Source organism: Rutidosis leptorrhynchoides, chromosome 6, assembly GCF_046630445.1.
Source record: "Rutidosis leptorrhynchoides isolate AG116_Rl617_1_P2 chromosome 6, CSIRO_AGI_Rlap_v1, whole genome shotgun sequence".
NCBI classification, from domain to species: Eukaryota; Viridiplantae; Streptophyta; class Magnoliopsida; order Asterales; family Asteraceae; genus Rutidosis; species Rutidosis leptorrhynchoides.
Genome location: NC_092338.1, coordinates 27146033 through 27218121, shown reverse-complemented (window position 1 = coordinate 27218121; position 72089 = coordinate 27146033). Strand labels below are relative to the sequence as shown.

The window sequence follows — 72089 nt, the reverse complement described above, 5'->3', positions numbered from 1 at the left end:
GACACTTATCAAAATACTTCTACTTAACAAAAATGCTTACAATTACATCCTCGTTCAGTTTCATCAACAATTCTACTCGTATGCACCCGTATTCGTACTCGTACAATACACAGCTTTTAGATGTATGTACTATTGGTATATACACTCCAATGATCAGCTCTTAGCAGCCCATGTGAGTCACCTAACACATGTGGGAACCATCATTTGGCAACTAGCATGAAATATCTCATAAAATTACAAAAATATGAGTAATCATTCATGACTTATTTACATGAAAACAAAATTACATATCCTTTATATCTAATCCATACACCAACGACCAAAAACACCTACAAACACTTTCATTCTTCAATTTTCTTCATCTAATTGATCTCTCTCAAGTTCTATCTTCAAGTTCTAAGTGTTCTTCATATATTTTACAAGTTCTAGTTACATAAAATCAAGAATACTTTCAAGTTTGCTAGCTCACTTCCAATCTTGTAAGGTGATCATCCAACCTCAAGAAATCTTTGTTTCTTACAGTAGGTTATCATTCTAATACAAGGTAATAATCATATTCAAACTTTGATTCAATTTCTATAACTATAACAATCTTATTTCAAGTGATGATCTTACTTGAACTTGTTTTCGTGTCATGATTCTGCTTCAAGAACTTCGAGCCATCCAAGGATCCGTTGAAGCTAGATCCATTTTTCTCTTTTCCAGTAGGTTTATCCAAGGAACTTAAGGTATTAATGATGTTCATAACATCATTCGATTCATACATATAAAGCTATCTTATTCGAAGCTTTAAACTTATAATCACTAGAACATAGTTTAGTTAATTCTAAACTTGTTCGCAAACAAAAGTTAATCCTTCTAACTTGAATTTTAAAATCAACTAAACACATGTTCTATATCTATATGATATGCTAACTTAATGATTTAAAACCTGGAAACACGAAAAACACCGTAAAACCGGATTTACGCCGTCGTAGTAACACCGCGGGCTGTTTTGGGTTAGTTAATTAAAAACTATGATAAACTTTGATTTAAAAGTTGTTATTCTGAGAAAATAATTTTTATTATGAACATGAAACTATATCCAAAAATTATGGTTAAACTCAAAGTGGAAGTATGTTTTCTAAAATGGTCATCTAGACGTCATTCTTTCGACTGAAATGACTACCTTTACAAAAACGACTTGTAACTTATTTTTCCGACTATAAACCTATACTTTTTCTGTTTAGATTCATAAAATAGAGTTCAATATGAAACCATAGCAATTTGATTCACTCAAAACGGATTTAAAATGAAGAAGTTATGGGTAAAACAAGATTGGATAATTTTTCTCATTTTAGCTACGTGAAAATTGATAACAAATCTATTCCAACCATAACTTAATCAACTTGTATTGTATATTATGTAATCTTGAGATACCATAGACACGTATACAACGTTTTGACCTATCATGTCGACACATCTATATATATTTCGGAACAACCATAGACACTCTATATGTGAATGTTGGAGTTAGCTATACAGGGTTGAGGTTGATTCCAAAATATATATAGTTTGAGTTGTGATCAATACTGAGATACGTATACACTGGGTCGTGGATTGATTCAAGATAATATTTATCAATTTATTTCTGTACATCTAACTGTGGACAACTAGTTGTAGGTTACTAACGAGGACAGCTGACTTAATAAACTTAAAACATCAAAATATATTAAAAGTGTTGTAAATATATTTTGAACATACTTTGATATATATGTATATATTGTTATAGGTTCGTGAATCAACCAGTGGCCAAGTCTTACTTCCCGACGAAGTAAAAATCTGTGAAAGTGAGTTATAGTCCCACTTTTAAAATCTAATATTTTTGGGATGAGAATACATGCAATTTTTATAAATGATTTACAAAATAGACACAAGTACGTGAAACTACATTCTATGGTTGAATTATCGAAATCGAATATGCCCCTTTTTATTAAGTCTGGTAATCTAAGAATTAGGGAACAGACACCCTAATTGACGCGAATCTTAAAGATAGATCTATTGGGCCTAACAAACCCCATCCAAAGTACCGGATGCTTTAGTACTTCGAAATTTATATCATATCCGAAGGGTGTCCCGGAATGATGGGGATATTCTTATATATGCATCTTGTTAATGTCGGTTACCAGGTGTTCACCATATGAATGATTTTTATCTCTATGTATGGGATGTGTATTGAAATATGAAATCTTGTGATCTATTATTATGATTTGATATATATAGGTTAAACCTATAACTCACCAACATTTTTGTTGACGTTTTAAGCATGTTTATTCTCAGATGATTATTAAGAGCTTCCGCTGTAGCATACTTAAATAAGGACGAGATTTGGAGTCCATGCTTGTATGATATTGTGTAAAAACTGCATTCAAGAAACTTATTTTGTTGTAACATATTTGTATTGTAAACCATTATGTAATGGTCGTGTGTAAACAGGATATTTTAGATTATCATTATTTGATAATCTACGTAAAGCTTTTTAAAACCTTTATCTATGAAATAAAGGTTATGTTTTGTTTTAAAAATGAATGCAGTCTTTGAAAAACGTCTCATATAGAGGTCAAAACCTCGCAACGAAATCAATTAATATGGAACGTTTTTAATCAATAAGAACGGGACATTTCAGTTGGTATCCGAGCGTTGGTCTTAGAGAACCAGAATTTTGCATTAGTGTGTCTTATCGAGTTTGTTAGGATGCATTAGTGAGTCTGGACTTCGACCGTGTTTACTTGAAAAATGATTGCTTAACAAATTTTGTTGGAAACTATATATTTTTAACATGTGAATATTATGTGATATATTAATCTCTTAATGCGTTTGATATTATGTGATAGATGTCTACCTCTAGAACAAGTCCCATTGACTCACCTAATAATAATGAAGAGTCAAATGTAAATTGGAATGATTCATGGACTGATTCACAAGTTCCCGAAGAGGAACCGGAAGAAGAGTCGGAACCGGAAGAAGAATCGGAACCGGAAGAAGAATCGAAACCGGATGAAGAAGTAGAACCGGTGGGGGAAATAATAAAACGGTTAAGTAAAAGAAAATCCTCAACCAACCGACCAAGGTTAATTATGGTCAATGGTGTTTCCGCCAAGGAAGCAAAATATTGGGAGGATTACCAATTCTCCGATGAATCGGATTCCGACGAGAATTCCGATGATGTTATAGAAATTACCCCAACTGAATTTAAAAAGGCAAAAGAAAATAATAAGGGAAAGGGCATAAAAATAGAGAAATCTAATTCCAACCCCGATGAACTTTATATGTATCGTCAACCCCCGAAGTCCTTAAGTTGTAACAATGACCCGGGAACCTCTAAACCACCAGGTTTTTCTAAACCGTTGTGGAAAACGACAGTTAGTATTAGGGGAACATCATATATCCCTAGAAACTTGTCAAAACGAACCAAAACCAAAGAAGAAGAAACGAGCGAGTCGGAATAAGATAGTTGTATTCGTGTAGTGTAATATATGTAATATAGTGTTCTTATGCTTTATGATATATGTAAAAATTGCTTGTATTAATAAGTATTTTTTTTTATGAATCTAACTCTTGTCTATTTTAAAGTTTAAAAACACAAAATGGATAGACAACCCAATATTTTAAGAGACCTACCCGGAGACATGATTGATGAAATCTTGTCTAGAGTCAGCCAGAATTCCTCGGCACAACTATTTAAGGCGAGATCAGTTTGTAAGACATTCGAAGAACGTTCCAAGAATGTCTTGGTTTATAAGAGACTTTCGTTTGAAAGATGGGGGATATCACATTGGGAAACCCATAAGTTACGATGTGTTTACTTTGACGCATATATTGCGGGGAACCCAAATGCTATTTTACGCAACGGGTTAAGAAATTATTTTGACTCAATATATCCGAATATTGGACTTTGTGATTTAGAAAAAGCGGCTAACATGCAACATAAAGAAGCATGTTATGCTTACGGATTAGTAATGTTCGCTTCTCACCAAAGTGAGAACAAGAACATCGGGCTACAACTATTAAACAAAACGTTTCCACAAGTGACGGAGTCGGTAATTGGGGTAAGAAATGAGGTTTTTAGATTATTACGGGACTGTTGGACATTACGTAACCCTCGTCCCTTTGACGACGTTACAAAACGCTGTCTTATCAACGGCCATAACGGTTATGTTCCACAAGACCAAGGATGGGAAGTAGTCCTAGTAAAACCAGAATGCATGACTTGTTTCTGGACGTATGAATTATGTGTCTTTATTGCCTTTGCTGAACGACTTGTGTACTAGCTAGAATTATCTTCACAACTATCTTGTATCAAAGTTATTGTGTGCTATATTTCATGCTTTATGTAAAATAAGCGGTATTGTAAGTTTGTAAAATATTGTATAAAAGTTTGAACGCGAAATATTATTATAATCAGTTTTTCATATAGAATTGTAGTAGTTGAATTGTATATTAGCTACTAAGTATGAACTTAACGGGTAGGTACTACCCGAATTTAAACTTATAAAACGCTAATATGAAGAAAAAGCTTTTATAAATGAGTTCATATTATGCTACGAAATACTATTAACTACTCTTAATATTCTGTATGATTAACTTGTTCCATTTGACTATTTTGAAGGAAATGGCACCGACTACTCGACACACCGTGAATATGAATGAAGAGGAATTCCGTACTTTTCTAGCTTCAAACATAGCCGCAGTACAGGCTGCGCTACATACCAACAATAACCTTGGATCTAGCAGTACAGGAAATCGTGTAGGATGCACCTACAAAGAATTCACTGCCTGCAAACCTTTGGAATTTGATGGAACCGAAGGACCGATCGGATTGAAACGGTGGACCGAGAAGGTCGAATCGGTGTTTGCCATAAGTAAGTGTACTGAAGAGGACAAAGTGAAGTACGCTACACATACCTTCACAGGTTCTGCGTTAACATGGTGGAATACCTATCTAGAGCAAGTGGGACAAGACGATGCGTACGCACTACCGTGGTCAGCATTCAAGCACTTGATGAACGAGAAGTACCGTCCCAGAACCGAGGTCAATAAACTCAAGACAGAACTTAGAGGGTTACGAACCCAAGGATTTGATATTACCACGTACGAAAGACGATTCACAGAATTGTGCCTATTGTGTCCGGGAGCATTCGAAGATGAGGAAGAGAAGATCGACGCATTTGTGAAAGGATTACCGGAAAGAATCCAAAAAGATATAAGTTCACACGAGCCCGCCTCTATACAACAGGCATGTAGAATGGCTCACAAACTAGTGAACCAGATTGAAGAAAGAATTAAAGAACAGACTGCTGAAGTGGCCAATGTGAAGCAAGTCAAAAGAAAGTGGGAGGAAAACGGTGATAAGAATCACCAATACAACAACAACAGCAATTACAACAATAATCGCAACAATTATCCCAACAATCGCAACATCAATCGCAACTACAACAAACGGCCCAACAACAACAACAACAACAACAACAACAACAACAACAACAACAACAACAACAGCAGCAGCAACAGCAACTACAACAATCATCCCAACAACAATAATAACCGCAACAACAACAACAATCAGAAACAGCTATGCCAAAGGTGTGAAAAGTATCACTCGGGGTTCTGCACCAAATTTTGCAACAAGTGTAAAAGAAATGGTCATAGCGCGGCGAAGTGTGAGGTCTACGGACCAGGGGTTAATAGAACGAAAGGAACAAATGGTGTCGGAATGAGTAATGGCGGAGCAAGTAGTGTCGGAGCAAGTTATGCCAATGTAGTTTGTTATAAATGTGGAAAACCGGGTCACATTATTAGAAATTGCCCGAACCAGGAGAACACGAATGGACAAGGCCGCGGAAGAGTTTTCAATATTAATGCGGCAGAGGCACAGGAAGACCCGGAGCTTGTTACGGGTACGTTTCTTATTGACAATAAATCTGCTTACGTTTTATTTGATTCGGGTGCGGATAGAAGCTATATGAGTAGAGATTTTTGTGCTAAATTAAGTTGTCCATTGACGCCTTTGGATAGTAAATTTTTACTCGAATTAGCAAATGGTAAATTAATTTCAGCAGATAATATATGTCGGAATCGAGAAATTAAACTGGTTAGCGAAACATTTAAGATTGATTTGATACCAGTAGAGTTAGGGAGTTTTGATGTGATAATCGGTATGGACTGGTTGAAAGAAGTGAAAGCAGAGATCGTCTGTTACAAAAATGCAATTCGCATTATACGAGAAAAAGGAAAACCCTTAATGGTGTACGGAGAAAAGGGCAACACGAAGCTACATCTTATTAGTAATTTGAAGGCACAAAAACTAATAAGAAAAGGTTGCTATGCTGTTCTAGCACACGTCGAGAAAGTACAAACTGAAGAAAAGCGCATCAATGATGTTCCCATTGCAAAAGAATTTCCCGATGTATTTCCGAAAGAATTACCGGGATTACCCCCACATCGATCCATTGAATTTCAAATAGATCTTGTACCAGGAGCTGCACCAATAGCTCGTGCTCCTTACAGACTCGCACCCAGCGAGATGAAAGAACTGCAAAGCCAATTACAAGAACTTTTAGAGCATGGTTTCATTCGACCAAGCACATCACCGTGGGGAGCTCCTGTTTTGTTTGTCAAGAAGAAAGATGGTACATTCAGATTGTGTATTGACTACCGAGAGTTGAACAAACTTACCATCAAGAACCGCTACCCACTACCGAGAATCGATGATTTATTTGATCAACTACAAGGCTCGTCTGTTTATTCAAAGATTGACTTACGTTCCAGGTATCATCAAATGCGGGTGAAAGAAGATGATATTCCAAAGACTGCTTTCAGAACACGTTACGGTCATTACGAGTTTATGGTCATGCCGTTTGGTTTAACTAATGCACCAGCTGTGTTCATGGACCTTATGAACCGAGTTTGTGGACCATACCTTGACAAGTTTGTCATTGTTTTCATTGATGACATACTTATTTACTCAAAGAATGACCAAGAACACGGTGAACATTTGAGAAAGGTGTTAGAAGTATTGAGGAAGGAAAAATTGTACGCTAAGTTTTCAAAGTGTGCATTTTGGTTGGAAGAAGTTCAATTCCTCGGTCACATAGTGAACAAAGAAGGTATTAAGGTGGATCCGGCAAAGATAGAAACTGTTGAAAAGTGGAAAACCCCGAAAACTCCAAAACACATACGCCAGTTTTTAGGACTAGCTGGTTACTACAGAAGGTTCATCCAAGACTTTTCCAGAATAGCAAAACCCTTGACTGCATTAACGCATAAAGGGAAGAAATTTGAATGGAAGGATGAACAAGAGAAAGCGTTTCAGTTATTGAAGAAAAAGCTAACTACGGCACCTATATTGTCATTGCCTGAAGGGAATGATGATTTTGTGATTTATTGTTACGCATCAAAGCAAGGTCTCGGTTGTGTATTAATGCAACGAACGAAGGTGATTGCTTATGCCTCTAGACAATTGAAGATTCACGAGCAAAATTATACGACGCATGATTTGGAATTAGGCGCGGTTGTTTTTGCATTAAAGACTTGGAGGCACTACTTATATGGGGTCAAAAGTATTATATATACCGACCACAAAAGTCTTCAACACATATTTAATCAGAAACAACTGAATATGAGGCAGCGTAGGTGGATTGAATTATTGAATGATTACGACTTTGAGATTCGTTACCACCCGGGGAAGGCAAATGTGGTAGCCGATGCCTTGAGCAGGAAGGACAGAGAACCCATTCGAGTAAAATCTATGAATATAATGATTCATAATAACCTTACTACTCAAATAAAGGAGGCGCAACAAGGAGTTTTAAAAGAGAGAAATTTAAAGGATGAAATACCCAAAGGATCGGAGAAGCATCTTAATATTCGGGAAGACGGAACCCGGTATAGGGCTGAAAGGATTTGGGTACCAAAATTTGGAGATATGAGAGAAATGGTACTTAGAGAAGCTCATAAAACCAGATACTCAATACATCCTGGAACGGGGAAGATGTACAAGGATCTCAAGAAACATTTTTGGTGGCCGGGTATGAAAGCCGATGTTGCTAAATACGTAGGAGAATGTTTGACTTGTTCTAAGGTCAAAGCTGAGCATCAGAAACCATCAGGTCTACTTCAACAACCCGAAATCCCAGAATGGAAATGGGAAAACATTACCATGGATTTCATCACTAAATTGCCAAGGACTGCAAGTGGTTTTGATACTATTTGGGTAATAGTTGATCGTCTCACCAAATCAGCACACTTCCTGCCAATAAGAGAAGATGACAAGATGGAGAAGTTAGCACGACTGTATTTGAAGGAAGTCGTCTCCAGACATGGAATACCAATCTCTATTATCTCTGATAGGGATGGCAGATTTATTTCAAGATTCTGGCAGACATTACAGCAAGCATTAGGAACTCGTCTAGACATGAGTACTGCCTATCATCCACAAACTGATGGGCAGAGCGAAAGGACGATACAAACGCTTGAAGACATGCTACGAGCATGTGTTATTGATTTCGGAAACAGTTGGGATCGACATCTACCGTTAGCAGAATTTTCCTACAACAACAGCTACCATTCAAGCATTAAGATGGCGCCGTTTGAAGCACTTTATGGTAGAAAGTGCAGGTCTCCGATTTGTTGGAGTGAAGTGGGGGATAGACAGATTACGGGTCCGGAGATTATACAAGAAACTACCGAGAAGATCATCCAAATTCAACAACGGTTGAAAACCGCCCAAAGTCGACAAAAGAGCTACGCTGACATTAAAAGAAAAGATATAGAATTTGAAATTGGAGAGATGGTCATGCTTAAAGTTGCACCTTGGAAAGGCGTTGTTCGATTTGGTAAACGAGGGAAATTAAATCCAAGGTATATTGGACCATTCAAGATTATTGATCGTGTCGGACCAGTAGCTTACCGACTGGAGTTACCTCAACAACTCGCGGCTGTACATAACACTTTCCACGTCTCGAATTTGAAGAAATGTTTTGCTAAAGAAGATCTCACTATTCCATTAGATGAAATCCAAATCAACGAAAAACTTCAATTCATCGAAGAACCCGTCGAAATAATGGATCGTGAGGTTAAAAGACTTAAGCAAAACAAGATACCAATTGTTAAGGTTCGATGACATGCTCGTAGAGGACCCGAGTTCACCTGGGAGCGTGAAGATCAGATGAAGAAGAAATACCCGCATCTATTTCAAGAAGATTCGTCAACACCTTCAACAGCTTAAAATTTCGGGACGAAATTTATTTAACGGGTAGGTACTGTAGTGACCCGAACTTTTCCATGTTTATATATATTAATTGAGATTAATATTTACATGATTAAATGTTTCCAACATGTTAAGCAATCAAACTTGTTAAGACTTGATTAATTGAAATATGTTTCATATAGACAATTGACCACCCAAGTTGACCGGTGATTCACGAACGTTAAAACTTGTAAAAACTATACGATGACATATATATGGTTATATATATAGTTAACATGTTTTTATTATAAGTATGTATCTCATTAGGTATTTTAACAATGAGTTATATACATAAAAATGAGACTATTAATTTAAGAAACTCGAAAACGATATATATAACGATTATCGTTATAACAACGTCTTACTAGGTACATATGAATCATATTAAGATATTGATACACTTGGTTAATTATGTTAAATGATAAGTAAATATATTATTAAGTGTATTAACAATGAAATACATATGTAAAAATAAGACTACTAACTTAATGATTTCGAAACGAGACATATATGTAACGATTATCGTTGTAACGAAATTTAACTGTATATACATCATACTGAGATATATTATATATCATAATATCATGATAATATAACAATTTAACATCTCATTTGTTATAATAAACAATGGGTTAACAACATTCAACAAGATCGTTAACCTAAAGGTTTCAAAACAACATTTACATGTAACGACTAACGATGACTTAACGACTCAGTTAAAATGTATATACATGTAGTGTTTTAATATGTATTCATACACTTTTGAAAGACTTCAAGACACTTATCAAAATACTTCTACTTAACAAAAATGCTTACAATTACATCCTCGTTCAGTTTCATCAACAATTCTACTCGTATGCACCCGTATTCGTACTCGTACAATACACAGCTTTTAGATGTATGTACTATTGGTATATACACTCCAATGATCAGCTCTTAGCAGCCTATGTGAGTCACCTAACACATGTGGGAACCATCATTTGGCAACTAGCATGAAATATCTCATAAAATTACAAAAATATGAGTAATCATTCATGACTTATTTACATGAAAACAAAATTACATATCCTTTATATCTAATCCATACACCAGCGACCAAAAATACCTACAAACACTTTCATTCTTCAATTTTCTTCATCTAATTGATCTCTCTCAAGTTCTATCTTCAAGTTCTAAGTGTTCTTCATATATTTTACAAGTTCTAGTTACATAAAATCAAGAATACTTTCAAGTTTGCTAGCTCACTTCCAATCTTGTAAGGTGATCATCCAACCTCAAGAAATCTTTGTTTCTTACAGTAGGTTATCATTCTAATACAAGGTAATAATCATATTCAAACTTTGGTTCAATTTATATAACTATAACAATCTTATTTCAAGTGATGATCTTACTTGAACTTGTTTTCGTGTCATGATTCTGCTTCAAGAACTTCGAGCCATCCAAGGATCCGTTGAAGCTAGATCCATTTTTCTATTTTCCAGTAGGTTTATCCAAGGAACTTAAGGTAGTAATGATGTTCATAACATCATTCGATTCATACATATAAAGCTATCTTATTCGAAGCTTTAAACTTATAATCACTAGAACATAGTTTAGTTAATTCTAAACTTGTTCGCAAACAAAAGTTAATCCTTCTAACTTGAATTTTAAAATCAACTAAACACATGTTCTATATCTATATGATATGCTAACTTAATGATTTAAAACCTGGAAACACGAAAAACACCGTAAAACCGGATTTACGCCGTCGTAGTAACACCGCGGGCTGTTTTGGGTTAGTTAATTAAAAACTATGATAAACTTTGATTTAAAAGTTGTTATTCTGAGAAAATAATTTTTATTATGAACATGAAACTATATCCAAAAATTATGGTTAAACTCAAAGTGGAAGTATGTTTTCTAAAATGGTCATCTAGACGTCGTTCTTTCGACTGAAATGACTACCTTTACAAAAATGACTTGTAACTTATTTTTCCGACTATAAACCTATACTTTTTCTGTTTAGATTCATAAAATAGAGTTCAATATGAAACCATAGCAATTTGATTCACTCAAAACGGATTTAAAATGAAGAAGTTATGGGTAAAACAAGATTGGATAATTTTTCTCATTTTAGCTACGTGAAAATTGGTAACAAATCTATTCCAACCATAACTTAATCAACTTGTATTGTATATTATGTAATCTTGAGATACCATAGACACGTATACAACGTTTCGACCTATCATGTCGACACATCTATATATATTTCGGAACAACCATAGACACTCTATATGTGAATGTTGGAGTTAGCTATACAGGGTTGAGGTTGATTCCAAAATATATATAGTTTGAGTTGTGATCAATACTGAGATACGTATACACTGGGTCGTGGATTGATTCAAGATAATATTTATCAATTTATTTCTGTACATCTAACTGTGGACAACTAGTTGTAGGTTACTAACGAGGACAGCTGACTTAATAAACTTAAAACATCAAAATATATTAAAAGTGTTGTAAATATATTTTGAACATACTTTGATATATATGTATATATTGTTATAGGTTCGTGAATCAACCAGTGGCCAAGTCTTACTTCCCGACGAAGTAAAAATCTGTGAAAGTGAGTTATAGTCCCACTTTTAAAATCTAATATTTTTGGGATGAGAATACATGCAATTTTTATAAATGATTTACAAAATAGACACAAGTACGTGAAACTACATTCTATGGTTGAATTATCGAAATCGAATATGCCCCTTTTTATTAAGTCTGGTAATCTAAGAATTAGGGAACATACACCCTAATTGACGCGAATCCTAAAGATAGATCTATTGGGCCTAACAAACCCCATCCAAAGTACCGGATGCTTTAGTACTTCGAAATTTATATCATATCCGAAGGGTGTCCCGGAATGATGGGGATATTCTTATATATGCATCTTGTTAATGTCGGTTACCAGGTGTTCACCATATGAATGATTTTTATCTCTATGTATGGGATGTGTATTGAAATATGAAATCTTGTGATCTATTATTATGATTTGATGTATATAGGTTAAACCTATAACTCACCAACATTTTTGTTGACGTTTTAAGCATGTTTATTCTCAGGTGATTATTAAGAGCTTCCGCTGTAGCATACTTAAATAAGGACGAGATTTGGAGTCCATGCTTGTATGATATTGTGTAAAAACTGCATTCAAGAAACTTATTTTGTTGTAACATATTTGTATTGTAAACCATTATGTAATGGTCGTGTGTAAACAGGATATTTTAGATTATCATTATTTGATAATCTACGTAAAGCTTTTTAAAACCTTTATCTATGAAATAAAGGTTATGTTTTGTTTTAAAAATGAATGCAGTCTTTGAAAAACGTCTCATATAGAGGTCAAAACCTCGCAACGAAATCAATTAATATGGAACGTTTTTAATCAATAAGAACGGGACATTTCATTATACATAACAGAGCACCCTGGTAACTAAGCTTTAACGTTATAATGATAAATACCCCATTCGTTTTAATACACGCAAACCAACGTGTCCTAAACTCAAATAACACACGTCCGTTAAAAGGCTAGCGTTCTAGCTCGGACGGGGATGCCAAGCCCTATGGATCCATATACTGTTATTCGCGCCCACCAGTCCATATCCTATGTACTGGCAGCTACTAGTTACCAAAGCTAAGGGATTTTCGGTTTAAACTCAGTGTAGAATTAAGTATGTACTTGTATCCATTGCGTTTAAATTAAAGTGCATGTATTCTCAACCCAAAAATGTATTGCAAAAGCAATTAAAAATGGATCATATGAAACTCACCTTAGCAGCACATAAAGTTGTTCATCGTAATGTGACCGAAACTCGGTATATCAAATAATCGTAGATCTCAACCTAGAGAACATATGTTGGTCAATAAATGTCTATCAAGCTAGGTCAGGTCATAGTGTATCACAATCCTAATGCTCGAAATTGACATACAAAAGTTATTCAAAGTTGTTTCAAAAAGTCAATTTTGACAATAGTTCAACAAACGAGACGTACCTTATATAAGGATTCATTTACTCGGTTGGTAATATTCAAAAATCCATTTTATCAATCTCGTAAACAAGTTGTTTAAATATTAATTGCAGATTCAAGAAGCAATTCCAAGTAATGTCAATTATAATTCAGTTGACCATATCTTTTGATTCATTCCTCGAAACTATTCGATATCTAAATGAAAAGTTATTGATTTTTCGCCAGCTTTCCGAAAACATGTATATCATATACCTTTTACCCGTAATATATGTATTTAATTCGTGATTTATTATAAACTGTTTAACGACGAAATTTAGCATACAAGCATGTATAAATATATACACTCGAGCACTAGTATGTATACACTATTAATTTATAAAATATAAAATATAAATGCCTACGTATTAATATTGAGATTCAATATTGTAGAAAAGTACATAGACGTAACGGAGATGATAAACACTAAGTTTGATTCACAATTATACCCCCGAACATTACCCATAACCTCCTTGGCAATAACCCATAATTTCCTTAGCTTTAATTCACTCGAAAATCATTTTTGAAATCGTTTGAACATGACCTCGTCATAGTATTTTATGTATAATACTAATAAAAATAATATTAATACTACTGATAATAATAAAATTAATATTAATATTAATCTTTAATAATAATAATTATAATAATTATAATAATAATAATAATAATAATAATAATAATATAAATAATATAAATATTACGGAGTATATATCTATATCTGTGTAAGTGTGTGTGATGTTCGAGCAAAACAATTGAATTTATAGTGCCTTTTCTGAAAAAGCACCCCATGCGATCGCATGAGATTTGTGCTTCAAGGCCATGCGATCGCATGGCCCTCTGATCCAGCTCACAAACTTTTAACTTTTTGTTTGTCGACATAATTTTATATAATATATTTAATTTATATAATTAATTATATATTATATTAAATTCACATGCATAGTTGACTTGTAATTTTTGTTCCGATAAGTCGTACGTCATCACTCGACTTATGTCCCGGTTCCGGTTTTTCAAATGTCCTTTCGTACGCTGAGAAAACTTGTATTTTACATTTCGTGTCACGTATCTTTGTCAAAATATAGCCTTAAATTATCCCTAAACTATACCACTCAAAGTATATCTTAAAATTTCGAGTATTTTGATCATTTACTTCTATAAATCATCGTCTCGCTATTTGTAAATATATATATAATAACAATTTGTTTTTTTGACCAAGTTAATATTATATTTTATCGTATTGTTAAATATATATTTTCGATATTAATAAACACGTTTTAAAATACATATCGCAAGTTATTCATATATCTAATTCCAACAGTTGATATTCCTTATTATTGTATGTGTCCAAATTACGTTATTTAAACAAACATTTTACCATTTATTCCGAATACCGTTAAGAATGAATGATTTCCCAAATTAACGTGGACCTTACAACAGAGACCCGTAATAATATCATAATCCTTAAGGGGCTCAATAATTATCTTTTAATTCAATCCTTTGGCATAATCTTTTAACTCTGTATCTAAATATATCAATCAGATAATCAAACCAATAAGTTTAATGCACAGTATCATATACTCAACACTTTGTTACGTTTTCAAGTTATGGTATATATATGTATCTATTTACCTATAATTGTTCGCGAATCGTTGAGAACAATCGAAAGGTAATTGAATAGTTCAAAAATTTTGAGATTCAACTTTACAGACTTTGCTTATCGTGTCGGAAACGTTAAAGATTAAGTTTAAATTTGGTCAAAAATTTCCGGGTCATCACAGTACCTACCCGTTAAAGAAATTTCGTCCTGAAATTTGAGTGAGGTCATCATGGCTGACAATAAAAATGTTTTCATGACGAATACGAGTTGGTAAATAGAATTTTATCACCATTGAATAATACGGATAAAACAATCCGATTACTCGAAGCGTATGAGAGAAGTTATCGTAATAGAGTGAAATAGAGAATAGAGATTCGTCTTATCTCTTGATGTAGTAATGATTGATTTCCGGAATTTAAGGAATAGAAAATCTTCATAATTTAAATAAGATTTGATTCTTCGGAATTTAAGGAAATTAGGATTTCCTTTGATTAAATGCGTAATCTGCCTCGATTGCTATGTCTGATATTTTGCTATAAATTAACCTCTTCCGTTTCATTTATTTTTACCACTCCTATAATCTTCTTTCTTATTTCATACTTACAAAAGATTTGTGAAAATGCTTTATCCAGTTCTGATTCTTGATATTTTCTTGGCTATCATATCATTCATTCTTCTTTTTCATCTGCCACCAGAGGAGGTTATTTTCTTCTACTATTACCTTGGGGTTATATTGTTTTTCATTCTCCCGTGTCTTTATATTGCTATACGCATTGATATACATGGTTTGTAATTTCGGGTTGTTTTTGGGCTTTATATTTTCCATTATATTTCGGAGATTCATGCTTTCGTTTTCTCTTCCCGACTTTAAGTCAAGCGAATAATGGTCCAAAATTCGTAGGTATGGATTTTGAAATGAACATAATTAATGTTCTAAGAAAGAAACGGTAATGGCACAATCTGACTTGTCAAATTACCAGAATACCTCGAAAAAGACCGAATCATCAAGAAAAATATTTTCTTGATATGTTTAGAGGTTTTATAGAATGAAAGAGTTATGTAACATGGTTCATGATGAGGGTATGATATGTGAACCTTTATCACGTTCCATTAGAAACTCAGCATGACTTACTGTAATATAATCACGTTGATCAAGTGTCATTATATTATACTAACTCATACTTCAATTCCCAACACTACTTCAAAAACATCCATTTTTCGAAATTTTCAGAAATTAGAAACTAAAATAGTTTCTTTTATGATGTAACACAGATAGCGTGAAGAGATAAATGATTTCAGATAAGAATAGTTATGAAAATATCTTCAGAAATATGGAGGATATTTATAATGAAAGATACGATGATATCTTAGAATTTCTAATATCAGAGGATGATGCGGAAAATCTGCCTGTGAAGGTTTAGAATAAGAAGTAAGATTTTTACTAATGGTTTCAGCAGACACTGAATCATTTGGATTCTTTGAAGGTAGATTTCGTCCTTGTGATTTGTCTACAGCGTCCTTCATACTTTGCTCAACCCGTTTTCCAATTTCAAACCTTCTCTTTTTCTGTGATTTTTCAACACACTACTCTTTATCTTCAAAGTTTCGACTGTTAAAGTCGTTTATAGTTTTTGCTGCTTCATCAGCATTTTTTCAAAATTCGTAGAACTAGTTTTGTAGTTTGGGGTGTTTTTCAGAAACTTCACATTCGAAGTATGTAAGTCTAGAAGATAGATGTTATATATATATATATATATATATATATATATATATATATATATATATATATATATATATAGTTTGGGGTGTTTTTCAGAAACTTCACATTCGAAGTATGTAAGTCTAGAAGATAGATGTTATATATATATATATATATATATATATATATATATATATATATATATATATATATATATATATATATATATATATATATATATATATATATATATATATATATAACTGTTGTCGTAGAAAATGCTGCGAGATTCAAAATACTGATTGCTAATTCCCGGTGGTTGGTATGGAAATTATTGTTACAAGATGTGGATGAGTACATGATAGGGTTTCAATGAGTATAAGAATTTTTCGAAAGGTCAAGGATTAATAAAGTTGTTTGGTAAATTTACTGCTAATGTGGCGGAACATGAAAGGTTCCCCAGTAACAAAACGTATATATCAAGGTTACAATAAGGCTTAATCTGAAAAGTTGAAGTTGACTGGTTGGAAGTGTGATAAAACTGGATACTTTGAAAAGAAATTGCAAGATTATTTTCGGTAATAACAATGCTAAAGGATCTTTCACTGTTTTGAAGTCAAAGTATAGCTTTGAAAGATGTAGAGATCTAAGAATGATGTCACTTGTTAAATCTTGACTTGGATTCTGCTCTGTCAATATCAGAATATGTAATTGAATTTGTATGGAAACGATTGTATATCGCTGTGAGCATAGTTAATAATTTTTGAATCAAAACTGAAGAATGTACAGTGTAACATATTAATTGCGAACTTATATATTTCCCGGGTATTACCTACCCGTTAAAGATTTCACAATTAATACTTTGTACAAAAGAATTTTTATTACCATCTTTATGAAAATATATGTATGTATATTTTCTTCAGATGTAACACAGATTTAATGAGTTAATATCATATTAAGCTCATTTAATTTTCGGCTTGACTTAGAAATGATTAATCTCTAAAACATTAAAGATTACATAATCTTTGCGGAGTATTTTGCTAATGTAATCGATACTTCATTATTTATTCTTATTGATATTCCTCGGTGAAGGATGTTGGTGCTCGTGGAATTTTTGTGAAGCTTACAAGGCACAGATGATGTTTTCTGAAAAGTTTCGAGTATATTGAAATTGAAAATGTAAAATCAATTATGTAATTGATTAATACACTTGGTTTATTATGAAATGGAATTCATGGAGTTGAAACGGAGATTGTAGTTAACAATGGTTAAGTTGTTAAGGAAGGATGTACATCATTGCATATTAGTAATATAAACTAACCGAGTAGTACCTACCAGTTAAGATTCACATGTAATAGCTTAGTACGAAAATATTTATTTTGATTTCAAAATTCATATATATTAAATATACATAAAATTTCTTCAGGGGAAATGAGTTAATACTTCATCGGTTATTGTTGCTGGTATTTCTTGGTAACTACGGTGCGTATGACGTTGATGCTCGTGGAACAGATTGTGAAGTTGAGGTTTGCGATGCGGATGTTGTTGGTGGTGGTAATGGTACTGTTGGTGTTATTGTCGGTGGTACTGTTGATGCCGGTGATGCTGCTGGTGTTTGTAACCTTTGCACCATATTCTCCAAAGCCACTACCCGAGCACGAAGCTCGTTGACTTCTTCTACTACACCGGGATAATTGGCGGTTCGAACGAGCGGATGAATAAGATCCAGAATTTGAGATAGTATATTATCGTGATGAGATACTCTGGAAATGAGAGAGAAAATGGTGTCTCGAACAGGTTCGCCGATAAGTGCTTCAGGTTCTTCGCCAAGAGGGCAATGTGGTGGATGAAAGGGATCGCCTTCTTCTTGTCTCCAATAATTAAGTAGGCTACGAACCCATCCCCAATTCATCCAGAATAGATGATGGCTAATTGGTTGATCCATTCCGGTTACACTGTCTTCGGAATTCAGGTGAATATCCATATCGGAATAGCTGTCAGAGTTTGAACTAGATACGGGATCCATATTGTATAATTAGGGAGATGATTTTTGATATGAATTAGATTATAGAATTTAGTTTGGTATTCTTCAATACATAATTTACATATGTATATATAATACCAAATTTCATAAATCACGGAGAAATTTTCGAAAGATATCAGGAAAATTTTACAGTAACAGATAGGCTAAGATATGAATTTTTGTGTATACACTATTTATGCAATAAATGCAGGAAAATGTGTCTAGACTTAAGAATGATAAGCATGTAATTTTCGACAAGAAATGATAAGCAAAACTTTTAACATGCAGACACGGTCGAAGTCCAGACTTACTAATGCATCTTAACAACTATCAGTTAGACACATTCATGCAAGACTTGGTTCGCTAGGACCAACGCTCTGATACCAACTGTGACGATCGCTCCAAATCCATATGGACGAACACGTCATTCATTGATTTCATTGCGAGGTATTTGACCTCTATATGATACGTTTTGTAAACATTGCATTCTTTTGAAAAGGCACACCATAAATGAATATTTAAATCAAAGGTTTTCGACATCTGATGATTTCTACATATAGACAATCACCGTATATAATAGTTTATAATAGTACTTTCATTGACAATGCAGTCAAAATAAGGTACATGATGATGAATTGGTGAATGCAACGTTTTCTTGAAAAATATGCCATATAAGACTCCATGCACATAGCTTGTCTATCATATAAGCAAACAGCGGAAGACTTCTAGGGAACCTGAGAATAAACATGCTAACAAGTGTCAACACAAAGGTTGGTGAGTTCATAGTTTGTATGTTTCGCATAATCTGTATATAAAGATGGATCACAAGATTTCAGTTGTTTCATCCAGAAACGTTTATCAATAGATTATACATAACAGAGCACCCTGATAACTAAGCTTTAACGTTATAATGATAAATACCCCATTCGTTTTAATACACGCAAACCAACGTGTCCTAAACTCAAATAACACACGTCCGTTAAAAGGCTAGCGTTCTAGCTCGGACGGGGATGTTAAGCCCTATGAATCCATATACTGTTATTCGCGCCCACCAGTCCATATCCTATGTACTGGCAGCTACTAGTTACCAAAGCTAAGGGATTTTCGGTTTAAACTCAGTGTAGAATTAAGTATGTACTTGTATCCATTGCATTTAAATTAAAGTGCATGTATTCTCAGCCCAAAAATGTATTGCAAAAGCAATTAAAAAGGGATCACATGAAACTCACCTTAGCAGCACATAAAGTTGTTCATCGTAATGTGACCGAAACTCGGTATATCAAATAATCGTAGATCTCAACCTAGAGAACATATGTTGGTCAATAAATGTCTATCAAGCTAGGTCAGGTCATAGTGTATCACAATCCTAATGCTCGAAATTGACATACAAAAGTTATTCAAAGTTGTTTCAAAAAGTCAATTTTGACCATAGTTCAACAAACGAGACGTACCTTATATAAGGATTCATTTACTCGGTTGGTAATATTCAAAAATCCATTTTATCAATCTCGTAAACAAGTTGTTTAAGTATTAATTGCAGATTCAAAAAGCAATTCCAATTAATGTCATTTATAATTCAGTTGACCATATCTTTTGATTCGTTCCTCGAAACTATTCGATATCTAAATGAAAAGTTATTGATTTTTCGCCAGCTTTCCGAAAACATGTATATCATATACCTTTTACCCGTAATATATGTATTTAATTCGTGATTTATTATAAACTATTTAACGACGAAATTTAGCATACAAGCATGTATAAATATATACACTCGAGCACTAGTATGTATGCACTATTAATTTATAAAATATAAAATATAAATGCTTACGTATTAATATTGAGATTCAATATTGTAGAAAAGTACATAGACGTAACGGAGATGATAAACACTAAGTTTGATTCACAATTATACCCCCGAACATTATCCATAACCTCCTTGGCAATAACCCATAATTTCCTTAGCTTTAATTCACTCGAAAATCATTTTTGAAATCGTTTGAACATGACCTCGTCGTAGTATTTTATGTATAATACTAATAAAAATAATATTAATACTACTGATAATAATAAAATTAATATTAATATTAATCTTTAATAATAATAATTATAATAATTATAATAATAATATTAATAATAATATTAATAATAATAATAATAATATAAATAATATAAATATTACGGAGTATATATCTATATCTGTGTAAGTGTGTGTGATGTTCGAGCAAAACAATTGAATTTATAGTACCTTTTCTGAAAAAGCACCCCATGCGATCGCATGGAATTTGTGCTTCAAGGCCATGCGATCGCATGACCCTCTGATCCAGCTCACAAACTTTTAACTTTTTGTTTGTCGACATAATTTTATATAATATATATAATATATTTAATTTATATAATTAATTATATATTATATTAAATTCACATGCATAGTTGACTTGTAATTTTTGTTCCGATAAGTCGTACGTCATCACTCGACTTATGTCCCGGTTCCGGTTTTTCAAATGTCCTTTCGTACGCTGAGAAAACTTGTATTTTACATTTCGTGTCACGTACCTTTGTCAAAATATAGCCTTAAATTATCCCTAAACTATACCACTCAAAGTATATCTTAAAGTTTCGAGTATTTTGATCATTTACTTCTATAAATCATCGTCTCGCTATTTGTTAATATATATATAATAACAATTTGTTTTTATGACCAAGTTAATATTATATTTTATCGTATTGTTAAATATATATTTTCGATATTAATAAACACGTTTTAAAATACATATCGCAAGTTATTCATATATCTAATTCCAACAGTTGATATTCCTTATTATTGTATGTGTCCAAATTACGTTATTTAAACAAACACTTTACCATTTATTCCGAATACCGTTAAGAATGAATGATTTCCCAAATCAATGTGGACCTTACAACAGAGACCCGTAATAATATCATAATCCTTAAGGGACTCAATAACTATCTTTTAATTCAATCCTTTGGCATAATCTTTTAACTCTGTATCTAAATATATCAATCAGATAATCAAACCAATAAGTTTAATGCACAGTATCATATACTCAACACTTTGTTACGTTTTCAAGTTATGGTATATATATGTATCTATTTACCTATAATTGTTCGCGAATCGTTGAGAACAATCGAAAGGTAATTGAATAGTTCAAAAATTTTGAGATTCAACTTTACAGACTTTGCTTATCGTGTCGGAAACGTTAAAGATTAAGTTTAAATTTGGTCAAAAATTTCCGAGTCATCACAGTAAGCGAGAACTTATATTGTGTGGCCATACGGGTTTGGCAAACCCTCATTCGGACGGTTCGCTACCGTTATGCGGATGAAATGTATTTTCGAGAAACAGTGTATGTTCTAACACTATTGTGATGGGGTTCTATGGAAGGAAAGTTAAGTCTTGATAATTGGGTGCTCGCGAACATACTTTTGGAATGCAAACGATTTGGATAATCAACGTTATGGAAATATAAAATCTTGTGGTTCAAAAACAACATTTATTAATACACCTATGATTTCACCAACGTTTTTCGTTGACAATTTTCTATATGTTTCTCAGGTTCATGAATGGCTATTTGATACATGCTTCCGCGTACACTTATACTTGCTTGGGGTCAAGCATATATGCATACACTCTGATTACTTGCTTGAGGTCAAGCATACATACATACGCTAGTGATAGCACCTTTGTATTCAAGCATATTGTTTACATATTTACGCTATTTATAGCAACCGTGATTTTCAACTTATTATGTCGCAAGTTATTTCATTAATACTTCATACTTTTGTAAACTTAAACTTGTTGTCGAGCCGTTTGGTAATCTAAACTTTGTAAGTCTTGTACGTTTCAAATGATTGCGACATAATTTTGGTCAAATGCGTCTCATTTAGGGACTATGACCACGCAACGGGACCTAAGTTAACGGCGCCGTCAATGACGATTTTGTCGGGTCGTTACAGATTCGACTTCGGAATCTTCATCTTCTAATTATTGGATTAGTACAATAATACGCTCGTCTTTCGAATCGGATTCGGAACTAAGTAAATACGATGCCATTATTTATAAAAATAGTATGATTGAAAGTGTAAAATTGATAGAAATTGATGAGTTTTGGTGTGTTAAAAATAAGAGTTTGAATGGGTTTATAAATTTATAAATAATTTAAATAATAAAAAAACTGAAAAATGGACTTCATAGTTGTTGCTCAACGGCTAGTTTTTTGGACCAATCAGCTCGCGACACTTCCCTTTGACCTTTTTTTGGTTAAAAAATAAACTGAGGTGTCAGGGGACGTCACCCGACGTCAACGCGTTTGACGCCGCATTAAAAATGGTCTAATAACGTAGCTTGTCCGAAATTATTGATAAACAACAACACCATGCGCTGCAATGATATGTGGAAGGTAATACAAATGTAACGTGTCCTATTAATGCCAATTATCAAAAAATCCACAATTTTTTGTTTAACTATTCATACTCGAGTAGCTTTTATCTTTGACTAATAACTAACATCAATAGCTTATACAAAAATAAAAAATGACAACAAACTAAAGCCCTAGCATATTTTACGAAACCCTAACCCATAATACGTTATTTACGTAAATGAACATGATAAAATTCATTACGTAATGAAGTTTACCTTTAGTATTGGAAGAATTACGTGATTTGTGTTCGTATTCCAACTTGTACGCATACATGAATATTTAATGTATAGAAGGAGAAATAACCTTTCGATTAGGATTCAGCTGGAGACCTTTTCTTTTTGGACTTCCGATCGCTGGCCATTGAGTCGGTTTCGCCGGGAAAAAACCTCAATTTTATGCGAACAGAAGGCTGTCAGACTGTGATATAAACACATTTTATAAAGTTGACAACTATGACCCCTTGTACTTTTAGATGCTCGCGTTGCACCCTTGAAAATATACATATTCTTACTCACTTACACTCAACTTTGTCCTTTGTATTTGTTTACCTCCGGTCCAATATTTCTTACTCTTACGCATTTAATTTACCTCTGATTCATTATTATTACTTTAAAAATTAAGTTTGTTTTACATAATTATTATACTAGACAACTATATTGAAAACAAAAATTACGTAATTCATGAGAATTGGCGACTTCACGAGCGACATAAGGCTTTTTATATATCTATCTCCTTTTAAAAAAACTTATGTAGCATATAATAACTGTTCAATGTCTCTTCTTTTCTTCTAGCACAAGAGCGGATATGAACTCAGCAGAAAGAGCGGTAATTACTTCAACAACTTCTTCTTGCTTACACATGTCAACGCCCCTTTCTTGGAAAAAAAAGGCATTTTTGCAAGGACCGCTTATTCCTATATCATTCATAATAGACGGCTAATGCCGCGTCTAATCTCACGAAAAATCATTTTTTGATTCCATCATCCGAACTCGCATTCTAATATGCTAGCGTCTCCTCCTTTAAAGCGTTTAAGGTAAAGGCAGCAGCTCAGGAAGCTTCTGCCATGCGTCTTCGTACTGCCTTGAGCTGGTAACTCCAAAATCGACGATTCTTGGCCACTAAAGGACTGCTTTCACTCAAATGACCCTTTATGATAAGGGGAATCGAAGGCCGGGGAAAGTTTATTGGCAACAGGAGAACCGGGTTGCACTGCTGGATTGATGGTTGTTAGCGATGTACAAGCAGGAGAGTGGCTAATGTCCCTCAGCCCTTGAAAGCCATTAACTAACCTCTTTATTATCTTATATTGTTAGAAATTACTTTTTGTTATAAATCTTACGTTTTCCAGACGAAATTATTGCTATTATTTATTACTTTTATAATTATTTGTAAATGTATTGTAATCTTATTTTATTTAATATTTGTTTTCTTAAAGTAGATTATGCCATTATTGTTAATATTGTTTAATTTTTTTCAAAATAACTTTTTAGTATGGCTTGATAACTTTTTTGTGATCTAATTATCGTGTAGTAAGCCCCCTAATCCTTAAATTTTGACTTCGACTTTGTTTTATCAGCTGTAACGCGAAACAAATTTTATGACGGAGTTGTTAGACTATGGAAGGCTTCACAAAGTTGTGTGAGTTCATTTGAAGAATGAGTCAATGATTGACTTAAGTACACCAACTTGATATTCTATTGCTACCCACAAGGTGGTAACATGTATGATCTAGCTATTACTGTCCAACATATGCGTTTTCGAACATAGGCAAGATGGGCAATCGCCTAAACCCAAAAATACATAAGGGTTCAAAATTTTAAATATATATACAATTTTCTTAAAATAGTCAATTAAATTATATAAAAAATTATCAATTAAAGTTGTAATTTTATAATTGTTAAATTGTTAAATACATTTTAAGTAAAAAATAGGTAAATTTTTATTTATTATTTTTTATATGCATTAAAAATTAAACGTGTATGAGGGCTTATTTTTATTTTCGTCCAGAGTCTACAAAATTGTTAAGACGGTATTGCTGTTTAGCAAAAGCAATATTGACATCAACAAATTATTGTGGCCAACCAATTTTTATGTTATGTGATAGACATGTAGTTTCGATGTTTTAATGAAGTCTAATAGTGTATTTCCGTTTTCTAATAAAGCATGTTTCGCAACTAATCCTTTTTATGGTAAGTTGATGTCTTAACTTGGTCAAATTTTGTTATAAAAAATCATGTGTCAAGCTGAAAATGTTACAATTCGAAAGAGGATGAAATAGTGACTTTTTATCTAATCTTTTGTATTTCGTTCAAATAACTAGAATTTTCTTGAAATATATTAGTTATAAACCAGATCTTGGTCAATGTTTTCACTTTGCCTAGATTTAAACGTTGTCTTGTACTTATTTCACTTCTTGTATTAAAAAGTAATTCGGATAAATTACCACTCATAAATCTTATCTCTTAATATTATTATTAATTAATTCTTAATTAACTGTTACATACTAAAAGGGTTGCGAAAGTGTGTCGTTTGACATCACCCCCTTCAAATTCCAGTCAAAAAGACATTGACCAAAAAACCCACAAAAAAAACTACAAAATACCCCCTCGACTATAACCAACTTACAAAAATTATCCCAAACTTTAGGGGGTAAAACAGAAATTTTCTCAACTCAAATAAAAACTCACCCAACCACTTCGACATCCCGTATCTTCCTCCTCTGCCCGAGTTAAATTTCACCGACCACACCATTAAACTGAAAATAATTTTATGAACAAAACGAAACTAGGTACGTTCGAAACGGACACTTTTTAAAAAACGCAAAACACAACGACAACCCGTATCTTCCCGCTGGCCGCGAGTTAAATTTTTTCGACGTCAACGTCATACTCGAAATAATTTTATGAACAAAACAAAAAAAAAGTACGTTCGAAACGGACACTTTTTAAAAAACGCTAAACAGAACGACAGCCCGTATCTTCCAGCTCGCCGCGAGTTAATTTTTTTCGCCAGCACCGTTAGACTCGAAATACTTTTATCAACAAAACGAAACTAACTACGTTCGAACCCGACAGTTTTTAAAAAAACACTAAAGACGACAACACCTAAAACGGCGGTTAATACATGGGCCGTTTTCCCTTGTGTAAATACACAAAGCTGTGTTAAATATAAATATGTAGGCCGAAAGCCCCCGCCGCACTGCGCGGGGCGGACCCGGACTAGTATAAACAATAAACAAATCGTCAATTTTACTTCTAGTTTAAAGATTCATGTAGCTCTATGTCGAAGAGTTATGAACATGTATATTTGAACTTCAGGGGTCGAATTACACTCGTTTAAAACTAAAAGGGATGGCATCATCCCAGACCCGGACCCGGTAAGGAAAACTAGTCTCAAACCCGGCCCAAATACTCGGCGGGTCCCGTTTATTACTAACTAGCGGTTAAACGAGTTTACCCACGGGCATTCGGGTCCCCGTTACTTATTAACTATCGAGGATACGGGTCTCCTCACGGGTATCGAGGTCTTCATTTTTGCTATCGCTTTTAACAATGCTATCAAAATGAGTAATTCTTAAAGTAATAAATCTAACTTTCTAAGAAATACGTAGTACTATATTGGATATTTAATGTTTAAAGTATCACAAAATTACACCTTCAAAACAAAAACATTCGAAAGAAAAAGATATCATAAAAATTAAAAACATAAAAACATAACAATTGAGACACTGATTTTCCCGCACTGAGACATTGATTTGCAACCACATTAGACTCCAAATGAGTACATGAATCTGCAAAAGAATGGATATATATTAAAGTAACAAATAAACTTAAGGTAACAATTGAGATACTGATATTAGTTTCCTCTTCTTCTTATCATTCTCGGTTTGTGTATCATCTTCTTGATTTGTGCTCATATGAGTGTTATCAGCATCTGCTTGTGTGTTTGAAGTGTCACCATTTTCACCAGTTCTTTCTGGATCCATTTATCTGGAAAAAATGATTACAAGAAGCTGTAATTAGCAAATAGATCTGAATCTGTAATTCAATAACAGTTAGCAACACTTGAAATATCAACATGTTATTAACAAATAAACACATTACCAAAATCATATACAATCTGAATTTATAACCTGTAATAAATTCATATTGACCTAGTAAATGTCAAACTTCATACGGCAACTATACATACAAATCAATAAGTGGCAGCTTAACATACTAATTAAATAAATAAATTCATACTACGTAAATAAATATACTTTCAGTATTAACGTATACCAAGGTTGCAAAATTTGCTATTCGGAAATTAATCGGTCGGGACTTTGGAAGGATTAATCGGTAATTCGGTAATTAATCGGTAATTCGGGGATTAATCGGAGATTATACCGTATACATTTAAATATTAAATTTTAAAAATTATATTTGTAACTATAGAAAAAAACCATAAATATAAAGATAATTTTTAACATAATTGTCTAAAATTGTTCATTTTGCTTTAAAACTATAAAATTCTAGTTTAAATTCATGTTAAAATGTTAACCATTTTTTACTTTTACAGAATTTGATTACCAAATTCGATTTTGATCCATCAATTAACGTTGACCGTTTAATTAAACGGAGTTTTGAAAATCGGAACGGATTGCTCCTAAAAATGATTAATCGCGGATTAATCGGCGAGTAATCGGGTCTTTTACGACACGGACGTATACATACTAATTAACATATACATACTAATTGTAAATGCATGGTTGTAAAACTCGGCCAACTCGGCCGAGTAATCGGCGATTACTCAGTTGGAAGAACAAAACGAGTAATCGGTGTCTAACTCGTCCAATTACTCGGTCAACGCCGGTCAACGCCGGTCAACGGTGGTCAAACGGTGGTCAACGGTATCGGAAAACTCAGTGAAAAGATGAAGGAAAACAGGAGACGATTTGATGTGTTTGTTTGTTTAGAAAGAACGAATTGAAGGAACATACCTGTAATGTCTCGATTTCCATTCATGAAGACTCTTAAACAAATAATTTAGGGTTTGGTGAATGAGCTAAGGTTGAAGAAGAAGAAGGGAAGATGTAGCATTAGGTGAAGAATGATGCGGCTGATTGATTAGGGTTTCTAAAATAACACTCATTTTATTATTTTTTAATTTACATTTAAACCCCCTAAAGTTTAACTGTTATAGATTTTAACACCTTAAGTTTAGTTTTTCTTTCTTCTTCATTATCAAATAGATACAAATCTAACCCCTCCAATTAAAACAAATATTTATATGTAACTAAACTTTACATATTTAACATATATATTTATAAAATTTTATATATTTAACATATATATTTATAAAATGTTTGTTTATAGCTAATAATATATTGAAAATATTTAGTTATATTAGAAAAGTCAACAAAAGTCAACATCCGAGTACTCCTCCGAGTTCTCCCCGAGTAGCCGATTACTCCTCAAAAACCTCCGGCCGAGTACTCCCCGAGTCGCGAGTTTTACAACCTTGTGTAAATGTCAAACTTCCTTTATCAAATTTTTAAGTAAATAAATTCATACTGAACCAATTTCGTACACCAACTATACATATACATATATACATACTAATTAACATACATACATACATGATTTATAAACAAAGATATATAATAAAAGAAGATACCTGATTAAAATCAATTGAAACCCAAAAGTGAGAGGCTGGAATTGGAACTTCTTGTCCATAGCAACTTAGCAAGTTTGGAGAGTTGGAGAATAATTTTATTTTTACTACTTTATAATCCATTGATGATTATTGAATATGGATAGTCGATTACTCGATTATAATTTCTTGGAAAACAACGAGATTTCGAGATTGAAACGCAAAGCAGGTTATGGTTGCGTATTAGGGATATCAAAAAATTAGGAAAAAAAGAAGCCGTCTATTTAGATGTAGATACTAGATAGTGTAATAATATTAGGGAAAAAGAGCAGTATACTATATATTATTTATTAATTATTAATTATTATTATTATTTTTCGGGTATACGGGTCGGGTACACGGGTCATTATTTAAACCCAGACCCGAACCCAATTTTTTTTAAAAAGTAATCTCATACCCGGCCTGGAACCCGTAGAGACCTGGACCAGAACCGACCCAATTATATTGGATTTCAGTTTTCCCATCGGGTTCGGGCCTTTTTCCCCTACATCGTCATCGTATTGAGCTCTGCTTTGGTTGAGAGTGGACAAACAGATTATTATAATAATAATAATTATTATTATTATTATTATTATTATTATATTATTATTATAAAAAATAATATATTAAATAAAAGTTTCCATCATAATTTCGTCAATTTCATCAATTTAGGGTTTACGAATTATCGAATTCAGATGTTTATGGTTGTAGCAGTATACAGGGGTTTCTAATTTAATGGCCTGCGCCTTTCTTTCTAGAACACTCGTCTCACATCGTTTCGTTTCATCTTTGGTAACTAACCAAAATTCGCAAAAATTATCCTCCCTTTTTTTTGTAAGTATCTAGCTAAATTTAATTCTTTGATCAGTTCTGGAATTTAATTACATGCTCAATTGATAATTATTCAATATATATTCAATATTACTGATAGATTATATAGTTTTATTTGACAGCAGTAGGTAAATCAATCATGTTCTGGAATAATAAGCTTGATTCAGCTTGTGTGTTGAGTTCATTATGCTAAATTTGTATTATTTAACCTAACACTATCTGAATGCAAAAAATGATATGTTTAATTATGCTAAATTAAGGTCAAACTTATTATATTATAGCACATTATTCAATGACTTTCAGTATTATAGAATGAAGTAAAGTATTTGGATTTGCAGTTAAATAGATAATCAGTGTAGTATATGGCAGAAAGAAACATTTATGATTACGGTTCTTGGATATTAAGGGTTAAAGTAACCAAATGATTGGAGGTTTTAGGTGAGAATCAGTTGTAAGAAACTTATTAGTGAGATAATGTTAAATTAACCAAAAATGGCATCTGAAGTGTCGTGTATCATGTCGAAGTTAATTATAATATATATACATATTTATTCTATTTTCAGAAGAAACCTTTTCACTCGTGGTCTTGCTCGACACCTATTGCATATAGGAGGTTTACCTTAGTTCGTAGTGATATGGCTTCAACCATGGGGAGGTCTACAGTGGCCTTTTCAACACAGTCCATGTCGACTGGTGAGCCTGTTGTTTCAGTTGACTGGCTTCACGCGAACCTGCGCGAGCCTGATTTGAAGGTACATGTTTGACTCACAAATTATACGCCTTTTTCGAATTTGGAGTTAGGATTATTTATTTTTATTGAGCATAGAACATTAAGTGTTCATTAAAACATATGTTGGAATGGATAAACTTGCAGGTGTTGGATGCGTCGTGGTACATGCCCGATGAACAAAGAAACTCGCTTCAAGAGTATCAGGTGTGTACTATACTACTATGATATACGAACCTGAAGTCTTATTATTTATTGTTTATCTTTTTTAGTAGCTTATTTAGAAGACTATGAAGTCTGTTATAATATACTTATTTTTCATCTTTACTGTTTTTGTTGGGCGGGTTTTAACAGGTGGCTCACATCCCTGGTGCTATTTTCTTTGATGTAGACGGGATATCAGATCGAACTACTAATGTGAGATACTATCTTATACTTCTTCTTTTTTTCCTTGAAAGTATAACTTATAATATATCAGATTGAACACATTCAGTTTTTTTTATTTATTTATTTTCTTTATTTTTGAATGATTCAGCTGCCACACATGTTGCCATCAGAGGAGGCATTTGCTGCTGCTGTTTCGGCTCTTGGTATTGATAACAAAGATGGAGTTGTTGTTTATGATGGTAAAGGAATCTTCAGTGCGGCCCGGGTCTGGTGGTAAGTTACGTTTCCATAATCGATTCGCGCTTTTCGCTGATGTCATGCTCTAAAAAAACTTATTAGCTGATTTGGGATATTTTCGTGTTAGGATGTTTCGAGTGTTTGGACATGATAGAGTGTGGGTATTAGATGGAGGCCTACCCAGATGGCGTGCTTCGGGATTTGATGTTGAATCAAGTGCTTCTAGTGATGCAATTTTGAAAGCTAGTGCTGCGAGTGAAGCGATAGAAAAAGTATACAATGGGCAGGCTGTAAGTAGACAATTTTGGTTCCTTTATATGTGTCTACATAATTATATTAATATTAATATTAATAAAAGATGGATTACAAGGACTGTTTATATGTCATTCGACCTGTTCCATCTATGGAGTGTTTGAAAGTATGTTTTGAATGTGGTTATGCATTTTTAAATAATCACCTGTCAAATTCTGATTCTGATTCTGTAAGAAATGAAATACATAAATGACCAAAAATAACATTGAAGTGAAAAAAAGGACATTGTCTTTAAGATGGGAGTAAATTATTTTTCAAGTTAGGTTCTAAAACGGATGACTAGGTAGTTTAGTTTATGCTGATTTTCATTTGGCACCTAATCAAGCTTATACTTCATATTTAAAATCATAGTTTATTATCTAAACTTCAAAACTGTTATTGTTATTACTAGAAGATGTAATAAACATTTGAAGACGCAAATCTAAACACCCTATCTATCTAATTCTTGAATTGAAGCTGTGAGAATGGATGAAAATGTTTATTATTTGCAGGTTGGTCCAGTTACATTTCAAACAAAATATCAACCGCATCTTGTATGGACACTCGAACAGGTTTGTGAAATTGTGTTTATATGTATCTCTTGATTTTCAACAGAAAAGTTCTTAAACATGTTCAGTATGATGAATATTACACCAAAAGTGGAAAGTTAAAATAAGCTTAGCCCATGACAAAAATATAGATAAAAGCATATTACTAATATGTTTTGATGTTTTTTATTTTATATTTTTAATTTTTTTTTTGCGGTATCTGATAATGTGTGACAATGTGTGACTGTTGTTATTGTTGCAGGTAAAAAAGAATACAGAAGACCAAACACATCAGCATATAGATGCTCGGTCAAAAGCCAGGTATAAGAGATCTATTGGGCATATGCAGTTATGAAAAAGATACTAAAAGTTAGGTTTTTTGTGGTGCGTTGAATTTCGATATCAGGTTTGATGGTATTGCAGCTGAGCCCTGGAAAGGAATAAGAAGTGGACATGTGCCTGGGAGTAAGTGTATCCCGTTTTCCCAGGTAACAATACGTCTTCACTAATTTTTTATGCTGATTTCAAAAGTTAACTTTTTATGCCAAATTGATGCAGGAAATTTTTTGAATTTTTTCATGCATGAAATGTTTCTTGGTTGTTACAGATGTTAAATGGCTCACAGACGTTACTATCTGCTGACCAGCTCAAGAAACAGTTTGAACAAGAGGGTAATCCCATCAACTTCTATGTTTTTCTTAGATATTCGTAAATTTTTATAGCATCTACGAAGATACTAGTCGCCCTTCTATAAGAGGGATAATTGTCAAAATAGACTTCTGACTTGGTTATCGAAAACTTTAAACAAAAACAAAAAAAAAAGTTGGAAACTTGAGAGGAATGATAGTTTATTTGCTTTAATTAGAATTGAAAACAAGGTTTATCATCACAACTGAAAAGTTATTGTGCAGAAATTTCATTGGACAGCCCTGTTGTGACTTCATGTGGAACTGGAGTTACTGCATGCATTCTTGCATTGGTAGTATTATTTTTTTTTATTATTTCAATTTATAATTTCAATTTATAACAATAACACTAATGATGCTTTTATATATCTACAATACTTATTTGTTTGTGAATATTGCTAAAGTAAAACATGTTACTGTTGTAGGGACTCCATCGACTTGGAAACACTGATGTTCCAGTTTATGATGGATCTTGGACCGAATGGGGAGCACAAGAGGATACTCCTGTCTCAACATCAACGGAAACTTCTTAATGTTAACGGCATTGCACCTGGGTGATAACAAGATTAACCTTTCCACTTTCGAGTGTTTAATTATGGTGGGTTCATTCCAATCTTATTCAACTTGAAAGATTTTTTATATGTTAAACTCTAGGAGAAAAAAAGAATTTTGTTTGCCCTGTTGAACTAAGTTAAACTTTTTAGTTAAGGTTATGTCATATATGTTGATGTTGGTGGGATGGATTATGTAAGGAAGCAAAATTAGGGTTTTGAATTGTATCAAACTAGTAGAGAATGCATAAGATTCCGATCTATTTTTGGTAGATCAAGTTCTTTTGTCTGCTTTTTTTATGTAGCAACACAAACCCGAATGTACTCTAGAGCATGAATAAGGGCTCACCTTCGATTCAAGGTTTTTTTAGTTCCTAATTTGTTATGGATTCTAACAAGTCGAGTATAATAATTTTACTTTTCTCTGCTTCATGTGCATGTGTCGTGTACGTTGATGTTGGATCAAGGATTAAGTTTGGCTCAGTTGATGATTTTGTTGACCCAAATGATGTGGCTAATGACGTTTCTATTAGTATTAGTGTGTCGGAGACGAATGATGATTATATTACGTTTGCGGTTACATTGAATCGATTGAAAAAGGAGAAGAAGAAAAGGAAGAAATTTTGTTGGCAAAAGTAAGGTAAGATTCGGAGGTTGAAAGGCCTTAACCGATTTTGATTGGACCCCTCGTGCGAAGGTTTCTGTAAAGCGTGGTTTCTGTATAGGGTTTCACAAAATTTCTTTATATTATCATCATTTTTTTAGTTTAATGATCGTTAATTTAATCTAAAGTATGTCATTTTATGCGTGTGTTAATGATTGTCATTTTAACGTATGTTAGACACACGTTAGCAATACTTCAAATTAGTACTTTTTTAAGTGTTTCAAATGGTCTCACTTACTATATTTTTATATGAAACATGTTTTAAACTTTGTAACATTTTGTTTCCAATCCTACATCAAACATTTCTCTATCACTACATCATTTAAAAGAAAGTGAAACATAACTAATACAGTATCATTTATAATATATTAATATTTAATATTTATATTATAATAATAATTTTAAAAATTATTATCAAAAGTATTATTATATTATAAAATATTAAATTAATGGAAATATCTAATATCTAGTGCACTAAGGGCACATGATAAAACATTATTATATATGAAAATTATATTCAGACAATAATTACTAATATTTCGACTCTGTTTTTCATGATTTTACATATTTGCCCCTAAATTTAATTAATTAAAAGTGATAAGAGGGAGGGTAAATTTAAAAAAAGAATATGTAATAAATAATAAATCTCTATATACATTAAAAGAGAGTCTTGATTAACTAATAAATATTTTTAAAATCCCTTTAATTACTATTAGATTAGAAAATTATATTATAATATCCCTTAATTCAACTGTCTTTAATTATCCACTAAAAATATTAGTTAATAAATAAACTTTAATCAATGTATCTCCAAAATACCCTTTAATTCTAAAATACACGGGAGTAAATGAACATTCATTCATTCACGACACTAGAAAAAACAAAACCCTAACTTCTTTCAGCTAAATCATCGTCACTTATCAAAATCATCGACGAAAAGCAACACCGCTAATCAGGTATATAATTTGTTAATTGGATCTCTGTTCATCTCCGTCACGGTGAAGATTTTGGCACAAAAAGGTTAGGGTTTTTTAAATTTTATAGCTTTTCTTCATTACTACAATTACAGCATGCAATTAGGGTTCGCAGAATCTATTACGTTTCGAAGCATTCAATCAGATGCAATTAGGGATCGCAAAATCAAAGGGTTAGTGCTGATGATTTGTTACTAAATTGAAAACGGTATTCTTGTGAGTTACTTATTTGTTAATTGATTTTGGTCAAACTGGTTTGTGATATCGCTTATTCATTATCTATTAATCATGCTTTGTTGAAATCATTCATACTAATTGTTAATCTGTATTACTTGTATGATATTGAATTTAAAAACGTATTCTGCTGCAGGAGCTAATAAGGTTATGATTCAGGTGAACATGACGAGTAAGTAACTCCACATATTTTTTTTCATTTTTATCATGTTTAGGTACAAAAGACTACAAGTTTCTATAATTTGTTTAGAAGAATCTGATTTTTGTTCTATTTAAGTTGCTGATATATATATATATCTCTATTAATGAATGACAAGTTAAAAAATAGATTTTGTAAATTAATATCTCACAAAAATGTGTGTGCTTCAGATACTCACAACAGTAGTGTTGCAGACTGATATGGTGGATATGGTGTTTCATTAGTCGTGCAATCAATAGCAATTGGAAAATCGAATTGCTATTAAAATTGGAGGTAATTTGGATATGATATAAACTTTATGGCATCATGTTAATCTATTTAACCATCTGTTCTTCATTCATTCTCTATATGAACTCATTATTGGATTCTATTAATGTTTCGACTTATATACAAATACTATATGGTATCCTTTTTACTTTCTAGATTAATCCATGTATGTTTTCTTTTACAGACTCTTGATGCCAAGACTTTAATTTTGACCCGAATCAAAGGTGCACATAAAGCAATAGTTTACATCAATAAGGTACAGTTTGACTAGCACTTGAGATTTAACCAAAACAAGCTGCTTTATTTGTTCCTTGCAATGAAATGGTTAATCGTCAAGTATGAGCTGTACACATAGACCATATGGGTGGTAACATAGGCAACAATGGATACGTAAAATGCCAAAGCCTTATTTTGGAAACCAATCAAGCATACAAGTTTTATTTCTTAGTTGAATGGTTGCATAAAGTCTATAAATAATGTTGACAACCTCACAAAATGTCTTAAATAAAACTCCAAGTTATTGTTGTAATAATAAATAACTAAATGAATAGTTGTTAAATTAAATAGTAAAAATAAAAAAAGGTGTTCCTTTAACATCCTGACTTGTAACATTTTCATTTGGAGTCTCATTGTGCTATTTTTAGCAATATAGCAAAACTCAAATGATATAATCTCTCAAAGATTTTTTATCTTCAATTCCAATGTGGAATTTGTTTGATTGAAACAACCATGTTACGTTTCAGTTTCTGATGTCGGGTCACTGAAAGCTGGTACATGTGAGCACTCCAAAATCAGGTAATTTTCCACAAAATTGATATTAAAATAAATTCATATATTTGTAAAATTCTAACTATCGTCAATGTGGTGAAAGTTAATTAGCACATGAGATTAGCTAGATTTAGCTAATCAATTATTTAGTAGGCAAAATAAAGGCCATTAGATGCAATCCCATTATTTTGAAATTTATTAAAATTTGCAGACCTTGTGAAATTTGGTTTTTATGTGTAGTTCTTTAAGATTGGATGAATACTCTTAGAAATATGAATAATTAAGTTTGAAAGGTAGAACAAGAGGTAGGTTTTATATGGAAATGCATGTGATACTTAACAATTATAGGTATCCAAGGGATATGATCACATGTGATGTAGTATTTACTCTTAGATCCTATAATGTTGTTCGGTTCCACTTATATAATGTGGATGTGGATGTATAGAATCAATATGCATATGCATAATTGGACAGAGACACAAGTATCGTTCAATGATATGTACATTTCAGTTAAAGGGATGTATGTTTTTGTGTCATATATTTTGGACACGTTTTAGTGATATAAAATCATTCTAGAAGGCCTTACATCAATCTTTCATTTTAAACTTTGTATTGTCATATAGTGCCAGTACAATCCTACCTAATATAGTTTTAGTTCGAGTTAAAATACTTTCTAAGAAACCTCAACTGCTATCTTCGTAATTCCGCATTTACTGTAAGTGCAATGTTTAGAATTCCCATGAAGATATCCTATACTTCAAATTTTTAATTGATGTTATTTATTTGTTGTTTTGTATAGTCAACTAAAGATGCGTTTACACAGGTCAAAGAAATTGAAGGGGGTGTATGAAATGATAAATCACATTTATATATGGGTATAGATGGGAACAAGGTGAAAGCTCACTTATTATAATTTTTACTGCTGCTGCTTGTTGCTGGCCACTTTGCTACTTTCATTGAAATTACACTATATGGAGTTGAACTTGGCTTGTATCGTATGCATACTTCTGCTTTGTATTCACTTTTGTGATATGTTACACGCACTTGTTTCAAGATTTCCACGTCATATGCCCGAACCTCACACAGAAAAGACAGGTAATTCAGTCTCATATATGCTTCATTTGAATACCATTGTTAGCAAGATATATATGTTTGTGTATATGCAAGAAATCTGTACTCCTAAAAAGGAGTTTGCGAGGGGTTGTTTTATTTATTTTACCAAACATATTATTTTTCGTATATATCATGTTTGGTTTACGATTAACTCTTCTTGCGTTAGGGTTTTGTTATTTTTGTGCTATGTATGATGCAACCATTATTATCTTGAATTGTATGAGATTTTATATTTTGTTGAATTGATACCTCGACACTTTTTAAGTTTTGAATTTTTGATGTTTTTCCATTCATGCAGGATGCTCAAGGGATGTATGTTTTGTCTACAAGTCATTTACGTTTCAAAAAAGAGTAGGAAAAGATGAGATTTTTATTTTTACTTGTATTGTGTGGAATGGTAGTTTGGTATAGTGAGTTTCACTTCACTTTTGTGTAAATTGTCAAATATTGGGTTTATTAGGGGTGGTCAGTATTTGGTTTGAAACCGTGGAACCCGAAAATCAAACCGAAACCAAACCGGAAAAAAATCAAACCGAATTTGAAAAATGGTTTTCGGATCGAGTCAAACCGAAACCGAATTTAAATTCGGTTTTCGGTTCAGTTTTCGGTTTTGAAGATTCTGAATTTGGTTTAACAGAAAACCGAATTCAAAACCACATTCAAAATTTTTATATATTTAATTTGTATATTTATGTTTTAATGTCATTATAATTTGGGATCCAATCAATAAAATATGTTCTCACCAATATGACGATTTGGTAGCTCACATTATAATTATGTTACCCAAATTATTATGTTCTTCTTTTTAATAACAGAAACAGTAAACGTCATAATTAAACTGTAAATATTAATAAATCATCGAATTCTTGATAATTTAATAGTACAACATTGTTTTAGGATATAAATCACTAAGATATCAGTAACGCCACAATTAAACTACCATCGTTCTAAGTTTTTTCATAATATTCGGTTTTAACCGAAAACCGAACCGAATTCAAATTTGAATTCGGTTTTCGGTTCGGTTCGGTTTTAACTTTGAATTCGGTTTTCGGTTCGGTTTACGGTTTTGCTCAAAAAAATTTCAAAACCGAATACACCGAACCGAACAAACCGAAAACCGAACCGATGAACACCCCTAGGGTTTATGCCTTACCAGTACTTGCATAGGTATGCCTTAGTGTGCAATTGTAGGAAAACACATTTTCTTGAGCTGTTAACAAATAAGACGCATATTTAATAATTAATCAAGCGGTTTCAGATTCTCCATTATTTTGAACAGTGCATGCTTATCACCGGATGACATCCCAAAGGAGGAGATGTCTTATTTTTGTACTTTTTTTCTTTCTTAATAACTTCATTTATTCATTTCATGGACACTCAGAGTTTGATTGATAGACGTGCAGTTTTTACGGACGAAATATATCGGGATGGGCTTAGGTAATCTAAAAGACCTTTTCCGTGCATCTTAATGGATGTGTTCGGGCTATATTTTATTGATAACGGTCAAGTGTGTGTATGCTTAAGTAGAAAAAAAACTACCCATAATTGAAAAGAATTAAAATGAGACACTGAGACTGTGACAACCCGGAAATTTCTGACCAAATTTAAACCTAAACTTAATATGATTTCGACACGATAAGCAAAGTCTGTTATGTTGCGTCTCAAAAATTTTGAACTGTTTTATACATTCATGTAACTTCGATCACTTTCGACGATTCACGAACCACTAATTGTAAATAGATATGTATATATTTAAATATATATATATATATATACTTTAAAATATAATTTATGATGTAATTGTTAGAAACTAAATATGTAAAATAAAATAAATATTATTTAAAACATATCTATATATATAAATAATGCATATTAAATGTATATTATAATATATATAGTGTATAGTGTATAATATTTAACTATATATTACATAATAAGTAAACACTACATAAATAATAGATTGTAACATTTACATATTAGTAGTAATTACAAGTTAAAATATAACTATTAATATTATTATTTTATCATAAAAAGAATCATTATTTTAGCTATCATTAATAATATTATTATAAAAATAATACAAATTATTATTATTATTATTATTATTATTATTATTATTATTATTATTATTATTATTATTATTATTATCAATAATATTATTGTTATTATCAACTTCACTAAAATTATTATTATTGTGGCTTAATATTATTATTACTCTTATCAATATTATTATTATCATTAATATTATTATTATTATATGTATTTAGATTATTGTTAAAATAATTATAATTATTAATTAATAATAATAACTAGATAAGTCATATTTACAAATTAGGATCCAATTCAGCTTTAGATCCCTTTCAAACTATAACTAATTGGTACGAACGAATACATTTTTCCATAACCAGACAAATTCCGTTGTAGGTCTCAATCTGCTTTTGTTTTATTTTTTTTATTTTTTTTTTTTTTGCCTAATTGAACCAATGTCTGTCGATCAATATGGCATATATAAAATCACTCGACTTTTTTTTCTAGAAGGAATTATTCAATTTCTCATCATCATCATTCAATATCAATTATAACTTATTCAATTTATTGAATTAAATCAGAAAAAGAAACTGCAACCCGTTAACATCCCTGTTTCGACCTGTAACATGGGATAGCTCGAAATTGAATGAATTTTGAAAATGTAAAAGTGTAATTTTGTTAGGTTTTCTCCAACCAAACTATCTGCAAAATCTTAACATTCAATTCTTATTAACGAAGTCAAATTTTGAAGTCAAACTTTTGGTTTTAAAAGTCAATCGAATGTTCTAAGTGAAAATTCGAATCAGTGTTGATGTTTCTTGATAAATTGCTGATTCAGGAAGTTTATAAAGGTGATTCTAAACACAATTCATGTTGTAAATATTATCTAAAACAACCTCTAATTCGAAGTCACGATTTATTTTTTTATTTTATTATTATTTTTTTTTGTTTTTGGGTCGCGACTGCAGTAGCAGTTTATACTTATATATATATATATATATATATATATATATATATATATATATATATATATATATATATATATATATATATATATATATATATATATATATATATATATATATATATATATATATATATATATATATATATATATATATATATATATATATATATATATATATATATATTTCCCTTTTAATGCAAACATCTGATTTCTATTATTTATAACTGTTTTAAAATATCTTAATCTTCGTTGGGGCAATTTAAAAACTGTCTAGTTGATTTCGGTTCTGAGAAGAAGGAGAGGTGAAGAGAAACAGATGAAAACAGTTTAAATTAAATTAAGATGAGAATTATCAGGAAAATAAAAACGGAGCAGTGGTCTTGGGTTGATTCGGGAGTTCAAGAGGTCACGGGTTCGAGTCTCCAATGGGACAATTCTTTTTTAGAAAACCTTCCAAGGGTATACACTCTTATATTTTATTATTATTGTAACATCCCGTTTTTCTTCATACATGTCTGAGGTACTTGATTGATCTTTAGAATGTTCATACTTGGTTGTATAATAGTATAAAGATGATTGTACGATGAGTGCATGAAGTGTACCAAGCGTACACGTGTTGCTTGTTCGAATGTCGAAGAAAACTGGACGTTGTTTGAGTTACATGATGTGTACGTACCTTTTCGATCCTAAATAAAGTTTGAGTTGACATTTCAAAACCTTACCATTAGAAAGGAAATCTTATTACGTTTCCAACGATATTTGATTCATCGAAAACGGAGTTACGGTCAAAAAGTTATGGCCAAAACAAGTTTGCTGAAGTTCGGATGAAACAGGCAATTGTCACGGCGCGACAAATTGCTCCGCGGCGCGACAAATGCCTATGTTGAAGGTCAGAAAGCTTGAAAAACATGTTCTAAAATCACCCTTTGGGCCACGGCGCGACAAATTGCTCCGCGGCGCGACAATAGGCACGATCTGGTGCTGTTCAGCCTTTTAATGAGTTAAATGAAGGGCAAAGTTGGTATTTCACATATGGACGGGTTTTTGGCCATAAAACTGATCCCAATCTTATCCAAACCTCATTCTCTTCATTCTCCTTCCCTCCCACTCACACACCAAACCCTAGAGAGAGAGTAAAGGGTTTAGAGAGAGAAAGCTCAAATCGGGGAAGAAGAAGAGTGTTTTGGGTCGGGTCACAAGAGTTAAAGTTGTTCTCCTCGTTCACGGCTACGTTGTGGTAGTAATGGTATGTTCTAATTCCGAAATTCATCTTTATGATTTAATATTCAAGTTAGGGTTTGTGTTAGTTAGAGTTATAAACCCATTTTATTGTGAAATTTGGGGGTTTTGGGTAAAATTCATGTAAGTAAGCCTAGATGGGTGACTTAGGGTTTCGATTGATTAAATTGTAAGTTTGGATCTTGCGTGTGTTGGTTAAACCTTAGAACACTTGTGTTGACTTGGTTTTTGGGTGTAAACCCTAATTTAGGTCAAAACGGGTCAAATGGGCATTTCGGGACAAGTAAGCTCGATTCGTTGTCAAATTAAGTTTTAAATCAAGTTTTGGTAAATCAAGTAGGTAAATACTCGATTTAAGTGTTAGTGGTTGTCTTGGAAATATAATCACTAGTCGTTAGTGATTTTGGGGCGTTTTATGACTTTGGTCAAAATGAGCAATTTGAATTGGGTCAAAATTGAGGATGACACTAATTTGGATTAGTTGGATGTTAAACACTTTTGTTGAGTGTTAAATGATGCTTTTCATGTAATTACTCGCGAGAAGTGATTTTAGGTTAAAATTTGGTGTTTTAGCAATAAAGTCAAACTTGGTCAACCATGGAATGGGTTTTGTGTAAAATACGAGCTAGTATGCGTTTAAAGGTTAAAGTTGACATAATTGGGTATTTCGAGAACGCGGGAACTAGTCTCGTTAGTTTTGGACCTTCGGGTAGCGTTAAAAGTGCAAAAGGGTATATTTTGCACTTGTTGTTCATTTGGGCGGGTCGAGAGTCCAAATGGGGTTGTATGTTGATTATGTGTATGCCTATATGTGTATTATAGGTAAAATCTTGCTCGGTTGCGTGTGGTGAAGATTTCGTGCATGGTTTGTAATGCTCGAGTTCACGAGGTGAGTGGAATAATTATGCGTATGTGTATATAATGTATTTATTTGTGTTGCATGAATGTGGTATTGTCGCGGTGTTTAAGACACCACATTCTAGGTAACGAGTAGTATTGTCGCGGTGCTTAAGACACTACTCATGGTATGATTGACGAGTAGTATTGTCGCGGTGTTTAAGACACTACTCATTGTATGATTGACGTGTGGTATTGTCGCGGTGTTTAAGACACCACAGTGTCATGGGAGTGGAATTGTCGCGGTGTTTAAGACACCACTCATTGTTTTGAATGAAGTGTGGATTCGTCGCGGTGTTTAAGACGCCACATTGTCGTAAGGGTGAGTTAGTCGCGGTGTTCAAGACATCACCCGGGGGACTAGTGATTACGCGGTGTGTAAGTAACACTAGTGGATGTTATGAACTCCAACGGTCTTGTAAGTACCGTTTCCCTTGTTCGAATTGGTTAACCAAGGTTATGTGAATTATGTATTGAAGTATTTAATTATGAATCGTATGCTATTGTATTATTAGCTACTTGTGGAATGTGGATATTGGTATATGCATATTATTGTTGCATGATTGTCGAATTATTGATCCCGCGTATGAGGTTGTGTAAGTGATGCAAGTAAGTAGATTATATATGTGTATGTATAATTATTGCATTCACTAAGCTTTATGCTTACCCCTCTCGTTGTTTACCTTTTTACAGGTATTGTGATTGTGAAGCTAGCTAGTTGATAGACTAGTTGCGTAGTAGCGCTTGGGCTCTATGGGGTAGCTTTCGGATATGGATGTGGATTGGGGATTTTGTAGATCCTCGGGATTATGCTCTTGGTATCGGGTTGGGCTATTGTGTCTTAACCGTGGTGTTGTATAAATGTTTCGAGGTCGCATCGTTTGGTTGTGTCGAGTCAAACCTTGTATGTGAAATACATTCTCGTAAGGATGTATGGTGTCATTGTAAACCAAGAGTCGAGATAAAATGTTTAACGTGTTATTATGATAAATTGTATATGGATAACTATTTCGAAATGGTTTGTATACTTGGGTGATATTGGGACCTAACAAAAAAAAAAAAAAAAAAAAGTACTCCGTTTTTGGTTAAACGGTTTGGGGTTGTTTCAAGTGGTATCAGAGCATAGTCTAAGGGAATTAGGTGACCTTGGAATAGGTGCCTAGTCTTAGACTTTTGACGGATGTGCATTATTTGCGGGACTTGTAGGAATACGGGTCAGATTGAGGTTTGTTAGTGCCTTAGAGTAGGTGACTAACTAGGACTTGTTTTTGTCCAAAGTGTGATTATGTGGAGGCCTTATTTCGTGTTTAAATTAGTGCCTTAGCTTGCTAGTGCCTAATGTAAGTAGGCGAACTTGGACGTTGTTTTAGTGATAGTCACCTAGGTTGTAGGTTGACTTGTGGTTGCGGTGTACTTGTGTATATTTATTATTATATTGTATATAGGTGTATATATACAGGTATCTATTGGTGCGGTGTCCTAGAGACGAATCTATTGGAGAGATTCGAATGTTTGACGGTTTGAGTGATCAAGTTCGCGGTAACGACTTTGGTCATTTGGGTACTAGGAGTTATCGCGTGTTATTTTGTGTGAATGTTGCGTCAGTCCGGGTAAAGTACTTTGCATGACCATGTGGAAGTGGTAAGGTACGCATTTGTAATAGTGATTGATCACCATTATTACGAAAGTGTATCTTGACATCGAGCATGACATGACAAGTACCGAACGGAGGAAACGTGGCATGGTTGGGGTAGAACGGGACGAATTAGGAATCTTCTATTGGTTCCTAGGGTATAGTAGTCTCGAGTGATGTGCTTGTTGTCACATCAGGTTCTTTGTGAGTCGGGAAGTGTACGATGGATTCGGTTAGTTAAGTGAGCGAGCCAACTCACGACTTTGGTGCGTGCTTAGTCACCCTGGGTAGTGGGTGCACTGTTGAGATTGTTATTGGTTTTAGTTACCCATCGTAACTGGGATGACGAAATTACTCTTGTGTGTGTGCGACGAGGACTTGAATTCCGTAATGGAATGCGACAAGTTTAATGATTGTAGTTTTGAGTTACACTCGGTAGAGTGTGTGGTTAGAGAATCGTGTTAGGATTCTTGTTGTGTGTGTCGCCTTGGAATTGGCGAATCGGGGAGTCCTTGGGTCATTAAACTCATGGGAGTGGGACCCGTATGACGATGGTTGCGTTAGTGTGTTGTTGATTATAGGGCAACATTCTTAAGGGAATACCCCTTGTAGTAGTGGTTTTATCGAGGTGTAGAAAGGATGTAAGACTTGGTGTTTCCAAGCATCCCCTTAGTGATTGGATGAAAGGTTTCGTTAGGCTATGTTGTTTTGGCCTTGTGGTGTGTGTAGCGTGTGATCGCTAGAAACTTTCAAGAAGACAATAAACTGTAAGGTTTGTCGGATAGGTGTGACTTCGAGTTATTATTGTGGTAAAATGGGTGACATCGGGTGTATGAAACCCAAAGATCGAGTTTCTAAATTTCGGTAGATTGTGGTGGGAGTCTGCATGACACTGCGTCAGGTGCCTTCTTATACCTGCTAGTGTAATGTTCAACTCCGGTGATGGTGTGATCACTCTGTGCTTAGGGTGCCCGTGAGATGCCCTTAGAAGTAGCGGAGATTACAACAGTGATCGACGAGTGATTGTAATTCGACGGTTAAGAAAGTCGGAGTTTAAGAGCATTTCGGTAAATACTTCTTGGGAAGTGACTGATGAGCGAATCTTGTTGCTCTTAAGTGTTATATGGGTGAAGATAACCGGTGAGCTGGTAATGGAGTTCATGGACGGTTAGGCCGAAGGTTAAGATGAAGTGTTGATATTGCGGTCGATGCAATTATTGTGTCGGATTGGTCACTCTTCTCCATGAGAGTGAGCAATTGTTGGTAAGGGTTCGTTGCGTGGAAGGTCGGGCGATCTCGACTGAGATGTACGATTGATTAATCGGAATGACGTATGCTTAGGCATAGAGACGTATGTGGGACTTTGGCGGAGTTCGCCTTGCGAACGATTAAGGCAGTCGATTGTGATTTGTGGTATGAAGGTGCGAAGTCGTCGCGTGTACGACACCTCCGGTAATTTTGTATGACGGCTCTGAGAGCCTAAAGTGAATTTGCAGTGATTCGGTGTTTATGATTAGTGATGAGAATGATCATGTGTGTTGTGGAATGGTAATTCCGCGGGATGTTATCATCTTTGCGGTAAGAATGTGGAGCTAGATCCTAAGTGGGGGAGTTTTTACTGCCACCCGAGGAAGCTCCCGTGGTACTAGATCAAGTGAAGTGTAAGACCTCTTAAGTAAGGTGGTCGTGTAGTACCAAGGTGCAGTATGAGACCAAGTGTGAAGTTTGAGATCACGGAAGTGAGAGAATGTAATTGTTATTGTGGGTGCTCTCGTGATAATAATTTGGGTAGATGTGAAACTCGGATAGTACTGTCAAGTGAGTACGAGTTCGAGATGACAGTGAATACTGTATTTTCCCTGTCGGGAAACGTGATCGTGAGAATTTTCAGTGGATTATTCCACTTTGTGGATGGTTGTGAGGCGGGGAGCGCCGGTTCTGTTTGTCTCACGTCGAGACACGCGGTTGTTGTTTGTTTGCGAGAGTGTGTTCCCTAGTGATGCGACCCGTTGGTTGCATGGAAATGTCAAGGCCATCCTTTATGGACGGTCTAGGTAGTAGGGTTCACCCGACGTCGGTGAATATTTTAAGGGTCGTGTGACGAATTGCGAATTGTCGGGATAATAATTCGCCATTGACAGGATTCTAGTACACGAATAGTTTCCATGCTAGTACTAAGGAGCCGTAGGGTATGGATGCGTTGTAGGGTTTGGAGGAGAAACCCTGTGTCGAGTGTTGATGATTTTCCTAGTTCGTGGTGTATTATTGTCGTCCTGGATTAATCCAGAGACTGGTGATCGTGTGCGGATCGATCGATGGGAAAGTTTGTGTTCCCTAGAGTGATTATTTTGGTGATACCGAAATTTCTTCGTTGAAGGAATAATCCGGTTGCGGAAATGAGGGAGGTTGGTTCTTGAAATAGAGAACATACTTGATTGACCGGTTGAGTGTTGCGTTATGGACTGTTAAAGTGCAGAGTTTTAATGGAGGCAGCTTGAACGTTGAGCGCGTGAAATATCGCTTGTTGCGGTAATGCACGCTAGGGATTATTAGCGTGTGGTGAAAACTTCGGATTAATGGAAATTGTTAATGGAATTGTTGCAGACATCGAGTTTGGATGTGTGTCGGAGGACTATAGAGTGTAGGTTCGGATTAGTTAAGTGACTAGGATCACGAGGACGTGATTGAATTTAAGTGGGGGAGAGTTGTAACATCCCGTTTTTCTTCATACATGTCTGAGGTACTTGATTGATCTTTAGAATGTTCATACTTGGTTGTATAATAGTATAAAGATGATTGTACGATGAGTGCATGAAGTGTACCAAGCGTACACGTGTTGCTTGTTCGAATGTCGAAGAAAACTGGACGTTGTTTGAGTTACATGATGTGTACGTACCTTTTCGATCCTAAATAAAGTTTGAGTTGACATTTCAAAACCTTACCATTAGAAAGGAAATCTTATTACGTTTCCAACGATATTTGATTCATCGAAAACGGAGTTACGGTCAAAAAGTTATGGCCAAAACAAGTTTGCTGAAGTTCGGATGAAACAGGCAATTGTCACGGCGCGACAAATTGCTCCGCGGCGCGACAAATGCCTATGTTGAAGGTCAGAAAGCTTGAAAAACATGTTCTAAAATCACCCTTTGGGCCACGGCGCGACAAATTGCTCCGCGGCGCGACAATAGGCACGATCTGGTGCTGTTCAGCCTTTTAATGAGTTAAATGAAGGGCAAAGTTGGTATTTCACATATGGACGGGTTTTTGGCCATAAAACTGATCCCAATCTTATCCAAACCTCATTCTCTTCATTCTCCTTCCCTCCCACTCACACACCAAACCCTAGAGAGAGAGTAAAGGGTTTAGAGAGAGAAAGCTCAAATCGGGGAAGAAGAAGAGTGTTTTGGGTCGGGTCACAAGAGTTAAAGTTGTTCTCCTCGTTCACGGCTACGTTGTGGTAGTAATGGTATGTTCTAATTCCGAAATTCATCTTTATGATTTAATATTCAAGTTAGGGTTTGTGTTAGTTAGAGTTATAAACCCATTTTATTGTGAAATTTGGGGGTTTTGGGTAAAATTCATGTAAGTAAGCCTAGATGGGTGACTTAGGGTTTCGATTGATTAAATTGTAAGTTTGGATCTTGCGTGTGTTGGTTAAACCTTAGAACACTTGTGTTGACTTGGTTTTTGGGTGTAAACCCTAATTTAGGTCAAAACGGGTCAAATGGGCATTTCGGGACAAGTAAGCTCGATTCGTTGTCAAATTAAGTTTTAAATCAAGTTTTGGTAAATCAAGTAGGTAAATACTCGATTTAAGTGTTAGTGGTTGTCTTGGAAATATAATCACTAGTCGTTAGTGATTTTGGGGCGTTTTATGACTTTGGTCAAAATGAGCAATTTGAATTGGGTCAAAATTGAGGATGACACTAATTTGGATTAGTTGGATGTTAAACACTTTTGTTGAGTGTTAAATGATGCTTTTCATGTAATTACTCGCGAGAAGTGATTTTAGGTTAAAATTTGGTGTTTTAGCAATAAAGTCAAACTTGGTCAACCATGGAATGGGTTTTGTGTAAAATACGAGCTAGTATGCGTTTAAAGGTTAAAGTTGACATAATTGGGTATTTCGAGAACGCGGGAACTAGTCTCGTTAGTTTTGGACCTTCGGGTAGCGTTAAAAGTGCAAAAGGGTATATTTTGCACTTGTTGTTCATTTGGGCGGGTCGAGAGTCCAAATGGGGTTGTATGTTGATTATGTGTATGCCTATATGTGTATTATAGGTAAAATCTTGCTCGGTTGCGTGTGGTGAAGATTTCGTGCATGGTTTGTAATGCTCGAGTTCACGAGGTGAGTGGAATAATTATGCGTATGTGTATATAATGTATTTATTTGTGTTGCATGAATGTGGTATTGTCGCGGTGTTTAAGACACCACATTCTAGGTAACGAGTAGTATTGTCGCGGTGCTTAAGACACTACTCATGGTATGATTGACGAGTAGTATTGTCGCGGTGTTTAAGACACTACTCATTGTATGATTGACGTGTGGTATTGTTGCGGTGTTTAAGACACCACAGTGTCATGGGAGTGGAATTGTCGCGGTGTTTAAGACACCACTCATTGTTTTGAATGAAGTGTGGATTCGTCGCGGTGTTTAAGACGCCACATTGTCGTAAGGGTGAGTTAGTCGCGGTGTTCAAGACATCACCCGGGGGACTAGTGATTACGCGGTGTGTAAGTAACACTAGTGGATGTTATGAACTCCAACGGTCTTGTAAGTACCGTTTCCCTTGTTCGAATTGGTTAACCAAGGTTATGTGAATTATGTATTGAAGTATTTAATTATGAATCGTATGCTATTGTATTATTAGCTACTTGTGGAATGTGGATATTGGTATATGCATATTATTGTTGCATGATTGTCGAATTATTGATCCCGCGTATGAGGTTGTGTAAGTGATGCAAGTAAGTAGATTATATATGTGTATGTATAATTATTGCATTCACTAAGCTTTATGCTTACCCCTCTCGTTGTTTACCTTTTTACAGGTATTGTGATTGTGAAGCTAGCTAGTTGATAGACTAGTTGCGTAGTAGCGCTTGGGCTCTATGGGGTAGCTTTCGGATATGGATGTGGATTGGGGATTTTGTAGATCCTCGGGATTATGCTCTTGGTATCGGGTTGGGCTATTGTGTCTTAACCGTGGTGTTGTATAAATGTTTCGAGGTCGCATCGTTTGGTTGTGTCGAGTCAAACCTTGTATGTGAAATACATTCTCGTAAGGATGTATGGTGTCATTGTAAACCAAGAGTCGAGATAAAATGTTTAACGTGTTATTATGATAAATTGTATATGGATAACTATTTCGAAATGGTTTGTATACTTGGGTGATATTGGGACCTAACAAAAAAAAAAAAAAAAAAAAGTACTCCGTTTTTGGTTAAACGGTTTGGGGTTGTTTCAATTATTATTATTATTATTATTATTATTATTATTATTATTATTATTATTATTATTATTATTTATCATTCATAATTATTATTATGATTATTGTTATTATTGTTATTATCATTAGTTATCAATATTACAACTAGTATTATAATTGTAACTAGTATTATAATTATTATTAATATCATCATGAATATAAGTATCATAACCTTTATTAGTATTACTATTGATATTATGATCATTAGTAATTATTATTATTGTTATGTTAATATTAATAATATGATTTCTATTATTATCATTTTAGTTATTATTATGTAATATCATCAAGTTTTAACAGTATTATTATTATTATTATTATTGATATAAGTATGATTATTATTATTATTATTATTATTATTATTATTATTATTATTATTATTATTATTATTATTATTATTATGAATATGATTAGGAATTTAAGCTATAGAAACTGTAGTTAAAAGTCTAGAAAATTCAATTCGAAATTATGATAAAATTTATTATTATTAACAATGTTATTATTATTATTATTATCATTTTATAATTAAAATGAAGTATCATTACAATTGAAAATTTGTAAAGTTATTATCTTTTCATTAATAAAATTTAACGCTATTATTGTTATTACTATCATAAATATCACCATTCTTATCATGTTAATATTATTACGAACATATATTTTTTTTATGAAAATACATTACAATAATATTAATAATACTTAACACCATATTTTTTGTTATTAAAATGGTATTAACTAAGCTATATATAAGATATACCAATTAATATATAAATATATTTTTTATATATAAACCCTAACATAAATTATTATTATTAAAATGTTATAATGAAAGATAAACACTAGTTAAATAAAATATATAAATTAAATATATCTATATAACAAATAATTTAACAAGCATATTATAAAAAAAAATATATGTATTTATTCGATTACGATTATGTGTGTTAATATATATACAAATGATATAGGTTCGTGAATCCGAGGTCAACTCTGCATTGTTCAGTTTCGTCATATGTATTTTTACTATAAAATACAGTAATGTGAGTTCATTTGATTCCCTTTTACTCTTTACATTTTTGGGACTGAGAATACATGCGATGTTTTTACAACTGCTTTATTAAATGCTTTTGAAATACATTTTGAACTGCGAACACATGAAATGCTTTTATAAATGTTTGACGAAATAGACACAAGCAAAATATTCCTCGAATGAATTATGTGGACGTGATAATTGCCACCATTGAATTATGTGGACGTGATAATTGCCACAATTGATATGAATATTTTTCCCCTGATTATTATTGCTTGGTAACCTAAGAATTAGGGAACATCACTAATTTTGAGAATTAGTGCACGCCTAATTGACGCGAATCCTAAAGGTAGCTACCGGGTTTAACACCCCCACCCAGAATGTTCACTAGACGGAAGGGCTAGTGGGCGTGGTGTTTAGTACTTCGAAGTTTATATGATTATTATACAGATGAGATGTTCTGTTTTGGGGATATTATTATGCGCATTATATGTTAAGGTCGGTTACCAAGCCAATCTATAAAAGTAATGAAAAGTGAATGTTATGTATCGAGAGAATGATTTTATACACAGGTTATGTGTATGTTATTTTTGTGCACAAGATATGTGTACGGTTACTAAGATTTATGAAAGATGATTTCGTACACGAGAAAGGTGTACTGTATTTAAAAGATATCGCATGTACATTACAGGTGGGTATAGGATTCGGGCCCTGTAACGTCCTCCAGATAGGGTCTGGAAGAAACGTCACTAATATCAAATAAACCAACATATTATAATATACGAGAACAATACTACATGATAAAATAAAACTTTATTGAGAGTACGCAGCGAAAAATGAAATGTCGTTACAAGAATTGAAATTACAATAAAGTAAATGTTTTAAATGCAAGAATAGTAAATGCGATATCTCTTGTTCTGTCCAAGTAGCATCACATAAGCAGTAAGTAAGTAAGCTTGAATCAATCAGCACCTGAGACAAACATGCTAAAGTGTCAACCAAAAAGGTTGAGTGAAATCGTAGGTTTAACAAAAGTAGTTATCGTTGTTTTTAGACCACAAGATTTAGTTTGTAAGGTTGATCTCCCGCAGGATCAAAAAGTTATGCCAATGCGTGATATTTAGACTAAACGTTCAAGTTTACCCCAAAGACAAGTTGTGTTTATACTTGTCGGTTAGGGACTTTGAAATGTCCCGTTCTTATTGATTAAAAACGTTCCATATTAATTGATTTCGTTGCGAGGTTTTGACCTCTATATGAGACGTTTTTCAAAGACTGCATTCATTTTTAAAACAAACCATAATCTTTATTTCATAGATAAAGGTTTTAAAAAGCTTTACGTAGATTATCAAATAATGATAATCTAAAATATCCTGTTTACACACGACCATTACATAATGGTTTACAATACAAATATGTTACAACAAAATAAGTTTCTTGAATGCAGTTTTTACACAATATCATACAAGCATGGACTCCAAATCTCGTCCTTATTTAAGTATGCGACAGCGGAAGCTCTTAATAATCACCTGAGAATAAACATGCTTAAAACGTCAACAAAAATGTTGGTGAGTTATAGGTTTAACCTATATATATCAAATCATAATAATAGTCCACAAGATTTCATATTTCAATACACATCCCATACATAGAGATAAAAATCATTCATATGGTGAACACCTGGTAACCGACATTAGCAAGATGCATATATAAGAATATCCCCATCATTCCGGGACACCCTTCGGATATGATATAAATTTCGAAGTACTAAAGCATCCGGTACTTTGGATGGGGTTTGTTAGGCCCAATAGATCTATCTTTAGGATTCGCGTCAATTAGGGTGTCTGTTCCCTAATTCTTAGATTACCAGACTTAATAAAAAGGGACATATTTGATTTCGATAATTCAACCATAGAATGTAGTTTCACGTACTTGTGTCTATTTTGTAAATCATTTATAAAACTTGCATGTATTCTCATCCCAAAAATATTAGATTTTAAAAGTGGGACTATAACTCACTTTCACAGATTTTTACTTCGTCGGGAAGTAAGACTTGGCCACTGGTTGATTCACGAACCTATAACAATATATACATATATATCAAAGTATGTTCAAAATATATTTACAACACTTTTAATATATTTTGATGTTTTAAGTTTATTAAGTCAGCTGTCCTCGTTAGTAACCTACAACTAGTTGTCCACAGTTAGATGTACAGAAATAAATCGATAAATATTATCTTGAATCAATCCACGACTCAGTGTATACGTATCTCAGTATTGATCACAACTCAAACTATATATATTTTGGAATCAACCTCAACCCTGTATAGCTAACTCCAACATTCACATATAGAGTGTCTATGGTTGTTCCGAAATATATATAGATGTGTCGAAATAATAGGTCGAAACATTGTATACGTGTCTATGGTATCTCAAGATTACATAATATACAATACAAGTTGATTAAGTTATGGTTGGAATAGATTTGTTACCAATTTTCACGTAGCTAAAATGAGAAAAATTATCCAATCTTGTTTTACCCATAACTTCTTCATTTTAAATCCGTTTTGAGTGAATCAAATTGCTATGGTTTCATATTGAACTATATTTTATGAATCTAAACAGAAAAAGTATAGGTTTATAGTCAGAAAAATAAGTTACAAGTCGTTTTTGTAAAGGTAGTCATTTCAGTCGAAAGAACGACGTCTAGATGACCATTTTAGAAAACATACTTCCACTTTGAGTTTAACCATAATTTTTGGATATAGTTTCATGTTCATAATAAAAATCATTTTCTCAGAATAAGAACTTTTAAATCAAAGTTTATCATAGTTTTTAATTAACTAACCCAAAACAGCCCGCGGTGTTACTACGACGGCGTAAATCCGGTTTTACGGTGTTTTTCATGTTTCCAGGTTTTAAATCATTAAGTTAGCATATCATATAGATATAGAACATGTGTTTAGTTTATTTTAAAAGTCAAGTTAGAAGGATTAATTTTTGTTTGCAAACAAGTTTAGAATTAACTAAACTATGTTCTAGTGATTACAAGTTTAAACCTTCGAATAAGATAGCTTTATATGTATGAATCGAATGATGTTATGAATATCATTACTACCTTAAGTTCCTTGGATAAACCTACTGGAAAATAGAAAAATGGATCTAGCTTCAACGGATCCTTGGATGGCTCGAAGTTCTTGAAGCAGAATCATGACACGAAAACAAGTTCAAGTAAGATCATCACTTGAAATAAGATTGTTATAGTTATAGAAATTGAACCAAAGTTTGAATATGATTATTACCTTGTATTAGAATGATAACCTACTGTAAGAAACAAAGATTTCTTGAGGTTGGATGATCACCTTACAAGATTGGAAGTGAGCTAGCAAACTTGAAAGTATTCTTGATTTTATGTAACTAGAACTTGTAGAATATATGAAGAACACTTAGAACTTGAAGATAGAACTTGAGAGAGATCAATTAGATGAAGAAAATTGAAGAATGAAAGTGTTTGTAGGTGTTTTTGGTCGTTGGTGTATGGATTAGATATAAAGGATATGTAATTTTGTTTTCATGTAAATAAGTCATGAATGATTACTCATATTTTTGTAATTTTATGAGATATTTCATGCTAGTTGCCAAATGATGATTCCCACATGTGTTAGGTGACTCACATGGGCTTCTAAGAGCTGATCATTGGAGTGTATATACCAATAGTACATACATCTAAAAGCTGTGTATTGTACGAGTACTAATACGGGTGCATACGAGTAGAATTGTTGATGAACCTGAACGAGGATGTAATTGTAAGCATTTTTGTTAATTAAAAGTATTTTGATAAGTGTATTGAAGTCTTTCAAAAGTGTATAAATACATATTAAAACACTACATGTATATACATTTTAACTGAGTCGTTAAGTCATCGTTAGTCGTTACATGTAAGTGTTGTTTTGAAACCTTTAGGTTAATGATCTTGTTAAATGTTGTTAACCCAATGTTTATAATATAAAATGAGATTTTAAATTATTATATTATCATGATATTATCATGTATGAATATCTCTTAATATGATATATATACATTAAATGTCTTTACAACGATAATCGTTACATATATGTCTCGTTTAAAAATCATTAAGTTAGTAGTCTTGTTTTTACATATGTAGTTCATTGTTAATATACTTAATGATATGTTTACTTATCATAGTATCATGTTAACTATATATATATCCATATATATGTCATCATATAGTTTTTACAAGTTTTAACGTTCGTGAATCACCGGTTAACTTGGGTGGTCAATTGTCTATATGAAACATATTTCAATTAATCAAGTCTTAACAAGTTTAATTGCTTAACATGTTGGAAACATTTAATCATGTAAATATCAATCTCAATTAATATATATAAACATGGAAAAGTTCGGGTCACTACAGTACCTACCCGTTAAATAAATTTCGTCCCGAAATTTTAAGCTGTTGAAGGTGTTGACGAATCTTCTGGAAATAGATGCGGGTATTTCTTCTTCATCTGATCTTCACGCTCCCAGGTGAACTCGGGTCCTCTACGAGCATTCTATCGAACCTTAACAATTGGTATCTTGTTTTGCTTAAGTCTTTTAACCTCACGATCCATTATTTCGACGGGTTCTTCGATGAATTGAAGTTTTTCGTTGATTTGGATTTCATCTAACGGAATAGTGAGATCTTCTTTAGCAAAACATTTCTTCAAATTCGAGATGTGGAAAGTGTTATGTACAGCCGCGAGTTGTTGAGGTAACTCAAGTCGGTAAGCTACTGGTCCGACACGATCAATAATCTTGAATGGTCCAATATACCTTGGATTTAATTTCCCTCGTTTACCAAATCGAACAACGCCTTTCCAAGGTGCAACTTTAAGCATGACCATCTCTCCAATTTCAAATTCTATATCTTTTCTTTTAATGTCAGCGTAGCTCTTTTGTCGACTTTGGGCGGTTTTCAACCGTTGTTGAATTTGGATGATCTTCTCGGTAGTTTCTTGTATAATCTCCGGACCCGTAATCTGTCTATCCCCCACTTCACTCCAACAAATCGGAGACCTGCACTTTCTACCATAAAGTGCTTCAAACGGCGCCATCTCAATGCTTGAATGGTAGCTGTTGTTGTAGGAAAATTCTGCTAACGGTAGATGTCGATCCCAACTGTTTCCGAAATCAATAACACATGCTCGTAGCATGTCTTCAAGCGTTTGTATCGTCCTTTCGCTCTGCCTATTAGTTTGTGGATGATAGGCAGTACTCATGTCTAGACGAGTTCCTAATGCTTGCTGTAATGTCTGCCAGAATCTTGAAATAAATCTGCCATCCCTATCAGAGATAATAGAGATTGGTATTCCATGTCTGGAGACGACTTCCTTCAAATACAGTCGTGCTAACTTCTCCATCTTGTCATCTTCTCTTATTGGCAGGAAGTGTGCTGATTTGGTGAGATGATCAACTATTACCCAAATAGTATCAAAACCACTTGTAGTCCTTGGCAATTTAGTGATGAAATCCATGGTAATGTTTTCCCATTTCCATTCCGGGATTTTGGGTTGTTGAAGTAGACCTGATGGTTTCTGATGCTCAGCTTTGACCTTAGAACACGACAAACATTCTCCTACGTATTTAGCAACATCGGCTTTCATACCCGGCCACCAAAAATGTTTCTTGAGATCCTTGTACATCTTCCCCGTTCCAGGATGTATTGAGTATCTGGTTTTATGAGCTTCTCTAAGTACCATTTCTCTCATATCTCCAAATTTTGGTACCCAAATCCTTTCAGCCCTATACCGGGTTCCGTCTTCCCGAATATTAAGATGCTTCTCCGATCCTTTGGGTATTTCATCCTTTAAATTTCCCTTTTTTAAAACTCCTTGTTGCGCCTCCTTTATTTGAGTAGTAAGGTTATTATGAATCATTATATTCATAGATTTTACTCGAATAGGTTCTCTGTCCTTCCTGCTCAAGGTATCGGCTACCACATTTGCCTTCCCCGGGTGGTAACGAATCTCAAAGTCGTAATCATTCAATAATTCAATCCACCTACGCTGCCTCATATTCAGTTGTTTCTGATTAAATATTGTGAAGACCCGTCCTAATCCATCCGGACGAAGTCATCAACCTTTGATTCCAGAGCGATGATCGACTCCAAGTATTGTCCTTAAAATGAGAAAAATGCACAGCGGAAGGTTTCTTTCACACCTGAGAATAAACATGCTTAAAAGTGTCAACCAAAAGGTTGGTGAGTTCATTAGTTTATCATAAATAATCATTTCCAACATTTTAATAGACCACAAGATTTCATATTTCCATTTCTCATAAACATACGTCCCATGCATAGAGACAAAAATATCATTCATATGAATTGAACACCTGGTAACCGACATTCACGATATGCATATTAGAATATCCCCATCATTCCGGGATCCTCCTTCGGACATGATATAAATTTCGAAGTACTAAAGCATCCGGTACTTTGGATGGGGCTTGTTGGGCCCGATAGATCTATCTTTAGAGTTCGCGTCAATTAGGGTTTCTGTTCCCTAATTCTTAGATTACCAGACTATATAGGGTGATATTCGATTTGATAATCCAACCATAGAATGTAGTTTCGATCACTTGTGTCTATTTCGTAAAGCATTTATAAAAGCAGCGCATGTATTCTCAGTCCCAAAAATATATATTGCGAAAGCATTTAAAAAGGGAATAATGAAACTCACCTAATGTATTTTGTAGTAAAAATACATATGACGTCATTTAACAAGAGTAGGGTTCACCTCGGATTCACGAACCTATATCAAGTATATATATATTAACACCAAATAGTAATCGAACAAGTTTATATATATTATTATTATTATTAATATACTTGTTATTTTATACATTACATAGATAAATTTATGTTTAATCTATATATTTTATATAACTAATACTTATCATATTAAATTTTAATATAGTAATTACACAGTAAAATATTATTTAATATAATATGTATTATTGATACTAATGTAGTTATGTTTTATGTCATAAATATTTTATATAGACAATCTTTATTTGATGTATTAATAATAATAATAATACTAATGATAAAAATAATACTAGTTATGATAAAAATCATGGTACTTTTAATAATCATAATAATGATAATTTTAATAATAAAAAAGATACTTTTGGTAATAATAATAGTTTTTAATAAAAAAGATAAGTTTAATAATAATGATAATGAAAGTAAAATTTTTGATAATAATACTTAATAATAACAATAATAACAATCTTACTACTACTGATAATATTATATGTATTTGAGACGACCCGACCCAATCCATAGGGACGAATACAATAACATATGATTTCATCGCGAGGTACTTGACCTCTAAATGATACATTTTACAAACATTGCATTCATTTTTAAAAGACAATCTTTCATTACATCGAAAGTTGACATGTATGCATACCATTTCATAATATCCAAACTATAAATGACCTAATATGTCATTTACTTAATAATAATCTTTAATGAACTTCAACGACTCGAATGCAATGTCTTTTGAAATATGTCATGAATGACTCCAAGTAATATCTTTAAAATGAGCTAATGCACAGCGGAAGATCTCTTTCAAACCTGAGAATAAACATGCTTTCAAGTGTCAACCAAAAGGTTGGTGAGTTCATTAGTTTAACATAAATAATCATTTCATAATTTTAATAGACCACAAGATTTCATATTTCCATTTCTCATAAACATACGTCCCCTGCATAGAGACAAAAATATCATTCATATGGATTGAACACCTGGTAACCGACATTCACAATTGGTATATAAGAATATCCCCATCATTCCGGGATCCTCCTTCGGTCATGATATAATTTCGAAGTACTAAAGCATCCGGTACTTTGGATGGGGCTTGTTGGGCCCGATAGATCTATCTTTAGGATTCGCGTCAATTAGGGTGTCTGTTCCCTAATTCTTAGATTACCAGACTTAATAAAAAGGGGTATATTCGATTTCGATAATTCAACCATAGAATGTAGTTTCACGTACTTGTGTCTATTTTGTAAAACAGTTATAAAAGTAGCGCATGTATTCTCAGTCCCAAAAATGTAAAGAGTAAAAGGGAATCAAATAAACTCACCATACTGTATTTTGTAGTAAAAATACATATAACATCATTGAACAGGTGTAAGGTTGGCCTTGGATTCACGAACCTATATTACGTATATATATATTTATATAATGGTCAATATCTATCAACAATTTAGGTCAAGTAGTAGTGTATCACAATCCTAATGCTCGAGACTAATATGTAAAAGTCAACAAAAGTCAAATTAACTCAAAATGATTTCCAAAATTTATACATGATTATTATATATTTTAAATATCGTCGTTTTATATTTTTAAATAATTTTAAAAGATTTAATAGAGTAAATAATAAATAAAATTTATATTAAAATTTATATAATAAAATATACTTTTATATATCTTAGATAATAAACTTTATAAAGTTCATTGAATATCATAAACCATTATGATGGATTTTATTAAGGTATTTATATCATTTGTATTACAGTTTTGTTTGATAAAATAACATTGATAATAATAATAAGTAAGTTGTATTATTTTGTATTGATAATTATTATTATTCTACTAATAATAATAACAATATTTATATTTACGAAAATGGTATTATAACAATATGATAATTCTTATTACTAATGAAATTCTATATTAATAATGATACTCCTATTAAAATAATGATTTTTGTAAAGATGATATTTTTAATATTAAACATAATAATTTTAATGATAATAATAGTATAACTTTAACGATAGTAATAATAATAAAATAACAATTTTTAATGATACTACTTCTTATAGATAATGATAATATTAATAATAATAATAATTAGATAATAGTTATGACGACGATTATAACGACGATAATAATAATCATTTTTAATAATAATACAAAAATTCATTTGACGATAACTTCTAATCCATCCGTCAAAATCATTCGGTATCTAAAGGAAAAGTTCTTAGTTTTTCGCTAGCTTTCCAACGACATGCATATCTTATATCTTATCTCATCCCTAGTATAACAACCTTTAAGATTCAACATAACTTATCTAAGGGCAATATCAAATATACAAGCATGCCTAATTCTATTTTCTCGAGCACTAGTCAGGGATACACTATTAGTATGTAAAAATTTAATTAGGAGTACTCACGTATCAATATTGAGGTTCAATACTGTAGGAAAGGTACGTAGACGCAACGGAGATGACAAACACTAGATTGACCTCATGAGTATACCCCTGATCCATACCCATCACCTCCATAGCTATAACCCATAATTTCCTTAGCCCTATCCCACTCATAAAACCCATGTTGCAATAGCTCGCGCGTACCCCTTGTCGTAGTATTTTATGTATAATACTAGTATTATCACTCCTAACAATACTAATACTAATAATAATAAAATTAATAATCTTAATAATAAAATTTATATATAAATAAAATAAATAAGTAAATATTACGGAGTAATATACATAGACAGAGAGATTGAGAAATGGATTCGGCACTAGACTGCGAGCTTTATAATGTGGCCTCACCAACCCAGCTCATATTCGCATGCCATGGTATCCAGCTCATATGCACTATAAAATCTCGTTGCCGACACTTCCTTTACATATGGTACGTAGTAATAGATTTATTTATATATTAATTAATATATAATATATTTAATCTTTAGAATTAATTAAATATTATATTATATTTACGTGCGTAGTAAAAATATAATTTTTACAAAAATGACACGGTCGTGGTCTCACGACTCATGTACCACTTTCAGTTTTTCGGGCGCACTTTCGTATGTTTAGAAAACTAGCCTTTTATGTTGCGTGACGTGTACCTTTTACAAAAATTAGACTTATATAACAATAAATTACCTTTATAAAAATATAACTTGTAAAGTTGAGCGTTGTGGTCATTTCTTTCTATAAATCAAAGTCTCGTTGTTTGTCAAAATATTTTATTTTAAATTAAACGTTTTGTGACATGTACCTTTATTAATAACTAGACTTAAATTAATTAAAAACTAACCCACTTAAAGTGTAACTTTATCCTTTAAGTATTTTGATCATTTCCTTTTATAAATCCTAGTCTCATTGTTTATTAAAACATATATAGTAATATTAGTTTAAATCAAAACGTTTTATGACTAGTTTGATATTGTAATTCATCTTTTTTGTAACATATAAATATATTTTTATTTAAAATATGTAAACTTGTACATATTGTATATCATGGAAGTATTAATATAATAGTATAATAATTAGTTTTTGAAAACTAATAATAGTTCAAAGTTTATTTTAAATTCGATTAGGAAATCTTATAACACGTAACATTTACACTCTAAACCTATAATTTCTTTATATGCTAACGTTTATTTTAGTTTCCTTAACCTTTCTAAATAAAATAACTTAGTATCGATCGACTCAAATAACAAGGGTTATGAAATTCAATCCTCCACCCACTTTTGTCTAATCCCCAATAATTAACACTTTTGTTCTTATATACAATCACTTTTCCAAATATTCCGAATACCGTTAAAAGTAAGGGTTTTCTAATTCAAAGTGGACCTCATAACAGAGACTCTTCATCCTAATTCAATGTATCTTATAAATCAATCATTTGATATTTTCATCTAAACATCGATAAGCATAATAAACTTATTTTGAAACAAAATACGCTCTTGTAAAGTATTATATATCTAATACCTTGTTAACGCCTTCACTTATTAAGTATTTATTATATACACATATCTATATACACATAGATGTTCGTGAAGCGTTAGGCATGGTCAAATGGTAACTTGATTACATGAATATAGTTTCAAAGCTTCCGAGACTCAACAATACATATTTTGCTTATCGCGTCGGATATATATAAAGATTAAAGTTTAAATTTGATCGGAAATTTCCGGGTCATCACATTACCTACCCGTTAAAAGAAATTTCGTCCCGAAATTTGATCGAGGTCATCATGGCTCACTAATAAAATGTTTTCATGACGAATATGAATCGATATTAGAGTTTTATCATAATTGAGTGATATAGATAAAACGATTTGTTTTTGTGAAGAGCACGAATGAAGCTATCACCTAAGAGTGAAAATGAATAAATGCAGGTTTGACCTAACAGGTGGCGTAGTCAAGATTGATTTCCGAAATTTAAGGAATTTAGAAGAAGATCTCCATAATAAGATTTGATTTGTCGGTAATTAAGGAGATTAGGATCCTCTTTGGTTATACGCGATAATCTGCTTTGATTGCTCTGTCTATAAATCCACTCCCTTCGTTTCCTTACAACTCACACCTACTATTCTTTCTTCCTCAATTCATACTTTAAAGTATTCATTAATATGCTCCATCCCATCCTGATCCTTGATATCCTCTTAACTTTCATATCTGTCATTCTTCTTTTAAATCTGCCACCGGAAGAATCTATTTACTTCTACTATACTCTTGGGTTTATAGTTTTTCTAGTCCTCCCGTGTCTTTATATTGCTATTTGCATTGACATCTATGGTTTATAATTTATGGGTGGTTGTTGGGTTTTATATCTTCCCTTATACTTCGATGTCCCTGCTTCTGTCTTCTATAATCATTGTCATCCATAGTTAATGCTCCCTTCTATTTGTTGCGATCTATACTCCAATTTCTGTTCCGGAGCTTTGTCCTTTCGTTTCTTCTTCTTGCGATTTAACATCTCTTGTAATGGTCCGGAATTCGTAGGTATAGATTTCAGAATGAACATAGTAATTGTTCTAAGAAGGAAATGGTAATGGTAAAATATTGATTTGTTAAATTACCAGAATACCCTGGAAAAGACCGAATCATCAAGAAATATTTTCTTGATATATTTAGAGGTTAGATAGAATGTAAGAGTCGTGTAAATGACACATGATGACGGTATGTCCTGTGAATCATCACGTCCATTAGAAACTCAGCATGAATTACTGTAATATAATGACGTTGATCAAGTGTCATTATATTATACTAACTCATGCATCAGTTCCCAACACTACTTCAAAAACATTCATATTCGAATTTTTTTTTTTTTTTCCAGAATTTAGAAACTAACACAGTTTCTTTTATGTTGCAGATATTACAGAGAGATAAATGATACTTGATAAGAATAGTTGTGAAAATATCTCCAAAGATATGAAGAATATGTATAATGGAAGATACGAAGATATTCTATAATATTTAAGATATGATGATGATGAAGAATATCTGTCTGTGAAGGTTTAGAATAAGAAGTAAGGTATTTGCTAACGAGTTCAGCAGGTACCGAATCATTTGGATCCTTTGAAGGCAGATTCAGTCTCTATGATTTGTCCACGGCTTCCTTCATACTTTGTTCAATCCGTTTTTCAGTACCAAATCCCTTCTTTTTCTGAGCTTTACCAACTCACTATCTTTTATCATCAAACTCTTGACCGTTTAAACCTTCTACCATTTTTATGTTTCCTCTGCATTTAATGCTATAATATCTGAATCTCTGGTTATCAATCCGAGGTGGGTTCAGAAGAATCGTGTTTTAGATGATTAAACGCTGGTGGTAATATGGTGGAATATGAAAGGTTCCCCGGTAATAATGACGAAAGGCAACGTATCTATCAGGGTTATAATAAGACTGGTCCGACTGAAAAATCGAAGTTGACTTGCTGGAGCTGTGACAAAATTGGCTACTTTGAAAAGGAATCGAAATGTTGTTTTTGCTAGAAGAATTCGACGCAGGTACATGTTAGATTATGACTTTGGTTTCGAGAGTTTTTCAGGTACAAAACTTCGGGTAACGTGTGGTTGGATCATCACCTCAATTGCTTATTATTTGAAGTGTCTTCTAGAATTTCGAAGGGTTTTAATTGCAGATTGTCATAGTCAATATCCAAATGATGAAATCGTCCTAAATCCCGAATGATTTTTCATATCCATCTTTTGTGTTACGATTAAAAGTGATGTTCTATCACAGTTTTGAAGTCATAGTATAGCGTTGATAAATGTAGGAATTTTAAGAGTGATGTCTTCTGTTAAATCTTGACTTGGATTTTGATTTGTCATAATCAGAATAGGTAATTGAATTTGGATGAGAATAGTTGTTTTGATTTCTATAGAGGAATGTATATTGGTATTGTTGATGATTGTTGAATCAGAATTGAAAAAAAAAAATAACATATTAATTGTGATTTTATATATCCCCCGGGTATTACCTACCCGTTAAAAAAAATTTCACAAATAATATTTTGAACAAGAATTTTCATTGCCATTTATTTTATGAAAATATATGTGAGTATATTTTCTTCAAATGTAATACAGATTCAATGAGTTAATGTCATATTAAACTCATTTGATTTTCGGCTTGAATTAGAAATGAATAATCTCTAAAACATTAGAAATTACAAAATTTCGCGGAGTATCTCACTAATGTAATCAATACTTTAATATTTATTTTTATTGATATTCCTCAGTGAATGATGTTGACGCTGGGATAATTCTTGCGAACTTTGCAATGTACGACTGATGTTTTCTAGGAAGTTTCGAGTGCATCGAAGATGAAAGTGTAAAATCAAACATGTTATTGAATGATACACTTGATTTATTATGAACTAAAATTCATTGAGCTGAAGCAGAGATTGTGGTTAGCAATGATTAAATTGTTAACGAAGAATGTACATCATAGCATATTAGTAATATGAATTAACCGGATAGTTAAGTTCCATACATAATAGCTTAGTACGAAAAGATTTCTTATGGTAAAAAATTATTTTTTTTATATATGTATATATAGGATATACATATAAATTCTTCGGAGGAACTGAGGTAATACTTCATGACTTGTTGATACAATATCCTTGTTATTAATTCGTAATGGTTTCCACAGTGATTCTTGAACTGACGGAATATGTGATGTCATAAGTGTTGTTGATTCTGACAATGCTGACGTTACTGACTATACCGGTGATGCTAACGGTACTGTTGCTGCTGATGATACTTCCGGTAACTGCTAGCGATGCTTGTATAACAAGTCTAATTTGTAAATCGCGCACCATCCTTGTTAGGGTTTTGATTCTTCCTTGAATCATTTTGGTTCACTCATCTGATTTAGGGTTAGGGTGGAAATAGATAATCTCTAAGACTTTAGAGATTACATAATCGCCGTAGAATGTTCTTCCGATGAAGTTATGAATCAATACTTCATCGTTTGTTGTTGTTAGTACTCCTTGGTATCTATGGTGCGTGTGATGTTGATATCCGAGATACAGATTATGATGTTGAGGCGTGTGATGCTGCTGATGTTTAGGGTATCGGGGTTTGCGATGTTGATGCTACTGGTGGTACTGATTATGCTGCTGGTGCTGCTGATGGTGTTTGTAATCCTTGCACCATAAGCTCTAAAGCTGTCACGCGAGCACGAAGTTCGTTAACTTCTGCTAGTATACCGGGATGATTGTCGGTTGGGACAAGCGGGTAAATAAAATTTAGAATTTTATGTAATATATAATCGTGACGAGATACTCTGGAAATGAGAGAGAAAATGGTTTAATGAACAGGTTCGCAGGTAAGTGCTTCAGGTTCATCGCCAATAGGGCAATTTGGTGGATGGAGACGATCACCTTCTTCTTGTCTCCAATAATTGAGGAGGCTACGAACCCATCCCCATTTCATCCAGAATAGATGATGACTGAATGGTTGATCCATTCCGGTCACACTATTTTCGGAACTCGAATGGAAATCCATATCGACATAGCTGTCGAAATCTGAGGAGTTCGAACTAGATGCGGAATCCATCTCGTATGATCAGAGAAAGAATTTTGGTATAAAATAGATTGTAGAATTTAGATTTGGTATTCCTCAATACATAATTTACATATGTATATATAATACCAAAATCCCATAGATTTCGGAGAATCTTTAAAAAATGCCAGTCAAATTTCACAATAATAAATACGCTAAGATATTAATTAGCAGATATGCTAAGATGTGAATTTCGTCTATACGTTGTTATGCAATAAATGCAGGAAAACGCGTCTAGACTTAAGATGATAAGCTGATAATTTCCTAAGGATGATAAGTAGATGATTTCCGACACAAAATGATAAGCAAAACTTTTGACATGCAGACACGGTCGAAGTCCAGACTCACTAATGCATCTTAACAACTAACAGTAAGACACACTAATGCAAGACCTGGTTCGCTAAGACCACCGCTCTGATACCACATGAGACGACCCGACCCAATCCATAGGGACGAATACAATAACATATGATTTCATCGCGAGGTACTTGACCTCTAAATGATACATTTTACAAACATTGCATTCATTTTTAAAAGACAATCTTTCATTACATCGAAAGTTGACATGTATGCATACCATTTCATAATATCCAAACTATAAATGACCTAATATGTCATTTACTTAATAATAATCTTTAATGAACTTCAACGACTCGAATGCAATGTCTTTTGAAATATGTCATGAATGACTCCAAGTAATATCTTTAAAATGAGCTAATGCACAGCGGAAGATCTCTTTCAAACCTGAGAATAAACATGCTTTCAAGTGTCAACCAAAAGGTTGGTGAGTTCATTAGTTTAACATAAATAATCATTTCATAATTTTAATAGACCACAAGATTTCATATTTCCATTTCTCATAAACATACGTCCCCTGCATAGAGACAAAAATATCATTCATATGGATTGAACACCTGGTAACCGACATTCACAATTGGTATATAAGAATATCCCCATCATTCCGGGATCCTCCTTCGGTCATGATATAATTTCGAAGTACTAAAGCATCCGGTACTTTGGATGGGGCTTGTTGGGCCCGATAGATCTATCTTTAGGATTCGCGTCAATTAGGGTGTCTGTTCCCTAATTCTTAGATTACCAGACTTAATAAAAAGGGGTATATTCGATTTCGATAATTCAACCATAGAATGTAGTTTCACGTACTTGTGTCTATTTTGTAAAACAGTTATAAAAGTAGCGCATGTATTCTCAGTCCCAAAAATGTAAAGAGTAAAAGGGAATCAAATAAACTCACCATACTGTATTTTGTAGTAAAAATACATATAACATCATTGAACAGGTGTAAGGTTGGCCTTGGATTCACGAACCTATATTACGTATATATATATTTATATAATGGTCAATATCTATCAACAATTTAGGTCAAGTAGTAGTGTATCACAATCCTAATGCTCGAGACTAATATGTAAAAGTCAACAAAAGTCAAATTAACTCAAAATGATTTCCAAAATTTATACATGATTATTATATATTTTAAATATCGTCGTTTTATATTTTTAAATAATTTTAAAAGATTTAATAGAGTAAATAATAAATAAAATTTATATTAAAATTTATATAATAAAATATACTTTTATATATCTTAGATAATAAACTTTATAAAGTTCATTGAATATCATAAACCATTATGATGGATTTTATTAAGGTATTTATATCATTTGTATTACAGTTTTGTTTGATAAAATAACATTGATAATAATAATAAGTAAGTTGTATTATTTTGTATTGATAATTATTATTATTCTACTAATAATAATAACAATATTTATATTTACGAAAATGGTATTATAACAATATGATAATTCTTATTACTAATGAAATTCTATATTAATAATGATACTCCTATTAAAATAATGATTTTTGTAAAGATGATATTTTTAATATTAAACATAATAATTTTAATGATAATAATAGTATAACTTTAACGATAGTAATAATAATAAAATAACAATTTTTAATGATACTACTTCTTATAGATAATGATAATATTAATAATAATAATAATTAGATAATAGTTATGACGACGATTATAACGACGATAATAATAATCATTTTTAATAATAATACAAAAATTCATTTGACGATAACTTCTAATCCATCCGTCAAAATCATTCGGTATCTAAAGGAAAAGTTCTTAGTTTTTCGCTAGCTTTCCAACGACATGCATATCTTATATCTTATCTCATCCCTAGTATAACAACCTTTAAGATTCAACATAACTTATCTAAGGGCAATATCAAATATACAAGCATGCCTAATTCTATTTTCTCGAGCACTAGTCAGGGATACACTATTAGTATGTAAAAATTTAATTAGGAGTACTCACGTATCAATATTGAGGTTCAATACTGTAGGAAAGGTACGTAGACGCAACGGAGATGACAAACACTAGATTGACCTCATGAGTATACCCCTGATCCATACCCATCACCTCCATAGCTATAACCCATAATTTCCTTAGCCCTATCCCACTCATAAAACCCATGTTGCAATAGCTCGCGCGTACCCCTTGTCGTAGTATTTTATGTATAATACTAGTATTATCACTCCTAACAATACTAATACTAATAATAATAAAATTAATAATCTTAATAATAAAATTTATATATAAATAAAATAAATAAGTAAATATTACGGAGTAATATACATAGACAGAGAGATTGAGAAATGGATTCGGCACTAGACTGCGAGCTTTATAATGTGGCCTCACCAACCCAGCTCATATTCGCATGCCATGGTATCCAGCTCATATGCACTATAAAATCTCGTTGCCGACACTTCCTTTACATATGGTACGTAGTAATAGATTTATTTATATATTAATTAATATATAATATATTTAATCTTTAGAATTAATTAAATATTATATTATATTTACGTGCGTAGTAAAAATATAATTTTTACAAAAATGACACGGTCGTGGTCTCACGACTCATGTACCACTTTCAGTTTTTCGGGCGCACTTTCGTATGTTTAGAAAACTAGCCTTTTATGTTGCGTGACGTGTACCTTTTACAAAAATTAGACTTATATAACAATAAATTACCTTTATAAAAATATAACTTGTAAAGTTGAGCGTTGTGGTCATTTCTTTCTATAAATCAAAGTCTCGTTGTTTGTCAAAATATTTTATTTTAAATTAAACGTTTTGTGACATGTACCTTTATTAATAACTAGACTTAAATTAATTAAAAACTAACCCACTTAAAGTGTAACTTTATCCTTTAAGTATTTTGATCATTTCCTTTTATAAATCCTAGTCTCATTGTTTATTAAAACATATATAGTAATATTAGTTTAAATCAAAACGTTTTATGACTAGTTTGATATTGTAATTCATCTTTTTTGTAACATATAAATATATTTTTATTTAAAATATGTAAACTTGTACATATTGTATATCATGGAAGTATTAATATAATAGTATAATAATTAGTTTTTGAAAACTAATAATAGTTCAAAGTTTATTTTAAATTCGATTAGGAAATCTTATAACACGTAACATTTACACTCTAAACCTATAATTTCTTTATATGCTAACGTTTATTTTAGTTTCCTTAACCTTTCTAAATAAAATAACTTAGTATCGATCGACTCAAATAACAAGGGTTATGAAATTCAATCCTCCACCCACTTTTGTCTAATCCCCAATAATTAACACTTTTGTTCTTATATACAATCACTTTTCCAAATATTCCGAATACCGTTAAAAGTAAGGGTTTTCTAATTCAAAGTGGACCTCATAACAGAGACTCTTCATCCTAATTCAATGTATCTTATAAATCAATCATTTGATATTTTCATCTAAACATCGATAAGCATAATAAACTTATTTTGAAACAAAATACGCTCTTGTAAAGTATTATATATCTAATACCTTGTTAACGCCTTCACTTATTAAGTATTTATTATATACACATATCTATATACACATAGATGTTCGTGAAGCGTTAGGCATGGTCAAATGGTAACTTGATTACATGAATATAGTTTCAAAGCTTCCGAGACTCAACAATACATATTTTGCTTATCGCGTCGGATATATATAAAGATTAAAGTTTAAATTTGATCGGAAATTTCCGGGTCATCACAGTATTTATAATCTTAACCTAATCTTAATCATACTCATAATATTCATGATCCTTAAATATAATCATAACTACTTTTATCTTAATGTTTCCTAATTTATATATGTTTTATATCATATCATAATTATAATAGTAACAACAATGATAATATGAATGCTAATAATAATAATAATAATAATAATAATAATAATAATAATAATAATAATAATAATAATAATAATAATAATAATAATAATAATAATAATAATAATAATAATAATAATATTAATAATATTAATAATAATAATAATAATGAGGTAATAAAAATAAGAATAAAAGACTACTACCTCACAAGAATAGGTTAAAAAAAATAATATAATCGCCCTTGTCCAGATTTGAACCCGAGACCTCTTGAATACACACAAACACTCAACACCAATTAACCAATTCAGTTTTTATGAATTATGTCTTAACTAAGTCCATATATTCTTATATCTCGGCCCAACAGCAAAACAACAACATCCCAACACCCTTCTCGGCCCAACTGATTATTAACGGCCCAACCACCCAAGGAACATACGGCCCAGCTGAATACAAGATGAATCTCGGTCCATAAGAAAAATAATAGGAATATGGTGACCCAAAATTTCATTGGCCAAGTTCCACTCCATTTGATACATGTAAACCGAAAATTCTATCCATACCCCACGTCAAAAGGTTTATTGCATGATTAGGTGTCGGCCAATCAACAAACAAAAAAAAAACTCAAATGAAAAGGGAACCGTGTAATTCAAATATAAGGCCACTAATTACATTAGAACTCAAGTTGCACTAAAGGATAATTGAGGTAGGGTTATGGATTGTCGGCCAATCTAGAAAAATGAGGGATAACATGCAATATAAATTAGAAAACTAATTTTTAATTGCAGTTTAAAAGGCCACTTGAAGAGGAGCAGTAATAATAGTGATCTACTAACTGTGTAGGTTGGTTTTGAGGTGCGGTTTGAATAAGAGAAATAGCAGTAACACAGTGATACCATCGTACAGCAGTACTAACATCAAAACTATGATGTCTTGAACATAAAATGACCGTGGTAGCAGGAGGTTTGTAGGTGTACTTCAAGGCTGTTTTTGGGTGACGTTTTGGACAGAGGTTTGGCAGTAGTAGCAGTTGAGTATCAAGAAAAGTAACATTAGTAGCAGGAGACTTTAATTAGAAAACAAACACAGTAGCAGTGGTTGTTATGGCGGTAACAGAAGGTATGTAAATATATATATATATATATATATATATATATATATATCTAATATGTACGTGTATGTATTTATATGTATAGAGAGAAAGTAATTTCATGGTGTGAAGGTAGTTTGTGATCATGGTTTTCAGTCATCAAACAGAAAAGTTATATCGTAGCAGTTGTAGTGAATTATGATTGTGTTGTGGTTTGTTTGAACGAACCAAGAAGTAGAGACAATCGTTTATGATTGTGGATTTTTATGGTTATTAGATGATGAAGGTGGTGGTGTTTAAATGGTGGTGCACGAAGAAGTATTTGAGAGGAGATAAAAAATTTAGTGATATATGGTTTGGCTAAATATATCAAGAACAGAGGTGTTGAGCTTTTCTGTAATACTTTTGGCTTTTAATCCTTGAATTGTAGTCATATATTATATTGAATGTAAGTAATAGATTAATACTGTAATTAGATTCGACTGATATTGTTTTGTAGCAAAGATTTGTCAACACAAGATATTCGATCAGGTACAACAGAATAAATTAAAAAAATAAAAGATGATTCTGACACTCAACGAATTTTGTTTGTGTCATGGCTTAAGATTCGTTCAGTACAATTTTCCAGACATGATTAACAATCTAACATAGTTGAAAGTGATGGGAAACAGAATACGTAATCTATCTATATTTAATTATGTATAAACCGTATTTATATATATACATACTAAACTTAGTAATATTACTTAACAATGTAAATCTGTTATTAATTTTTAATAAGAATACTAATAATAATAATAATATCAATTTACATGTTTCAATTATATATATATTAATAACACAAATAATAATAATAATATTAATAATAATATTAATAATAATAATGAAAGTAGTATTAACTATATTGATATAACAAATTATGCTTATCAAATCTCATATGTATAAATACTAGATATTAAATTAATAATGCTGATATTAATATTAAGAATAAAAGTAATATAATATCTATGTTTTAACTTGTAATTAAGTTTACTATAAAAAAAATGGTACATTTTATTAGTTATGTAATACAGATACTATATAATAACATATTTGAACAATTAACACTTACATATATTATATTCATATTACTAACTTCATATAGCATTAATTGTATACATCATATATATATATATATATATATATATATATATATATATATATATATATATATATATTTTATTTTCACACAATTGTTCGTGAGTCGTCGGAAATGGGTCAAAGGGTAATTGCATATATGAACATAGTTCCAAAATTTTCAAGACTCATTATTACAAACTTTGCTTACTGTATCGGAAACATATAAAGATTAAAGTTTAAATTTGGTCGGAAATTCCCGG

General features: G+C 32.5%; 1 protein-coding gene and 1 long non-coding RNA gene across 9 annotated transcripts; both read left to right on the top strand.

Annotated features, from left to right (window-relative positions):
* The first annotated feature begins 29333 nt into the window (after nt 1-29333).
* Nucleotides 29334-33144, top strand: LOC139851796 (thiosulfate/3-mercaptopyruvate sulfurtransferase 1, mitochondrial-like). Of its 7 annotated transcripts, XM_071840970.1 has the most exons (13): nt 29491-29588; nt 29924-30023; nt 30149-30337; nt 30460-30519; nt 30667-30729; nt 30848-30972; nt 31064-31226; nt 31740-31799; nt 32038-32096; nt 32182-32263; nt 32383-32446; nt 32687-32754; nt 32887-33144. In XM_071840970.1, the coding sequence occupies exons 3-13, from the start codon at nt 30221-30223 to the stop codon at nt 32992-32994; spliced, it is 969 nt and encodes a 322-aa protein (XP_071697071.1). In that variant the 5' UTR covers nt 29491-29588; nt 29924-30023; nt 30149-30220; the 3' UTR covers nt 32995-33144. The 7 variants fall into 7 exon arrangements, with proteins under 7 accessions (XP_071697070.1, XP_071697069.1, XP_071697072.1 ...); XM_071840969.1 differs by lacking the exon at nt 29924-30023 and having other exon boundaries at nt 29334-29546; nt 30152-30337; XM_071840968.1 differs by lacking the exon at nt 29924-30023 and having other exon boundaries at nt 29334-29546.
* A 1370-nt stretch (nt 33145-34514) lies between these two features.
* LOC139852965 (uncharacterized) lies at nt 34515-37682 on the top strand. 2 transcript variants are annotated; one of them, XR_011761228.1, is made up of 7 exons: nt 34515-34823; nt 35021-35056; nt 35254-35356; nt 35535-35606; nt 36094-36145; nt 36942-37213; nt 37530-37682. It is a non-coding gene; the product is annotated as an uncharacterized lncRNA (long non-coding RNA). The 2 variants fall into 2 exon arrangements; XR_011761227.1 differs by having other exon boundaries at nt 34515-35056.
* Nucleotides 37683-72089: the final 34407 nt, after the last annotated feature.

Excerpts from the sequence above, each read along its gene's own strand:
- LOC139851796 (XM_071840966.1), top strand. The coding sequence starts at position 29,490 with ATGGCCTGCGCCTTTCTTTCTAGAACACTCGTCTCACATCGTTTCGTT. Across the intron at positions 30,338-30,459 it reads TGCGCGAGCCTGATTTGAAG|GTGTTGGATGCGTCGTGGTA; the intron begins GTACATGTTTGA and ends ATAAACTTGCAG. Across the intron at positions 32,755-32,886 it reads CTGCATGCATTCTTGCATTG|GGACTCCATCGACTTGGAAA; the intron begins GTAGTATTATTT and ends TTACTGTTGTAG.